This window comes from Micromys minutus (genome assembly GCF_963924665.1).
Source record: "Micromys minutus genome assembly, contig: SCAFFOLD_202, whole genome shotgun sequence".
NCBI classification, from domain to species: domain Eukaryota; kingdom Metazoa; phylum Chordata; class Mammalia; order Rodentia; family Muridae; genus Micromys; species Micromys minutus.
Genome location: NW_027667733.1, coordinates 1 through 72,089, shown reverse-complemented (window position 1 = coordinate 72,089; position 72,089 = coordinate 1). Strand labels below are relative to the sequence as shown.

Sequence of the window (72,089 nt, the reverse complement as noted above, 5' to 3'; positions counted from 1 at the left end):
TCAGCGATAAGATGGCTGACGTCCACATGCCAGCTTCCATCTTGGTGAGGTCAATGGGAAACCGAGTGACAGAACCTGGAAGGTGAAGCAAACAGTCATGCATGGGTTCAAGAGAGAAGAGGACGTTGGGCGCAAGAGTGCATTCTATTAATTTCCGGGCTCTAGGAGGGAGGGAGGGAGGGAGGGAGGGAGGAGAGAGCATCTAAACTCCAGTGCAGTGAGTTCTACACTCAGAGAGACAAACTCTAGTTTGTCAAGCAAACAAACTCTCTCTGTTCCCCTACCCCACCCCACATGCTGACAACCTGATTTTATTATTTAGCGTGTATGTCCTGCACAATCTGTATTAAACACTTTTGAACATTGATCTACAAAGTGTCTGGATCATAGCTTCATAGTTGACACATCCTATCCATATACAGAGACACAGATAGAGACCAATAGACAGACACATGTTCACTCTCTCTCTCTCTCTCTCTCTCTCTCTCTCTCTCTCTCTCTCTCTCTCTCTCACACACACACACACACACACACACACACACACACACACACACACACACCCCACCTAGGATAAAATAAAAAAGAGAGGAGGGGCGAATTCCACAGGCGACATGGTAATGCATGCCTTTGATCTCAGTTTTGGGGAGGCTGAGGTAGAGGCAGGATTTACTTGAGAGGCCTGCCTGGTCTGTCTAGTATGTTTTGGCACCATGTAGAAAAAGGTTGTCTCTCGTAAATGAGCATATACGGGGAAATCTATCTGTTTATCTACATATGGTTGGCTCAGAGGGCGAAGCTGCTGTCTACTTAGGTCTAGGTAAAATCTCAAGGAAGGCCTAGATGAGATGTCCAGGCCTAGGTCAGATTGGTTAAGGCCGAGGTAACTCTCACCTGGCTAGCTTACCATTTTGTGCTGTTACTGATATTATAAGGACGCTTTCTCATATGTCCGTGTATGTGGACAAATGACTTTCTGGTTGGCAGGTCGAGACATAAATGTTAGACAGGGCGAGTCCCCTGCCACAGACCAGTTTCCCAACTAATGGGAGCAGGATAAGTGGGCGGCCAAGATGTGTTCCTAGAGAAATTCACCTATCCCTGAATCCAGATGGGTGTAGTAACTTGGTTCAGATGTTTGTGGATTTTAGACATATGCAATTCAGGACTGTCCCCCTACCTCACATGCTGGGCCAGGTGCCTGACAACCTGATTTTGTTATTTAGCGTGTGTGTGTGTGTGTGTGTGTGTGTGTGTGTGTGAGTGTGTGTGTGTGTGTGTGTGTGTGTGTGTGTGTGTCTGTCTGTCTGTCTGTCTGTCTGTCTGTCTTTCAGTCTGTCTGTCCGTCCACCTGTCCGGCTGTCTGTCTGTCTGTCTGTCTGTCTCCATGCCGAACTAGGGCCCACCTTAGATTTGTGTGTCAGAGATCTTTACTTATTTATTTCTGGTGTCCAGGTTTGTGTAGGCCCTAGGTAGGCCACACTTTCTAAAAACAAAAACAAACAAACTAAAGAGACAAAAACAAAACAAAACAAATAAACAGAACAAAATCAACCAACCAATAAACCAGGCAAACACGTTTGCTTGCCTGTCTGCCTGCCTGCCTGCCTGCCAGTGTATCTTTCTGTGTGTATCTGTATGTCTCCCTATCCGGGCTACACAGGGAAATGACATCTGAATAAACCTAATCTACCTCCTAAGTCTGCCGGGTTTTTTTTTTTTTTTTTTGTCTCTGTCTCTGTCTCTGTCTCTCTCTCTCTCTCTCTCTCTCTCTCTCTCTCTCTCTCTCTTCGTCCCCCTCTCCCTCCCTCCCTCCCTCCCTCCTTCTCTTTCTTCTTCTTCTTCTTCTTCTTCTTCTTCTTCTTCTTCTTCTTCTTCTTCTTCTTCTTCTTTTTCTTTTTCTTCTTCTCCTGGAACCCTGCCTGTGCATGGCACATTCACAGAGAAAGGTGGCACTTTTTCAGAAATTAGGTGGTATTCAGCTTCTTGTTGGACTGATACTAAGAGATTGTCTCTGAATAACAAGTTCTAGAGTTCTATTTTGGCTTCATTATTCTCATCACTAGGGATTGTTTTGGCATGGATTGGGATTTTGAATTTTTTGTGCTCTTCATCCACTTTCAATACATTCATCGGGCGAGGACAGGGTCAGACACTAATATCTGTACTTATATTACCTGTGATATACAAACAGTGTAGTAAATAATCCTGGTCTCTGACTACCCTCCGTGTTTTGAAAATTAATTAACAAATTTGCCCTTAGATGGTGCTTGGAATAAAAAAAAAAAATCAAAAGTTCTGTGAACAAAAGTCCTACCATCTTTTAATTGCTTTCACTCTCTCTCTCTCTCTCTCTCTCTCTCTCTCTCTCTCTCTCTCTCTCTCTCCCCCCCTTCCCTCCCTCCTTCCTTCCTTTCTTCCCTCCCTCCCAAGACCATCCAGAACTCCCCCCCCATCTGTCTGCATCTTTGGGGAGTGGCAGAGGCAGACATAACAGACCAACTGACCTCCTGGTTGTCTTAGACACACTCTTTAGACCAGGTTGGCCTCAAACCTGTAAGAGCCTGCCTCTACATTTTAAATGCTAGGATAAAAGTTCCACAGCACTATGACCAGCTAAGATTCTTGTCCTTTTTTATGATTCCGCCAGGCAGTAGTGGTGGTGGCAGCAGAGGGAGGTGGTTCACTGTAAATTTGTAGCCAGCTTAGTCTACGGACCAAGTTACGGGAAAGGAGGTTCAGGGTGGCTGATTGTGTTTATCTTTCCTTTTTTTTTTTTTTAATTAAAGAATTGTTTATTTATTCAGTGTATGTGAGTACACACATACATTCAGACACACCAGAAGAGGGCATGACAGATGGTTGTTAGCCACCATGTGGCTGCTGGGAATTGAACTCAGGACCTTTGGAAGAGCAGTCAGTGTGCTTAACTGATGAACCATCTCTCCAGCCCTGTTTATCTTCTATTATGTGTTTTAATTAAAAATAACAGGAAAAAAAAAAAACCTATCTATTTGTCTGGCATTTAAAAGTAGTGGACGAAAGCTGGAGGAAACCATGTGGCTGTGGACGCTATGCTGCTTCTGGCTGCTTTTGGGTGCAGAAGCATATGCAGACTGGGTCCCCTAGAGGCTGAGGTGTGGAGAAACAAATGCGACCTGGAATGGCAGATCACATGGCCGGCCTCCTCCATCTTGGTGAGGTCAGTCAGTCAGCGATAAGATGGCTGACGTCCACATGCCAGCTTCCATCTTGGTGAGGTCAATGGGAAACCGAGTGACAGAACCTGGAAGGTGAAGCAAACAGTCATGCATGGGTTCAAGAGAGAAGAGGACGTTAGGCGCAAGAGTGCATTCTATTAATTTCCGGTCTCTAGGAGGGAGGGAGGGAGGAGAGAGCATCTAAACTCCAGTGCAGTGAGTTCTACACTCAGAGAGACAAACTCTAGTTTGTCAAGCAAACAAACTCTCTCTGTTCCCCTACCCCACCCCACATGCTGACAACCTGATTTTATTATTTAGCGTGTATGTCCTGCACAATCTGTATTAAACACTTTTTAACATTGATCTACAAAGTGTCTGGATCATAGCTTCATAGTTGACACATCCTATCTATATACAGAGACACAGATAGAGACCAATAGACAGACACATGTTCACTCTCTCTCTCCCTCTCTCTCTCACACACACATACATACACACACACACACACACACACACACACACACACACACACAGACACACACCCCACCTAGGATAAAATAAAAAAGAGAGGAGGGGGGAATTCCACAGGCGACATGGTAATGCATGCCTTTGATCTCAGTTTTGGGGAGGCTGAGGTAGAGGCAGGATTTACTTGAGAGGCCTGCCTGGTCTGTCTAGTATGTTTTGGCACCATGTAGAAAAAGGTTGTCTCTCGTAAATGAGCATATACGGGGAAATCTATCTGTTTATCTACATATGGTTGGCTCAGAGGGCGAAGCTGCTGTCTACTTAGGTCTAGGTAAAATCTCAAGGAAGGCCTAGATGAGATGTCCAGGCCTAGGTCAGATTGGTTAAGGCCGAGGTAACTCTCACCTGGCTAGCTTACCATTTTGTGCTGTTACTGATATTATAAGGACGCTTTCTCATATGTCCGTGTATGTGGACAAATGACTTTCTGGTTGGCAGGTCGAGACATAAATGTTAGACAGGGCGAGTCCCCTGCCACAGACCAGTTTCCCAACTAATGGGAGCAGGATAAGTGGGCGGCCAAGATGTGTTCCTAGAGAAATTCACCTATCCCTGAATCCAGATGGGTGTAGTAACTTGGTTCAGATGTTTGTGGATTTTAGACATATGCAATTCAGGACTGTCCCCCTACCTCACATGCTGGGCCAGGTGCCTGACAACCTGATTTTGTTATTTAGCGTGTGTGTGTGTGTGTGTGTGTGTGTGTGAGTGTGTGTGTGTGTGTGTGTGTGTGTGTGTGTGTGTGTGTGTCTGTCTGTCTGTCTGTCTGTCTGTCTGTCTTTCAGTCTGTCTGTCCGTCCACCTGTCCGGCTGTCTGTCTGTCTGTCTGTCTCCATGCCGAACTAGGGCCCACCTTAGATTTGTGTGTCAGAGATCTTTACTTATTTATTTCTGGTGTCCGGGTTTGTGTAGGCCCTAGGTAGGCCACACTTTCTAAAAACAAAAACAAACAAACTAAAGAGACAAAAACAAAACAAAACAAATAAACAGAACAAAATCAACCAACCAATAAACCAGGCAAACAAGTTTGCCCGCCTGTCTGCCTGCCTGCCTGCCTGCCAGTGTATCTTTCTGTGTGTATCTATATGTCTCCCTATCCGGGCTACAGAGGGAAATGACATCTGAATAAACCTAATCTACCTCCTAAGTCTGCCGGGTTTTTTTTTTTTTTTTTTTGTCTCTGTCTGTCTCTCTCTCTCTCTCTCTCTCTCTCTCTCTCTCTCTCTCTCTCTCTCTCTCTCTCCCCTTCCCTCCCTCCTTCCTTCCTTTCTTCCCTCCCTCCCATGACCATCCAGAACCCCCCCTCATCTGTCTGCATTTTTGGGGAGTGGCAGCGTCAGACATAACAGACCAACAGACCTCCTGATTGTCTTAGACACACTCTTTAGACCAGGTTGGCCTCAAACCTGTAAAAGCCTGCCTCTACATTTTAAATGCTAGGATAAAAGTTCCACAGCACTATGACCAGCTAAGATTCTTGTCCTTTTTTTATGCTTCCGACAGGCAGTAGTAGTGGTGGCAGCAGAGGGAGGTGGTTCACTGTAAATTTGTAGCCAGCTTAGTCTACGGACCAAGTTACGGGAAAGGAGTTTCAGGGTGGCTGATTGTGTTTATCTTTCTTTTCTTTTTTTTTTTTTTTTTTTTTTTTTTTTAGTTAAAGAATGGTTTATTATTTCAGTGTATGTGAGTACACACATACATTCAGACACACCAGAAGAGGGCATGACAGATGGTTGTTAGCCACCATGTGGCTGCTGGAAATTGAACTCAGGACCTTTGGAAGAGCAGTCAGTGTGCTTAACTGATGAACCATCTCTCCAGCCCTGTTTATCTTCTATTATGTGTTTTAATTAAAAATAACAGAAAAAAAAAACCTATCTATTTGTCTGGCAATTAAAAGTAGTGGCCGAAAGCTGGAGGAAACCATGTGGCTGTGGACGCTATGCTGCTTCTGGCTGCTTTTGGGTGCAGAAGCATATGCAGACTGGGTCCCCTAGAGGCTGGGGTGTGGAGAAACAAAAGCGACCTGGAATGGCAGGTCACATGTCCAGCCTCCTCCATCTTGGTGAGGTCAGTCAGTCAGCGATAAGATGGCTGACTTCCACATGTCAGCTTCCATCTTGGTGAGGTCAATGAGAAACCGAGTGACAGAACCTGGAAGGTGAAGCAAACAGTCATGCATGGGTTCAAGAGAGAAGAGGACGTTGGGCGCAAGAGTGTATTCTATTAATTTTAGGTCTCTAGGAGGGAGGGAGGGAGGGGGGGGGAGGAGAGAGCATCTAAACTCCAGGACAGTGAGTTCTACACTTAGAGAAACCAACTCTAGTTTGTCAAGCAGACAAACTCTAGTCATCCACACCCCACCCCACCCACCCCTGACAAAATGATCCACTGTACTGTTTCAGATTTATGTCTTAGGAGCCTCCCCACCCCTGCCCCCAGTCATGTGAAGGACAAACAGCACACAGTTATGCTGTAGAAATGTTTAATCCCAAACCGGGCTTCTTACCCCACCTTGATTATTTTGTTTTAGGATAAAAGATACACAACCTTTATGATTTACAGAGAGCCTTAAGCAGCATTAATAGAGCCTGGGGCAGATATCGACCCTCTGTGTTAGGATTCACATTTAAAAAAAAAAAAATCAGAAACCTGGATTCTCAGAAAGCCACATGGTGTGTCCTCCTAGGTTCTGGTGCCCTCTTCTGGCAGGCAGGTATACAGGCTTTAGATAGAGCACACATATATATTGAAAAAAAAAAAAAAAGAAAGAAATGAAGGAAGGAAGGCAGGAAGGAGGGAAGAGAAAGGAAAAAAGATTCTAGCTTTTTTCTGGCTGTGTGGTTGGCAGAGGCAGAGAGAATGGACCTCAGTGAGTTCACAGATAGCCAAGTCTACAGAGCAAGTTCCAGGGCTCCCAGGGCTATACAAAGACAAATCCTATTTTGAGGTACAACAAAACAAAGCAGAAAAAGTCCTGGCTTTTATTTTAGAGATGTCTCTTCCCTCTAGTACTATTGCCTATAGAAATTGATCATGTAGGCATGTTGATCTTATGACAGGGTTTATCTTTGTGTGTGTGTGTGTGTGTGTGTGTGTGTGTGTATCTCTATGGCTTAGCTAGGGCCCACGTCAGAGTTGTGTTTCAGTGGTCTTATTTATTTCTTGTGCTTGGGCTTGTGTAGGTACTAAGCTACCACACAGTCCTGAAAACACACACACACACACACAACACACACACACACACTAATCACCCAACAAACCAACCAAGCAAATAAATAGGCCTGCCTGCCTGCCTGCCTGCCTGCCAGCCAGTTGCATTTTGTTAAACAGTTTTTGACTGACTTTATTTCACCTCTGATTGTGTATCTTTCTTAGGATAAGAAAGTAAAACAATAAATGTACTCAGGGATCATTTTACGATGAGCTGTTTTCGGAGTTTTGTTTATGTTACAAAACTGAGAAGGTGGTGAAATGTCTCTCCATGTATTTTTGGCTGTCTGGAAAGTTGCTATATAGACTGGGTCACTTGGCGTGATATAGATATCTGAAACCAGGTCTACCTAGAAAGTTTCTTGAAGTTCCAGAACAATGAATGATATTTATGTTGATTTTTTGAAAAATACGATTAAAAACTTAAAAAAACCGAGGCCAAAAGAAAACCGAAGAAAATCCAAAAACCCTTCCCGGGTAAAATAAAAAGACATGAAACTGGGTGTGGACATGCCTTTATTCCTATCACTCAGGGAGGAGACAGAGGTTGGTGGAATGCTGAGAACTGGAGGAGAGTCTGATCTTGACAGTGAGTTCCAGGGCTATGTAGAGAGATATCTGCGTGAAATCAGTGAGTGATGACAACTAACTCTCTGTTCTCTCAGGTCCATCTTGCTCTGGCTCCTGCAACTGACTGAACAAAAAGAAAAAAAAAGAAAAAAAAAAAAAACCCACAGGTACTTACCTAGCTCTTTGGAAATGCTAATGGGGTTGTTAACACACCCTAACAGAAAGAGGAAGCCTTCATTCAGTTGTTCTCAACCCAGCCTCGCCCTGCCCTGCCATTTTAGGGATTTCAAAGGCCAGGCTGCATCTGAGCCATAGTTACAGAATTTGGTATTTCTACTTAATGTTTAGTGTTTAGGTAAATAAGGCTTGTGAATCGCTAGAAGAATGGCTAAGAGCACTAACTGCTCTTCCAGAGGTCCTGAGTTCACTTCCCCAGCAACCAACATGGTGGCTCACAACTGTCTGTAATGGGATCTGATGCCTTCTCCTGGCGTTGTGCCTGAAGACAGCTGCAGTGTATGTACTCCTCTAAGTAAAAGCAAATACACCTTTTAGAAAAATAAAACAAACCTCTCGAAGAAATCGAGGATCTTGAAAATACCAGGCATATTTATCCATCTCTCTACTCCTTTTATTTTATTTTATATATTTTTAAAAATATTATACACTATATATATATATATACACAATGTAAATAAAGAAATAGATGCAATTAATTTGGAATAAACCGAACAAAGTAAGAAAAAAAGGAAGGCAGTAATGCGGTGGCCTGGCTTATTTATAAGATGAGCAAACACTGGTCTGCCATTGCTTCCTCAGTTGAAATCACACACACACAAACACACACACACACACACACACACACACACACACACATACACACACACCACCTAGGATGAAATAAAGGAGGGGGGGATGCGACAGGCGACATGGTAATGCATGCCTTTGATCTCAGCTTTGGGGAGGCTGAGGTAGAGGCAGGATTTACTTGAGAGGCCTGCCTGGTCTGTCTAGTATGTTTTGGCACCATGTAGAAAAAGGTTGTCTTTTGTAAAAGAGCATATACGGGGAAGTCTATCTGTTTATCTACATATGCGTGGCTCAGAGGGTGAAGCTGCTGCCTATGAAGGTCTAGGTAAAATCTCAAGGAAGGCCTAGATGAGATGTGAAGGCCTAGGTCAGATTGGTTAAGGCCGAGGTAACTCCCACCTGGCTAGCTTACCATTTTGTGCTGTTACTGATATTATAAGGATGCTTTCTCATATGTCCGTGTATGTGGACAAATGACTTTCTGGTTGGCAGGTCGAGACATAAATGTTAGACAAGGCGAGTCCCCTGCCACAGTCCAATTTCCCAACTAATGGGAGCAGGATAAGTGGGCGGCCAAGATGTGTTCCTAGAGAAATTCACCTATCCCTGAATCCAGATGGGTGTACTAACTTGGTACAGATGTTAGTGGATTTTAGACATATGCAATTCAGGACTGTCCCCCTACCTCACATGCTGCGCCAGGTGCCTGACCACCTGATTTTGTTCTCTAGCGTGTGTGTGTGTGCGTGTGTGCGCGTGTGTGTGTGTGTGTGTGTGTGTGTGTGTGTGTGTTTGTCTGTCTGTCTGTCTGTCAGTGTGTCTGTCCATCCACTTTTCCGGGCTGTCTGTCTGTCTGTCTGTCTGTCTCCATGCCGAACTAGGGCCCACCTTAGATTTGTGTGTCAGAGATCTTTCCTTATTTATTTCTGGTGTCCGGGTTTGTGTAGGCCCTAGGTAGGCCACACTTTCTAAAAACAAAAACAAACAAACTAAAAAGACAAAAACAAAACAAAACAGATAAACAGAACAAAATCAACCAACCAATAACAGCCTGGTCTGTTTTGGCACCATGTAAAAAAATGTTGTCTCCCGTAAATGAGCAAATAGGGGGAAATCTATCTGTTTATCTACATATGCGTGGCTCAGAGGGTGAAGCTGCTGCCTATGAAGGTCTAGGTAAAATCTCAAGGAAGGCCTAGATGAAATGTGAAGGCCTAGGTCAGATTGGTTAAGGCCGAGGTAACTCTCACCTGGCTAGCTTACCATTTTGTGCTGTTACTAATGTTCTAAGGACCCTACTACTAATGTTCTCATACACTGTTGCTGCTGTTACTGTCCGAGTTGGTTACATATCTATCCTGTTAGGTGCTGTGTCCTCAGAGACCAAACAGAATAGAAGCCTGTCAAACTGCTTTCTTTGTTCTATATTTACCGGAGTTAATTTGCGCGTGACACGACAACCAATGGCATTTCCTGCACCCACCGGTGTATAAACTTTGATGGTACTTGCTTTTATAAGCCACCCTGGCCGGCCGGGGAATGAACCACCCTCCCCCCACAAAAGACAGACCCCTGCACTGATATGGTGCAGAGATTATTTGGAACCAGACTTCTGTTTTGAGTGTGGTGTGTGTGACTAAAAGTGTAAGCTCCCTGAAAACTGAGGTCCTACTTGGCAGAAAGAGACGTCTGTGTATGTGGGCCACTGATATCCTTCGTTGGCAAGTTGAGACATAAATGTTAGACAAACGAATGGGGTCCCCTGCCACAGTCCAATACCCCAACTAGTGGGAGTAGGATAAGTGAACGACAAAGACGTGTTCCTAAGAGATTCGCCTATCCCTGAATAAAGATGTGTGTAGTAACGGTACAGATTTTTGTAGATTTCAGACATAAAGACCATGTAGGATCTTCACCCGATGTCACAGTTCATCTCCAGAACCCAGAACCTGAATTGTGGGCCTTGATCTTATTATTTAGTGTTTGTGTTTGTTTGCGTGTCTCCATGCCTAGCTAGGGGCCACCACAGATTTGTGTTTCAGAGATGTTTCTTTCTTTCTTCCTTTCTTTCTTTCTTTCTTTCTTTCTTTCTTTCTTTCTTTCTTTCTTTCTTTCTTTCTTTCTTTCTATTAGATCTCATTACAGATGGTTGTGAGCCACCATGTGGTTGCTGGGAATTGAACTCAGTACCCTTGGAGGAGCAGTCATTGCTCTTAACCACTGAGCCATCTCTCCAGCCCCAGAGATATTTCCTTATTTATTTCTAGTGTCTGGGCATGTGTAGGCCCTAGGCCAAACTTCCTGGAAAAAAAACAAACCAAACCAAACCAAACCCAAACAAAAACAAGGAATAGAAACAAGCGGATATGAAGCTGTAAAACCTTCCAGGGACGTGCACACAACCACCCCACACACAGACACGCACTCTCACAACTTGAGTTTGAACCAAACGTACAATAAAGCCTTTCAGAGAGAGAAGTTGAAAACTAACGAAAATCCAAAACCCTTCCCCAGGTGAAAGAAACAATGAAACTGGGTGTGGTCACACATGCCTTTAATTCTATCACTCAGGAAGGAGACAGAGGCAAGTGGAATGCTGTAATCGATTCTTTGATCAGTCCTCCCCCACCTCCACCCCACCACTGTCTATTTTTATCTGCCCCGATCCTGAAAGCTTTCAGACCCTAGGGTTTTACCCGCCTGGCTCCTTGAACTCTGTACTGCCTAAACTCAGCAACTGCGGAAGGCAGGAGCTGAAGATATGCTTCCACGCTCCCTTCCGAAGTCGGCCCGTTTCAGCTTTTATATGAAGCTCCGTGCTTATGATGTGTCCTGTTGTTTATTCGATTCTTACTTCACTTTTTAATTTGACTTTATTTTTATCTGCTATCCAGAAAGCCCTATGGATTAGTCAGGGACCCAGACACAGGGACTCACTGAGGCTCTCGGGATTTCTTCCTGAGTGCTGCTGTGAATGAGGGAGTCTATGAACATTGTTTTAATATTATTAAAGTTGCTATCCTCCTCCTCCTCCTCCTCCTCCGACTCCTCCTTCTCCTGTTCCACCTCTTTAACCTTTATCTTTTATTATGAAGCGTGGCAGAGAGGATGAGAAAAGAGAGCGAGGGAGGCTTGATTCCCTTTTGCAATCTTCCCAATGTGACTGGGCATATGTTCTGTTTTTAACCACCTACCAAGGAAACCCAATCCTGCTGAGTTATTGATTCCTCGATCCGTTTTTCCCTCCACCCTCTCTTTATTTTTTCCTTGTCCACATCCTGAGAGCTGATCTAGCATGCTCTCAGACCCCCAGGTGTGTCCCTGCTTGCCTTGCTGAACTGATGACAGCTGGACTGTTCTACATAGACAGATGAAGGGCAGCAGATATATATATATAAACATAAATATGGTCAACTTAGTATAAACACTGGCAGATGGAAAGACAGACAGACAGACGATGCAGACGCATGCACAGATGCAGGAACAAGAAAAAAATAATTATTTTCTGATCAAGGTAAAAACAAATCAGTATGAAAATATATTCCCGGGGAAAAGCAAGAGAAAAACCAAACAGACCAAAGAAAGAAAGAAAGAAAAAAGAAAGAAAGAAAGAAAGAAAGAAAGAAAGAAAGAAAGAAACCAGGAATTTAAACCACCCTTAGATGGTGCGTGGAAAAAAAAAATCAAAAGTTCTGTGGACAACAGTCCTACCGTCTTTCAATTGCTTTAAGTTTTTCTCAGTTTACAAAGTCTATAGGTCTCTCTATCTCTTTCTGTCTGTCTGTCTCTCTGTCTATCTCTCTCTCTCTCTCTCTCTCCTTTCGTCCCTCCTTTCTTTTTTCCTTACCTCTCTCCCTCCCATGCTCATCCAGAACCCCCTCCCATCTGTCTGCAGCTTTGAGGGGTGGCAGAGGCAGACATAGCAGACCTCCTGGTTGTCTTGGATACACTCTGTAGACCAGGTTGGCCTCAAACCTGTAAGAGCCTGCCAGAATAAAAGTTATACACCACTATGACTAGCTACGATTCTTGTCTTTTTTTTTTATGATTCCGCCAGGCAGTAGTGGTGGTGGCAGAGGGAGGTGGTTCACTGTTAATTTGTAGCGAGCTTAGTCTACGGACCAAGTTACGGGAAAGGAGTTTCAAGATGGCTGATTATGTTTATCTTTTATTATGTGTTTTAATTAAAAATAACAGCAAAAAATAAAAATGATCTATTTTTCTGGCATTTAAAAGTAGTGGACGAAAGCGGGAAGAAATCATGTGGCTGTGGACGTTATGCGACTTCTGGCAGCTGTTTGTTGCCTCCTCTATATTCTGCACATGCAAAGAGGGTCCCCTAGAGGCTGGGGAGTGGAGAAACAAAAGCGACCTGGAATGGCAGGTCACGTGGCCAGCCTCCGCCATCTTGGTGAGGTCAGTCAGCCAGCAGTAAGATGGCTGACATCCACATGTCAGCTTCCATCTTGGTGAGGTCGATTTGAAACCGAGTGACAGAAACAGGAAGGTGAAACAAACGGTCATGCATGGGTTCAAGAGAGAAGAGGAAGTTGGGCATAAGAGTGAATTCCATTAATTTCTGGTCTCTAAGAGGCAGAGAGAGAGAGAGAGAGAGAGAGAGAGAGAGAGAGAGACAGACAGACAGACAGACAGACAGACAGACAGAGAGTCTGAACTCCAGGACAGTGAGTTCTACATTCAGAGAAAAAAACTCTAGTTTGTCAAACAGACAAACTCTAGTCATCTACACCCCCAACCCACACGGTCAAAATGATCCACCGTACTGTTTCAGATTTATTTCTTAGGAGCCTCCCCACCCCTGCCCCCAGTCACATGAAGGACAAACAGCACACAGTTATGCTGTAGAAATGTTTAATCCCAAACCGGGCCTCTTACCCCACCTTGATTATTTTGTTTTAGGATAAAAGATGCACAGCCTTTATGATTTACAGTGCTAAGCAGCACTAGAAGAGCCGGGGGCAGATACCGACCCTCTGTGTTAGAATTCATGTTAAAAGAAAAAAAAAAAAAATCAGAACCCTGGATTCTCAGAAAGCCACATGGTGTGTCCTCCTAGGTTCTGGTACCCTCTTCTGGCAGGCAGGTATACAGGCATTAGATAGAGCACACATAGATTTTGAAAAGGAAGAAAGGAAGGAAGGAAGGAAGGAAGGGAGAGAAAAAAAGATTCTAGCTTTTGTCTGGCTGTGTGGGTGGCAGAGGCAGGGAGAACGAACCTCAGTGAGTTCACAGTTAGCCAAGTCCACAGAGCAAGTTCAAAGGCTCGCGGGGCTATACAAAGGTACAAGAAAACAAAGCAGAAAAAGTCCTGGCTTTTGTTTTAGAGATGTCTCTTCCCTCTAGTATTATTGCCTATAGAAATTGATCATGAAGGCATGTTGATCTTATGACAGGGTTTATCTTTGTGTATGTGTGTGTGTGTGTGTGTGTGTGTGTGTATCTCTATGGCTTAGCTAGGGCCCACCCCAGAGTTGTGTTTCAGAGGTCTTCTTTATTTCTTGTGCTTGGGCTTGTGTACGTACTAAGCTACCACACAGTCCTGAAAACACACACACACACACACACACACACACACACACACACAAATCAGCCAACAAACCAACCAAGCAAATAAATAGGCCTGCCTGCCTGCCTGCCTGCCTGCCAGCCAGTTGGATTTTGTTAAACAGTTTTTGACTGATTTAATTTCCCCTCTGATTGTGTATCTTTCTTAGGATAAGAAAGTAAAACAATAAATGTACTCACGGGGATCATTTGGAACCAGACTTCTGTTTTGAGTGCGGTGTGTGTGACTAAAAGTGTAAGCTCCCTGAAAACTGAGGTCCTACTTGGCAGAAAGAAACGTCTGTATATGTGGGCCACTGATATCCTTCGTCGGAGAGTTGAGACAAAAATGTTAGACAAACGAAGGAGGTCCCCTGACACAGTCCAATACCCCAACTAGTGGAAGCAGAATAAGTGGACGACAAAGACGTGTTCCTAAGAGATTCAGCTATCCCTGAATCCAGATGGGTGTAGTAACTTGGTACAGATTTTTGTGGACTTTAGATATAAAGACCGTGTAGGATCTTCACCCGATGTCACAATTCATCTCCGGAACCTGAATTGTGGGCCGTGATCTTATTCTTTAGCGTTTGTGTTTGTGTGTGTGTCTCCATGCCTAGCTTAGGGGTCACCCCAGATTTGTGTTTCAGCGATATTTATTTATTTATTTATTTATTTATTTATTTATTTATTTATTTATTATGTATGAGCACACTGTAGCTGTCTTCAGACACAGCAGAAGAGGCCATCAGATCTCATTACACATGGTTGTGAGCCACCATGTGGTTGCTGGGAATTGAACTCAGGACCCCTGGAAGAGCATTCATTGCTCTTAATCACTGAGCCATCTCTCCAGCCCCAGAGATCTTTCCTTATTTATTTCTAGTGTCTGGGCTTGTGTCGGCCCTAGGCCACGCTTCCTGGAAAAAAAAAAAAAAAAAAAAAAAAAAAAAAAAAAAAAAACCAAACCCAAACAAAAACAAGGAATAGAAACAGATATGCAGGGGTAAAACCTTCCAGGGACATGACCACAACCCCCCCCCACACACACACAGACACGCAATCTCACGACTTGAGTTTGAACCAAGCGTACACTAAAGTCTCTCAGAGAGAGAAGTTAAAAATGGAGGCCAAAGGAAAACTAAAAAAAATCCCAAACCCAAAAGCCGATCCATAGCATGCTTTCAGACACTAGGGTTTTACCCGCCTGGCTCCTTGAACTCTGTACTGCCTAAACTCAGCAACTGCGGAAGGCAGGAGCTGAAGATATGCTTCCACGCTCCCTTCCGAAGTCGGCCCGTTTCAGCTTTTATACGAAGCTCCGACCTTTCGATGTGTCCCGTTTGTTTATTCGATTCTTACTTCACTTTTTAATCTGACTTTATTTTTATCTGCTATCCAGAAAGCCCTATGGATTAGTCAGGGACCCAGACACAGGGACTCACTGAGGCTCTCGGGATTTCTTCCTGAGTGCTGCTGTGAATGAGGGAGTCTATGAACATTGTTTTAATATTATTAAAGTTGCTATCCTCTTCCTCCTCCTCCTCCTGCTCCTCCCCCTCCTCCTCTTTCTCTTGTTCCATCTCTTTAACCTTTATCTTTTATTATGAAGCGTGGCAGGGAGGACGAGAAACGAGAGCGAGGGAAGCTTGATTCTCTTTTGCAATCTTCCCAATGTGACTGGGCATATGTTCTGTTTTTATCCACCTACCAAGGAAACCCAATCCTGCTGAGTTATTGATTCCTCGATCCGTTTTCCCCTCCACCCTTTCAGATACAGATACAGACGCATGCACAGATGCAGGAACAAGAAAAAAAATTATTTTCTGATCAAAGTGAAAACAAATCAGTATGAAAATGTATTCCAGGGGAGAAGCAAGACAAAAACCAAACAGAAAGAAAGAGAGAAAGAAAGATTGAAAGAAAAAGAAAGAAAGAAACCAGGAATTTAAATAATTTCATCACTCTTTGAATTTACTCTAGCTCTGTATTTAGTCTTGGAAAAGGAGTTGGGTGGGGGAGGGTGGCAGGCAGTCGGCCCGCCGGCTGGCCAGCCGACCCGCCGGCCCGCGGTTGCTGACAGCGAGAAAAAGAAACCCAAGCGGCCCTCCCCGGAATTGTGCCCCCCCTTCGTCTGTTTATGCCTGTTCCTTGCCCCGTTAACAAACAGACTCGTTTAGCCAGGTACTTTGACTTAGAGATTGATTTCGTGTTTTCACCGCTCCGTCTTACTTTCGCTTTTGCCCGCCCGAGTCCAGCCCGCGTTCACGATGTTCCGGAGGGACAACCGGGACCGTATGTGCCATTCGTTGGAAGTGGTGGGTACTCTGCTCAGCTGTGTGTGGGTGCATGTCCACCTGAGCTAAGGAGGACCCTCCAGAGAGACCGAGCGAGTGACTGTGAGTGTGGATGCAGGCGCGTGAGCGATTTGTATTGGTTTGCTTGCGTGATTGAGACCGTTGTCGGGCGACACCTAGTGGTGACAAGTTTCTGCAATGTTTCTGGTCCCTGGTTGATGGCCAATAGGGAGGAAGTGCCTGGCGTAAGCTGGCCTGGGTGAGAGGAGTCCCAGCAAGCATGCGAGTGTGTCCTGGACATGGTGTCGTGTTTGAGGACAGGTTGTATCTAAGAGGTTACACCTGGAGATCTTCAGGGAGCTGTAGTTGCACTACTCCCTATTGAAACAATCAGTAGGGTTGGTGGTGGCTTGATCAGTTAGACCAGAAGGCCTGTGATCTAGAGTGTCCCAAGCTCTGGGCTCTGTCCTCTTAACTGCACTCTCTTTAGCAAATATTAACATGAGACAGATTGCATCTACCACATTCTACAGATCCCTACACCACAGAACAGACCAAGAATCTGGTTCCTGGCCCCACATTATAATCTTCCCAAATATTCTTGCTTTCCACTTTCCCAGAGTGGTTCTTATTTTACATTCAGTCTGTGCTGTTAAGTGTCAAGGTGGCCTCAAGATTGCCTACAATTTGGCCAGAGTATATGATAGTAGTATGGAAAAAATGAAAGCCCTACAACTTGTTAAGGAAGATTCATGAGGCATTTCAACAATAAACCTCCATGAACTCTGTATAATCAGAAGCAAAGGCAGAAGTCACTTGATATTTATTCATCAGGGAGCACCAGATATTCAGAGAACACTCTAGATGTTTGAGAGGTTAGGTCTGGGGCCCCTAGTGATATTGCCAGACAACTATTTAATAAGGGAGAGACTAGAGATGAGAAGCAGATCAGAGATGAGAAGCAAAAGATTCCAAATCTGGCAAAGATTCTGTTGGCAGCCAGAACCAAACCAGAAGACCATAACAGATGCTTAAATAGGTAACCCCAGAAGACAAAGATAAGGGGCCCTGAATCAAAAGCACTATTTTCTAAGTCCAAGGGTTATACTAAAAGTAATGGAATACTCATCAACTTTTTGTAGATAATTAAGAAATTTCAATGTTCTGTCATGCTGAAATCCGATGGTAAAATCCTTTCATCAGTTTATAAATGACTTCCTGGTGGAAACTTAAATAAAACAAAAACTCAAGACCTCTTGAGGTCCTAAAATATTTGGATTATTAACCCTCTGCTAAAAAGACCTTACTCTGTCAACAACAGGTGACCTCCCTAGATCCAGGGATACATACTCAGAATTGAGGCCCTGATATTTGCCAATTATCAATGTGTCACCAATTGGCAGAATCTGGCCCCTACACTGTTCACATATCAGTGCAGCAATGGATGACTTCCTGGTTAAAGATGATGACAGAAATACTAGTTACCAGCCTCTCTTCTAGAATGTCCCCTGCTGCCTAACCTTGAGCTCTATTGATGGCCTCTGCAAAACTGCTCAGATGGATGAAGGTAACATAATTCAGAAATGGCAACAGCCCCACTCAGTATGGACAGTGGTATGCCTGGTCAGCATTTGTCTCAAAAAACAAGATTATATGGGCAGAACCACTACTGGCAAGAATGTTAGCCCATCAATCTGAACTGGCAGCTATGGCCAGGGTGTTAGAGCTGAGAAAAGACAAAAGACACAGAAAGCTGGTCTGACTTTACTACTGCTTATTTCCATGAAGCTATTTATAGACAGAAGGGTCTTCTGACAGCAGAAGGAAAGACTATTAAAAATAAAGAAAAAAATCCTTTCCCTACTGAGGACTCTATGGTTGCCTTAAAGGCTTGCCATCATTCATGTCCAGGGCATAAGAAGGAAAGAAACTCCATCTCATAGGGCAGCAACAAAGCACATAAAACAGCCTGGCAGGTGGCCCTAGAAACTGGTCCTCTCATGCGCTTGATTGCTCTAGATCCAGGGAACCTCACACTATTTGCCAGCCTAAATTTACTACTGAATTATGTCCTAGTGTAACAATCTTCCCATGTCTCAGTGTCATACAGCTGACCACAAACTAATCATATAAGAGAAAATGTGTCTACACATATTGAAAAAAATTCATTATTCTTCACACATGAGAGCCAAGAGAAGAAAAGTCTTAGTCTGCCAGTCCAACATCAGAATAAAAAATGTCAATTTTAGAAAAGCAAAAATTCTTAAAAATTTTAAGGCCTGCCAATTGACCAATGCAATGGCCAATGTGAAGAACCCCAGTACTCAATACCAGGACACCAACCAGGAGTCAATTAAAAAAAAACTTTACAGAGATAAAAACAAGAAAACTGGGATACAGATATTTGTTAATATTTATAAATACATTTTCAAGAATGACTGAGACTTTTCCAACTAAATATGAGATTATAGAAACAGTAACAAAGAAACTACTAAAGAAAATTCTTCAGTGTTTTGATTTTTCAAGTTTATAAACTGATGAAGAGATTTTATCTTCAGATTTTAGCAAGACAGAATGTTGACCTTTGTCAGATATTGAATCTGTGGCTTCTGTTCTCTTGTTGGCTTCTTCTCTGTTGTCTCTCATTTATTAAATAATCTCTCTGCCACTATCACTATGTCCCTCAGACTCCTTTTTCCTAACCTCTAAACCCTCTGGAGCTTTCTTTAAATATCTGGTAATGCCTGATTAATAAATCTAGATTGACTTCTCCATTTGCTTTTGGGTGTATTCATGATTCAGGATTCATAGGGTGTGTTGTCAAAATGCCTACATGAATTTCTCTAAAAAAGCTGTAGGGAATTTCTTTAATTCCTGACTAATAGTATGCAATCTGACCAAATTGTAGGACATGGTGTGGCCACCTTGAGACCTTCCAGCAGAGCCTAAATGTAGACCAAGGGCCTCCTCTTACTTTCATTGGTGATATAATCTCAGACAGTGCATGTCAGGAGAAAGCAAGCATATTTGGGAAGGCTCCTGAATGAGGCAAGGAACCCGATTCTTGGCTTCTTCTGTGGTGAGGTGATCCATAGAATGTGATAAATGTAGTCTGTCTCATTTTACTATCTATTAAAATCAAAGTCACATTCTCAAAGTCATCTGTCAAAATCATCTCATTAATGTTTTCTTGTCAAGGTTTTCTTATCAAAGTCACTTTGTCAAACTCATTTTGTCAAATCATCATGTAATGAGAAATATAAAACAACATATAACAACACAAATAAAACCTTCCCTATCTATCGAGCAGAAACATGAAACAACCAGAAACAGGTACTCATGTCAAAGACCACTCTATGACACCCAAACGCAAGTCCAACCCTTTCTCTCTATCAGGCAGAAATGAGAAATAACCAGAAAATGGCACACACCTACAAGAAAAGCACCAGATTTGTGGGCATCTCTTGGCTCCCCTGAGCCCATGCCCAACCCAGACAAAGACTTCTGCCCCCCCCACAGATACCAGAAAAGTCTGTTTTAAATGCAACTGGACAAGGAAACAAATTAGAGACCTTGTATGGAGAGGGATGTGGTGCCACTGACCATCTGCAAATAGAGACAGACAGCAACAGAAACTAAATCCAGAAAAAAGTACAGTCTATAGTAACAAGGAATATCTAGACTGTGGTGTTCACAAAAGAGAAATGTGGCACCACTCAGACCTGAAAAAGGATACAGCCCGCAGTAACAATAACCAACCAGAAGGTGGCAGGCACATACACACATACACATCAGGACAGCACTAATGTTTACTCAGACCTTAAAAAATTACCATGGTAACATAAGTCACTTACCGTTTCACAAGTTTTTGCTAGGCTGTGTAGATCTCACACAAAGTTTCTAACATTCTGAAAAATTAGCTGCCACATAAATAACAAGATTTTGCACTAATGCACAAGTACTCACTGAGCACAAGTACTCATACCACAAAGTAAACATCTGACACTCAGAGAGATTTCTCATGCAACTCAAAGCTAGAAGAATTACAATGGCAAAACAAGCGACCAGAATCCACACATATAATTTGTTCTGTTTGATATGCAGGTGAAGGAAAGCACAAGACAAGATAAGGTGTATGACTGGGTATTGAAAAAAGTAAGAAAGGAACAGAGTTTTGGAAAAGCAGGAGAGATAGGAGAGGAAGAAGAAGCCAGAGGGAGGAGGAAGAGGATGGCCCATCTCCTTGTGGCTTTGGATAGTCACAGGTAGCAATAAATATCTTAATAGGGACAGATTATTATGGAACAATTTGTCCATCTTGCCCTCTCAACTCTATGTGCATGCTCATCTGGTGACACATCAAAACACAGATGAACTAATACAGTTATCATGGAAAAAACAGCAGGAGAGTTGATCCAGGGTGGTAGTGTAAGCTTCAGGGGACTGATGAAGAATGGTCCCCAAACTGAGTCTTGCCTAGACTACATGATAATTCTGTCTCACTCAACCAAATACCAATAACAGGAGCTTGGGGTTAAATAGGCAGCCCAGCCCCTTGTCCTGGAGTTCATGAAGGAAAATAGCTGCAGTAAAGATTCCAAGCTCCTTGGGTCAAAGTGGGGGGCTTCAAAAGTGCTATGGATGTCTTTTGGGAAAAGTAAGGCGATATCAATAGTGGAAAGGACAATTTCAGAATAACATGGGATCAAGAGAAAAAAAACTTTGAGCTGGATGGGGCTCATGAGCAGGAAATTAGGGAGCCTAAGAGCTAGCATTGACCTTGACAAGTTAATAGACACCTCAATTATTAATGCAAAATCTACGAGTACATCTGGCCAAAAATAAAGAGAATGATTCCCTTTTTAGCAAGCATGAAACATTTTTAGCATCAAAGGACATGGAGGCCTTTGTCTAAGTGCCCAGTGGTAGGGAAAGGACCTTCTTCAAGTCCAGGCTTGAATGGGTTCAATGGGAAGCAATAGACCCCTGGACCTGTTATATAGCTGAAAGCTATTTTTCTAAAGTTTTTTTTTTCTATGTTTGTCCTGTGTCCCTCTGAGGAGCTTGTCCAGGGTTTTCTTGAGCAATTTTATGCAAAGTGTGGAGCACAGTAGATGTTGCTGTTTGGGCACCATTGTTTCACCACTGTGGTAGGAGCCTTGACCTGCTGATTTTGAACTTCTGTACCATGCTCTTCAGAGTATGAGGATTGAGCCTGGGAGGTTTTCTTCTCCTTGTTATTGTTTTTTATTTGTTTGTTTCTTTGTTTGTTTTTATGATTTCTGTCTTTGGTTGAGGTTTTCCTCAGGACATATCTGAGGGTGAGATCACACAGCTAAGCCTTGTTTTGTGTTTGGCCATGAAACTTAAAACTACCTAGCTGGTCTTGTGCTCAGATATTTTATTTTGGTATCTTGCTAATCTCTACAACCTATGCGGCTGTAGCAATTGCTTCAGAGTTGTGCCCTTAGTATTTACCCATTCAAATCTACCTAGCCCATGCAATTCCTTTCTGATTTTACTCCTTAGCCTCAACAGAAGGAACTGAGAAAAAACACCATGAGCCTCAGATAAACACCTGTTTGCTGTCCAAAGCCAGGAGCAGCATTTTCCTAACTTGGCAGTTGCACTCAAAACTTGGCAGTTTCACTCAACCAATGGAGGCATGGGACTAAAGATTTGGATTTCAAGGGAACTGCTAATCTTGGATTCTCCATTTTGTTTTTACAGATATTGGGCAGCTACAGAACACTGGCCACATCTAGGGTTACATCCTCAACTTTTGTAAATTTTGCAACTCTCTGCCAGATGTGCCTAAAGCGTAACCTCAGGGGTCACTTTAGTATTACTTCTTCCAAGGAAACAGCATCAATCACACCTGCTACAAAGGACAGTGCATAACACAGATCAGTTAACTTCCAGTCTAGGACACAGCTTTGAATGGCTTACTACTACACATGTGGAAACAACCTGTCCTTAAGACTGTGGCTAACTTTAAATTGGGTATTTCTTGTGTGAATATCTAATATTTTGTTGTATTTAGAGGGTTTGTATATCATCTCTCTGTCAGATGTAGGGTTAGTAGGAATAGTCTTCCAATAGTCAGACTGCCATTTTGGCTGCTGATACACTCTTTTGCCCCACAGAAGTCTTTCAGTTCCATTAAACTCCATTACTAATTGTTGGTCATATTGTCTTAGCTGTGGGTTTCTGTTCAGGAAGTAATCTCATGTGCCAATGTGTTCAAGGCTAATCTCCCACTTTCTCTTGTATTAGACGTTGTGTATCCAGTTTTATGTGGATGCCACTGACCATTTGGACTTGAGAGTATTGAAGGATGATAAAAATAGAGAAACTTGTCTTTTTATACATTCAGATATCTATGTAGACAGGCACCATTTGTTGAAGATGGTATTTCCCCAAAGTCTCTTTTGCCTTCTCTGTTAAAGATCAAGTGGGAATAGTTGATAGTCGTGTGGGTTTATTTCTGGGTCTTCAGCAGTAGTCCATTGATCAACCTACCTGATTTGCTGCTGACATCATGCAGTTTTTATTATTCTATGGTTATGTAATACAACTTGAGATCAGAGCTGGTGACACTTCTAAAAATTCTTGTAGAGGATTGTTTCAGCTATATTGGTGTTTATATTTTTCTACATGAAGTGGAGATATTTTTCCTTCATTTTTTTCAACTTGTTTCTCTTCAATCCCATTATTGTCTTATAGCTTGGGCTAGAATATATAATTCTATATTGAATTGATAAGGAGATAGTGAACTTCCTTTACTTGTCCCTGTTTTTAGTGGAATTACTTTACCTTTTTTTCAATTTAATTTTATGTTTTAGCCTCCTGTGTATTTCATTTATTGTGTTTGTGAATATGCTTTTTATCCCTGGTTTCTACAGCATTTTTATCACTAAGAGTGCTAGATTTTGTCAATGGCTTTTTCTATGTCTTATGAGATTGCTTTTTCTTTCTGTTTATATGGTGGATTATATTGCTGTGTTTATTTTACTGTTGTACTTTAGTCTGGAGGGAGGGGGGTACTGCTATGCTCTTCTGGGAAAGGTAGCTCCTCACCCTGCAGGTCCCAGGGAAGGCTGCTTCTGGTGCGCTCTGCCTGGCCCACTGGAGTTCAGGCTGGGAGGTGTGGGAAGAAACTTTAGCCACGTGCTGCCAGGCCTGTGAACTCTGGAGGGCCATGACTCAGCCTGGTGCTCAGATTATAGCCCTGCTGGCCAGGGTCATAAACCCCTGCCTGACTGTTAGAAAAGTGCAGAGCCTGCGATATGTCTCTGGGATAAAGCGTTCACGGAGGACAAAGGAGTCAGGACGACAAAGGAGCCAGGACCAAGGAGAAGGTTTCAACATGTGTCTTTATTTACACACCCCTCTCTCCTTTGTTCTGTTCTTTTTAATCAGCCGGGGATCCAACCACCAGATTCCTATACGTTTGCCTCTACAATTGGCTATTGTTGTTTTTCTAATGCCACGTGTGTGTGTGTGTGTGTGTGTGTGTGTGTGTGTGTGTGTGTGTGTGCGCAAGCGCGGGTGTGCGTGCAGGGGAGAGACTTAGGAAGTGGCTGATTTGGCTAGAGTCTAATGTCACTCTTTCCTGTGGAGGTGGGGTTTTTCTTGCCTAGAGCCTTGTACATCTGCCCCATTGTGGTGCATCCAGGCAAAGTGGATTTGCAATCTGGAGTTCAGAAAGCACCTGCCGGTTGACAGTCACCAGACCTCGAGGCTTCGACCAAGCTCGACCTCTCACATTTCCAGTTTTAGCCCTTTAAACAAACCCACATTTTTACTATGTTGAACCTTTACTGCATCTATAGGATGAAGCCTACTGCATTATGATAGATTATGGTATTGATGTGTCCCTGAATTTGGACTTTCAGTATTTTATGTAGTATTTTGTATCAATATTGATATGAAAAATTGGTCTGAAATTTTTATTTGTTTATTGAGTCATTGTTGTCTGGGTATCAATATGAGTGTCGCCTCATAGAATATATAGATAGATAGACAGGCAAACAGGCAGAAAAAATACAGCTTTCTTTTTTTTTTCTTACTGCTTTATTTTTTAAAAAAGAGGGATACATTTACAAATTTTAAAGGCATTTGGCATAACATTATATGAATAATTTTGTCAGTACTTAACATACAGATTTCCAATACAAATTGATAGTACTTTTTATTCTTTCATGGGGGAGGACACAAATTGGAACCCACAGTGAAGTAGGATATTGCTCACCAATTGAGCTCAATGCACACACCTGAAACAACACATACTCTTTTTGTTGTGTGGTATAGGGTAATAACATTGAAGCCACACAAAAGTTAGGCAAATACCATGCTATTGCACATCACCATTTTAATTAATTAGATGTTTTTATTGAAGTCTTTGTGAAATTGATTTTTTCCAAGACATTTTCAAAATGGTTATATGCATAGGTATTATGCATATTGTTCATTTAAAACCTGAGATCCACAGAGGCCTGAAGAAATGGGCCTAGAAACTGAAACCTGAATTTCAGCTGAGAGCCATTGATGATATTAGTTCTGAAACAAACTTCGGTCTTCTTTTAAAGCAACATGTGCTCTTAAAACATGAGGCATCTCAGTTTATCTGTGAGTTGCTGGGCTTTAGTTTGTTTAAATTGTTTGTTTGTTTTCTAATGAGCATGAAAGAAGTTTATTGTGAGCAAACTTCCAGCAGGTTCACAGGTTCCAAGCAAAAAGGCCTGCAAGACTGAGAGGCAGAAATGAAGACAGTGTGTGGGCAGGGGGAGAACGAAATAGGGACCATGAGTGACATAGAGGTTATTTCAGTGATTCTTCTGTACCACAGGCCAACTTAGATGTCAATATGTGAACCACCTTAGCTAATAACTTTCAATCATGACATACAGGCACAAATGTGTATATTTTGACTCTCTCTAGAGGACATTTATTACAGATTCCTTAATTTCATTACTTTATTCCACTCAGACAACAGTAATGACATCGAAAGAAAGTATCAATGATGTATTTATTCACTAAATATTACAATGAACAAAAAGATTACACTAAGATGAAAAATCCCTATTTAAACTATTCATTCAGAAGCCACTCAAAACTTTCAAGTTGTGTTTCTGTCTCCACAAGGCGCCTTGTCCCACAGTTTATCTGACAGTTCCCTATGTCAAGCTCAGGTTCCATAATCCCAGTCACTGTACATCCTTTTGTTTCCAGCCATTTGAGCAGTGTCTGAAGTCACAATCTCTGAGAATCCCAGATATCTAGACATCTGGATTAATGTAGGGTTCATAAAAAGACATTAAATCAACCTTTCTGTCTCTCAGATTCCTTTCTTTCTCTCCCCATACACTGTCTCAGGGAAGGTCCAAGCTAACAACATACCTTGTTATTTTGAATATGTTCTGAGATTTGCTAATATTATGGAGTTACACAGCCATACGTTATATTGATTCACAACCTTAATCCTAGAAGAAGGAGGAAGGATGCAGAGGCAAAAGGATTGCTAGAACACAGAGTTCTAAAACAACCCTGGCCTCAGTGAAAGACCCAGTCCTGTACCAAACTCAAAGCTATGTAATAATTAACCAAAGGAAGAAAAAATCCACAAGATCAGTGATATGTTGTTAATTAACAAGTAAAATGTTTGATGGGTGCTGTGAAGTAGAGGTAATTTCACAGAAAGCTCTGATTCAATCAGTGAAGGGGATGGATGTTACATAAAGATTTAAAAGGCTAGAGTATAACCATCTAATCCAATTCTAGTTTGAGGTTGGAGGTTGTGGTTGCAATAGGGAGGGGTGAGCAGAGTGGTATATAAAACCTTAACTGGAGCCAGATATCATATTCAGACCTGAAGCCTTGATAGCTGCCTAATTTGGTTTGTACTCGGAGACCTATTTCCAGGAATCATAACTGGTAAGTAATTGGTTTTCCTTGGGTCATGTAGTTTGATGTAGAGAACTTTAGACTCTACAATAGGACTGAAATTGTAATTTTTCTCTCTTTAGAAGAACACATTGAATACCTTGGATATAATTCCAAATGAAAATTTAACTTCATATAAAAATCAGTGTTATACTGTTATTTTTATTATTATGGTTGATTTTTGAGAAGGAGGTCTCACTCTGTTTCTAAACTCTCCTAGAAATGGCTATGTGGCTCTGGGTAGGCTGGAAATCAAGATCCTCCTGACTCAGTCCCTCTACAGTGTTAAGATTACTAGAATGTTGTGTCATATTTCCATTCACCCAAATGCTTGCTTGCATTCATATTTCTGAGATTCTGGCCTACACTGTAAACCTGTTGACCATGTATCTTTGATCTTCTTTAATTCTCAATAGTTAGAATTATACTTGTGAGTTACTCAAATGTCTTACCTTAGGCTTTGCTTTGCATATTTTTCAGTAGCTTTGTTTTTTTTTTTTTTTTTTTTTTTTTTTTTTTTTTTTTTTTTTGGATATGGTCTGCTTTTGGGACCAGGAAACTGAAAATTGTACCAACCCACTGTTGTCATCTTAGCTAGTAGGAATTTAATATTGATCAACAATACAAGGTTTTTTCTTTGCTTTATTGTTTGCTTGTTTGGTTGGTTTTTATTTGTTTTTTGTTTGTTTGTTTGTTGTTTCCTTTTTTATTGATGTCTTATCCATTTAAATTGCAAATATTTTCCTCATTCTAGAACTTCCCTGGGCAAGCTACCCACTCATCTTTCCTCCCCTTTGCTTTTAAAGTGGTACTCTTTCAGTCACCCACCCACTCCTTTTTTACCTCTCTAGCATCCTCCTTTGCTGTGTCAACAAGCCTCCACAAGACCAAACACTACCTCTTCCACTGATGCCAGATAAGGCAATGCTCAGCTACACATATTTCAGGAGCCATAGATCCACTTATGTATACTGCTTGGTTGGAAGTTTAATCGCTTGGAGCATCTGGCAAAGAATCTTTTGAAGTGATGTGAGGGAAAACTATAGGATGAGTGGTAAACAAGTGTAGGATAGGATCCTTAGGAAAATGATTATCAAAGTTACCTTGAAAACTACACCTCAAAATTGCCCAATCATCTATTGAGGCTAATAAAACTTCCAACTGTTTTACATTATAGGGAACTATTAAATCCTTAGGTGGGATGCCAAAATACTGTATGCATAGTTGAATGCCTAGCAAAGCCAATTGTACCACTGAAGTGGGATAATTCTTTTGACCATTTCTTCCTTGTGACATCTGCATAATTGCAGCTGCTAGGCCTGCATTAGTTAGTGGCCCTCCCAGGTTCCTGCACAACTTCATTCAGGCTTCTAACCCTCTGCTCTTGTACGGGGTAATCACTTGCCTACACTGTTCAAATATAAGCTGTTTCAGTAGAGGCATGGCAATATCTGGATTTCCAAAAATGTGCCCCCCCCCTTCCATCATCCTTGCCACAAAGTGTGCAAATGGCTCTGTGGGTCCTTAGAGAATTTTAGTCAAATTTCCACTTACTTCCCCTCTATTTGTGAGGAATTTTCAAGCTCTAGTGCTTAGGATATTGATCTGATCGTATACCTGAGGTGGATAATTAGTCTGAGCTGCTGCAAATCTTCCTTGTCCCATCAGCATGTCCTGATCCCAGGCGGGCTGACCATTGCGAGCATTAAGAACGGCCTGCTCCAAGGCAAATTCAATATAGTATGCCTTACAATCTAAATATTGACCAGAGGTCAGGCAAGCACGAGCCAAATTTTTCCAGTTACTAGAGGTCATGCAATACCGGTGTAAGTGTTCTAATTGCGCCACAACATACACAGCACTAACTCTATAGGTGCACACTCCCTTGGCTAGCCTCTAAACGAATTTTCAGTCTAGTAGCTCATGGTAATGATTACTCTGTGCATCCTGAAATACAGGAATGCACTGGGCTCGTAGCTCTCTCCAAGTTTCAGGATGCAAACTATGCCCTTCCGCTCTGCCTGTGGCATAAGGAGGCAGAGTTGGTGGCCCCGGAGCTGAGGGTTCAACTCATACTTTCATTTTTTCCAAATTGTCGGCTATAATCTCTGGATTGTCTTCCAACATTTCTCCCTCACTAGACACTTCTCCTGCCTCTGAATTCTGGGAACGTTCTTTCCTAACCTGATTCAGAGCCTCATTTCCCTTCTCCAGCTCCGCACTACACCGTTCCTCATCTCCTATACAGTTTTTTAACCAATTTCCATACTGCAGCACTCCTTTAGCCCAGTACCCCTTGCTCTTCAGCAAACCACAAATCCTTTCCTAATTTTTTCCAACTAGACATTGTAAGATGTCCAGATACCGAAAACCAGGGAGCTACCTGGTCCACTGTTTTTAAAACATTCTCTACAGTCTCCTTTTTTAGCCTGATTTCTTTTGCTTTCAGCAAATCCTTCAGAGTTTGGCAAACTGTCTGAACTGATGTTGTGTTTCCCATAGTGCCGGGTGCAACTTGTCCCTGTACTGGGAACTTTGTCATCTCAAACCAAGAGCTTTCCTCATCCCCTTTACCGGGGAGCTTTATAGTCTCAAACCAAGAACCTTGATTGTCCCACTTACCTGGGAGCTCACCGACTAGTCACCCTGACCGTGATGAGTTATGAACGCCAAAGGGGAGTATCGCTGTACGGGTCACCACTTGTCACTACCATCTCTGACCAGCAGAAAAGGAGCACCAACACAGCCTTTTCTCAAAGCAGTTTATTCAGGAACCTTACAGCATACGTGTGAAAATCTTTTTCTGTCCCTTGTTTGTCTCTCTTTCTGTTTCTGTTTCTGTTTCTCTTTCCCTTCCAGTTTCTCTTTCTCTTTCTCCCCAGCCCCAAGCGTAGTCCTATTATCCTGATCTCACATCATGGGTGGATCTGCACAGCTCACACAGTGGGATTGGCTAATCTCAGGGGCAGGAGGAAGTCAGGTGCTAGTCATGAGACTAGGCCGGAGTACTAAGCATCATCAACACACCCGCTCTCCACACAGTTGGATATGGATTAGAGTTGAATGTGTAATAAAGAAGATGTAGTCTGACAGTAGAACAAGCCTATACCTGGCATTACCACAACCACTAATAGTGTGATTAAGAAGAAATAAAGTTTATCTTAGTGTAAGAAAAGTAATCAAGTATACAGAAGCCTGGTAAAGCTTCTGCAGCATGCATGAATCCACACTGAATATTAGGTGCTTAAAAAACATACACCTTAGGATGGGGGAGAGCTGAGTTTAGATATATGTAGTAAAAACCGATTCAGGTTCTGATGAAATTCATGTTTTACCCACAGGAGGACAAAACTTCAGATTCTCAACCATAGAAATGTGCACCATGCTTTCTGGAGCATATGGACTGGTGCAGAAAACCATAGCAGTTCAGCAGAGACCTTGGATGAAAAGCAAGTAGGGAAGATCCTTCCCAGATATGCACTGAGGCAGTGTCTGAAGGTCATAGTTGACCTGTGCATCACGTCCTGCCTCGAAGATGCACATGCATGCTTCTTGAAGAGTTCCCAGCAGAGAAAGGGCTCCCTCCATTTCTGCTGTACAAAAATGAAGGTCTGGGCTCTGCCAGTCCAAGTTATGAGAGAGATCTTGAATGTTTTTTTGTCCAGAGCACATTACAGAATTAAAACTGAATACAAAGTGTACACAGCTACAAGTAGCACATTTTTTCCCTACTTCAGACAGATTAGAAAACTTTGCAAAGTCTTCCTGGCTTCCTCCATAAGATCAGCTTTGCTATTACCAATAGAACAGGAGTCAGAAAAGCCAAGTGTGTCAACAAGTTTGTTTCTCAGTTCTCCCAATACAACTGTCTCCAGCATCTCTACATGTTCTGTGTCCATTTTCTCAGAGATCAGATGAATCAAGTCCTAGGGTAAGCCAGAATGGAGAGGTGGGTCAGCTACCATAGCAAATCTGTCTGTTTTATCTTAAGGATTTGTGGAGTATTACATTATTTATTAGAATCAAACATTTAGAAATTCATAAGATTCTGGAATTTATGTCTTGTTTCCATATATACTGAGTTATACATGGTAAATTTTACAAGTAAAATCAGTATCTCAAATGAGCACTCTTAAGTTTGAGCAGTGATTTTGGGTAAAGAATGTGTCAGATCTATAAGAATAGGTTCCTGGAATCATGCACACCCAACCAAATAAAAAGGGAAATGGAAGGGGGTGTGCATTGAGGAGTTGGGTGACTAACTGCTCAGATTTGTGAGAACAGCCTTCTTTATTATCCCAATTCCTATGGATAAAATGCTTTGAGCTCAAGTTGCACTGAGTGCATGGGACAAAGATTACAGCTTGGGCTGTAAATGAGATCAATCTTGACAGTAGAGAAAAATATACAATGCAGATTCAGTAAGCCAACAGCAAATATCACAGTCCTATCAGGACTTTCTTGAAATGGAAGTTGTTTTGTGTGTGTTCTGGACTTATGAGCTGAACTCTTTTTCAGCTTGAGAGTGAGGCCAGTTAGATGAACTGTGGGGTCAGTATGACTGAGCAGTTTTCAACAGGAAGCATCACTGATGATGTCCTTGATCAATTAGTCATACTGACATTGTGGCACCTGATTTGTCCTACCAATGTGAACATCCAAGCCAAACCTTTACAATAACATTAACCAGAACTAACCTCTTGTTCTATCTCTAGGTGTCTAATGATTCCCTTAGAGACCCTTTCCAACACTTACTGTGTAATTTTACAGAGATCTTTTGGTCATGCCTCCATGCGATTACTAACAGGCACCTCTATACCCAGTCTTTATGCCATATGTCCTATGATCTCCCAAACTTTATGGAGTATGCATAATGCATATAAAGATGTACAAGAATACATAGTTCCCTCTACTAAATAAAGCATTTACTTTACCAAAAGATTGTATTTTAAGTTATCAGTTTAAAAAAATAGAAAAATATTACCCTCAGCCTAGTCATTAAACCCTCTGTCTATATAGCAAATTATCAATAAAATAATTTAACTTATAATGTTTTCTGTATTTATTGAATTATCACTGAATTTATTAAATACATAAAACATGGGTTCTTTGTTTAAATATCATTGTTATTGTCTGAATTGAATAACATATCTCAGTTTAAGGACTGCAACAAGTACTGTCTGGAGAGAAATCAGAACAAAGACAGTGATGCCAGAAATGTCATTTGCAATCTTGGGAAGGTTGTTAAAGTTATTGGGTAATGTGGGAAACTTATGGACATCTAGGTTGACCTAAGGTACAGTGGAAGACAAAAACAAACAAACAAAAAAAACCTCTCCCAGACTCCTTCTTTCTGTCTTTCCTCACAACCTGTTTCCTCTCTGTATGTCAAGTTCCCTGATCTTGTACCCTGAGACCAGTGGACTCACCTGAGAATCGCCTACAATAAACATGCTTTCATTTTTTATAGATTAGTTATTTAATATATGTGAGTACAATGTTTCTGGCTTTAGACACACCAGAAGAGGGCATCAGATTCTATTACAGATGGTTTTGAGCCAACATGGGTTGCTGGGTATTGAAATCAGGAGCTCTTGAAGAGCAGTCAGTGCTGTTAACCACTGAGCCATCTCTCCAGCCCAATGCTTTCATATTCTTAAATCAAACAACCCATTGATTGGGAGATTTTGCTCACAGGTTAAGAGAACATACTGCTTTTGCAGAGGACCAACGTTTGATTTCAGAGCTGCGAGCCCTTTTTCCTGGACTGTGTGTATCCTGGCTTTCATATGAACAAATTCACACAATACACATGCCAATATCCAACTAGCTGAAGAAGACATTAAATAAAACTGAATCAATTTCAAAAAGTAATAAAATATGGCCCAATTAATTAAAATGGGGATGGTGCTTTTTCTCCTCTACAACTCCTGCATCATAGCTATTATGAATAACATGCTAACTATTCGGACCAGAACGTTTATGACAAACTATCTGTTTCAGAGGAAACAGATGATCATTGATGTCCTTCATTCTGAAAAGGCAACAGTACCGAAGTCAGAAATTTGGAAAAAGCTGGCCAAAATGTACAAAACCACACCACTTCAGTGGTGGCAAGACTTTGGCATGATCTATGATTCTTTAGATTATGCAAAGAAGAATGAACCTCAGACTTGCAAGACATGGGAAGAAATAGGCTTCCTATAAACAGGGAAAAGAATGCTAGAACAGAATGAAGAAGCTCACGGGACCTTTGCAAAGGACAATGCTAGTGCTGGTAAAAAACAAAACAAAACAAAACCCACAAAAAAAAAAAAAAAAACCCAAAAAACAAAACAAAAAAACTCCCAAAAGATTAGATCTGCAGTGACTTAATGTTTTGGTGTGATATGCAGGATTCTGAGAGGACAAATCATCTAAAAAGATTCTTAAAAATAAATTAATAAAATGTGGATATTGATCAGTAGCACTTGTGTGGCTCTGTGAAGAGAGCATGTGGCGTTTCAGATGTATCTATTGAGCTCAGTTGGTGAGCAATAGCCTAGTTTGCTCCAAGTTGCAGAGTTTGAGCTCCTGCACCACGGGTAAGTGAGAGGAAATTAGGAGTTTGTCAATGTACAACATTTATTTCTGTATGTCTTTAATGTATATTCTTGTTATATTTTTATGTATGCTTGCCTGAGTGAATAAAAGTTTCAGAACCCTGTATAGATGGTTGTGAGCTGCCAAGTGCTTGCCTAAAACTGAACTCAGGTTGTCTGAGAAAGAAGCCAGGACTCTTAATCAAAGCAATTCAAATGTCCTGACATTCCAAGTAAGGTGTGAATAAACTTCATAAAGTGCTTACCTATCTGTGAACAACATTAAACAGGGTATGATAATATGCAACAGTTATCTCAGCACACTACAGTTGAGACTTAAGAGCAGAAATTTAATATCATTCTATTTACTTGGGATATTGAATATGAAAATTTAAGAAACTTTCTCTCGACATGGACGTAGAATCCCTCTGCAATTTCCTTCTGTTCTCTCTGGACTTCATCTAATCCCTGCTCAGGAATGGAATAAAAGCTGTGAAAAATAAGTAAAAATATTAAAATAATAAAAAACCTGAATGGTTTTATAATATAAAATTTTGGTGTATATTGATATGAGAGGAGCAGGAGAAAATGAGCAGAGAAAGGGAGATAAAAAACTAAAATAAATATACCTTTACCTATTTATGTCTGTAGGAAAATATCTGACGGAAACTACATTGGATGTATAATTTACACATGCTAATTATGTTATAAGTACATACTAACTGTAGCCACCAAGCTTCACAACAATCCTCACAATTTTATCTTACAGAAAAAATTTATATCTAATGATTTTTTGTAATTATAAGTAGTCCATGAAGATATGTTGCTAACATGTTTCAAAAAGTACTTGTTTCTATTCAGTGTGCAGTGGACAAAGTTTAGATGTTAAACATATTTGTCTCCCTATCTATCATTTCTTTTTATTTTCATTAATTCATTTATTTATTCACTTTACCACTTGATCAACTTTGAAATTAATGCTAGGTACCCACTTGTTTACCCGAGTTCAAACTTAGGTCAGGTTCTCTAAAATGGGTTCTGAATTTCAAAGACTTGGCATCTCATTGGCAACAATGGATATGCATAGACAAACCTGAATTTGAATTCAGGGAGTCTTGTTGAAAAGTCAGAGGAAGGATTGAGGGAGCTAGATGGAGTCAAATATACCCACAGAAGACCTAGAAAGCTAAGTAGCTTTTACAGAGATTTAAACATCTGGAGCCATTGGGAATTCACAGAGATTGAAACATCAACTAAAGAGCATGAATGGTTTATTCCTAGGCCTCCTACATATAGGGAGCACATGTGAAGTTTGATCTTAATGTGGGTCTCATAAAAACCAGACCGGGGTTTGTCTTTTATTGAACTTTGCTGTCTTCCTTAAGAACCTTTTTCCCAAGCTGGGCTGCCTTGTCTGACAGAGGATGAATTTAGTCCTGATACAATCTGGTGGGGGTGGGATTGGGAGCCTTTCCTTCTCAGGGGAGCAGGAAAGGAGGGGAAAAAATCAGAGGATAGAACTCGGATGGAAGTAAGGTAGGATGTGTTCAGATGGTAGAGTGGATAAAAAAAATTTAATGAAAACTTAAGGAATCAGTAGGGAACTGCATATGTTTAGCATCATTTAAACTTTGTGCACAGCAAGCTCTATAGACACATGTACTCCCTGAAACATGTTAGAAACATAACATTTCATGGGTCACTTATATTTACACTAAAAAACTGTGAACTATGAATTTATTTTTGCTAGAATCTAAAGGTTTGAGGAGTGTTGTAAAGCTTGGTGGCTACAGTTAGTTTGTATTTATAATTGATAATTAGCATATATCAATTATTAAAATGATGTTGTCTCAGTCAGACATTCCCTGAGAGACATAAGTAGATAGTGAATGCTTAATTTAGTTTCTTATCTCCCTCCCTCTCGACATTTTTTTTTTTGCTCCTCTTGTATCAATATATTCTTAAAATGAATACTATAAAAATCATTTAGGGTTTCTACTATTTTTACTATTATATATTTATTTAACACGGCTTTCATTCCATTACTGAGCAGAGAGTAGATGAATTCCAGAGAGATCAGAAAAATAGTGGTGAGGGATTCTAGCTCCATATCAAGAGAAAGTTTCTTGAATGTTCATCTTAGGTGTTCAGATAAATAGAATCATATTAAAAACTGCTGTGAAGTCTTATCTTGCAGGGTGATGAGATAAACATTATGTATTATTATACCAGGATTAATGAGGTTCTCAGGTCCAGTGAACAGATAGACAAGCAATCTTTGTAGTGAAGAACATCCAAATGTTTCTTGGAGTGGCTCAGGACATTGGTATGGCACTGGCAGATCTACAGAGTAACTATCTACAAACCAAGTGAATGAGTAAACAAACCATCAAAATGCATATGTATACAAAATGTGTGAAATGTAATGAGTTAAAGATGAGACTACACTGGTGAGTTTATATGACTAAGGGACACCTGAATCCTTGTGATTCTGTATCCACAAGTGCTTTTTACATTGTCAAATATAGGCCTGGAGAGATGATTGCTTGGTAATTAAGAGTCCTTTCAGACAACCTCAGTTCAATTCTTGAAAATCACTTGGCAGCTCACAACCATCTATACAGAGTTCTGAGGCTTTCTTTTTAGGTCATGCCAAGCAAACATATAACTAGAACATGAATATATATTATATGTATACAGAAATAAATGTTTTATATTGACCAACTCCTAATTTCCTCTCACTCATTCATAGTGAAGGAGCTCAAACTCTGGAGCCATAGTAAACTAGGCTATTGCTCACCACCTGTGCTCAATGAACACACCTGAAACTCCACAGGCTTTCTTCACAGAGCCACACAACTGCTACTGACCAACATCTTCATTTTAATTAATTGGGCCATTTTTTATTTCTTTGTTAAATTGAGTCCTTTTTTTATTTAACGTCTTCTTCAGCTAGGTGCATATCTGCATGTGTATTATGTGGATTTGTGCATGTGAAAGCTGGGATTCAGACAGGTCAGAAATGAGGGTCCTATCACATGAAGCCATTTGAGAGCCACCTGATTGTTAGCTCTGAAATCAAACTTTGGTATTCTGCAAAAGCAACATGTTCTCTTAACCTGTGAGCAATGTCTCCCAATCTATGGGTTGTTTGGTTTAAGAATATGAAAGCATGATTCTTGTGGAGGAATCTTAGGTGAGCTCACTGGTCCCATGGAACAAGGCCAGTGAACTTGACCTGCAGAAAGAGAGACAGCTTGTGGGGGGAAACATAAATAAAAAGCCTGTTTTTTTTTTCTTGTCTTCCTCTGTATCTGAGCCCATTCCTGATGTCCTTATGTGTCCCACCTTAATTGATAACTTTATCTACCTTCCAAAGAATGTAAAATGTAACATTTCTGGCATCAATGTGTTTATTCTGACTTCTCACCAGAGGGCAATGGCTTGACAGTCCTTAAATTAGTCCTTAAATTAGATACTTTCTTCAACTCAGTCAATAACAGCAATATGTAAACAAAGAATCAATATTGTATGTATTCAATAAATACAGTGTAACAATGAATTATTTTATTGAATGTTACAATACAGAAACTGGGGTACAGTGACTAGGCTCAAGAAAATTTTTTCTTTTAGTCTTTTTTACAACTGACGGCCTAGAAGAGAATTATTTGGTAATGCAAATGCTTTATATCTTAGAGAAACCTTATTATTATTTGACAACTTTACATACAGAATTGTTACTTTATAGAGTTTGAGAGTTCATAGAATTAAGACATGTGGCATAAAACCTAGATAAATAGAGTTTCCCAGTAGCAAGTCACTGAGGCATGACAAAAATCAAGAATTCAAAGCCAAACTGGAAATTACATTAACTTTGCTTTATGTTGTTTTCTTCATTTTGGGCATAACTGTTGAGTCCAAGACCAGGCTGTCACCACTGTTTTGGTGTGTCTGCCTGCAAAGGTCACCTTGAATAGTTTCTGGAAGAGATTTCTGGGAAGCTCTTCTACACCAGAAATGGCCAAAGCCTCATCTGTCAGCAAAGCATGCATTGCCAGCTTGTTGGATGTGGATGGGGTCTGAACATTCCTCTTGAAAGGTCTCTAGTCAGACAGTTCCTGTAAAAGCATTCAGGCAAAAAATACATTTTCAAGTTAAGGTTCAGAAACCTTCCTCATATGACACTCAAGGTTAGAATCATTTCTCTGGAAATGGTGGAGATATCAAAAAACACCTGTCCTTACTGGTCTTCTCTATTCCAAACTTGCTCACTGACAGCATGAGGACCCTCTAACAAGTACACCCAAGGGCTCCAAATTCTCCACTGTTCCATCCAAACCTAAGCATTTTTTCTATTCAGTCCTATCCTCCTTGGAAGGAGATTCCAACAGCCTTTAACTCAAAAACCTTCAGGCGTGTCTCTTGGGATTAAAAGTGTGTACCATCAGTCCTGGATTTAAGGTGTTTTTTCACTTTGTTAACTCTCAGGCTGGCTTTGAACTCAGAGATCTGCTTGGCTTTATCTCCTGGGATTAAAGTGTTTATGACCATGCCTGGATCTAAATTTAGCTGGGTAGGACCTTGCAAGAGAATGGCAAGAATTTAGAGTTCTGGAACACTTGCTTCACAGCAAGACCCAGTCCTGTACCACACTCAAAACTATGTAATAAACCAAGGAAGGGAAAAATCCTCAAATTCAGTATTATTTTGTTGATTAACAGGTGAAATACTTCATGGATGGCATGGTGTGGAGGTAATCTCACAGAAGGCTCTGATTCAATGAATGAAGTGGATGAATATTACATATAGAGTTAAAAAGTGTGAAATAAAACCATCTAATACATTTCCAGTTTGTGGTTGCAGGGTGTGGCTACAATAGGGCGGGGTGATCAGAGAGGTATATAAAACCTCATTGGAACCAGAGATTATATTCAGACCTGAAGCCTGGATAGCTGCCTGGTTTTGTTTGGACTCAGAGACCTAGCTGCAGTGCTCATAACTGGTATGTAATTGTTTTCCTTTGGGTCATATAGTTTGATATAGAGAACTTTAGACTCCAGAATAGGACCAAAATTATAATTTCTGTATTTTTAAAGGAACACATTGAAGACTTTGGATATAATTCCAAATATAATTTTAGCTTATCAAAAATCAATGTTAGCCTATTGATATTATTATTATGCTTGACTATTTCAAAGGTCTTTCTATGTTGTATACCTCTCCTAGAAGTAGACATGTGGCTCAAGGTAGGCTGGAAATCAAGATTCTTCTGACCCAGTAGCCTTCCCAGTGCTAAGATTAATAATAGCATATTCCCTCATATTTCTACTCATAGAAATACTTGCTTGTGTTTGTTTCTATGAGATCCTGACTGATATTGTAGACCTATAGACCATGAATGTTTGATCTTCCTGAACCACAATAAATAGAATTATACTTGTGAGTTACTCAAATGTCTTACCTTAGGCTATGCATTGCATCATTTTAAAATAGCTTGGTTTTGGGGTATGGTCTGCTTTTGGGGCCCAGGGAAGCCTGAAAATTATAAGAACCCACTTTCATCATTCTGCATAATGGAAATTCAACATTAATTCAAAACACCATGTTTTTTTTGTATGTTTTGTTATCTGTTTGCTGTTTTGTGTTATTTTTGTTTGTTGGTTGGTTTTTCACTTTTCCCCATTTTATTATTTTTTTATTTACATTTCGAATGTTTTCCCCATCTCAGTGTCCTCTCTATGCTCTTCCCTCCCATTTTTTAAATCTTTATTTTAAAAAACAGAGATAAATGTACAGATTTTTAAAAACATTTTTGCATAAAACTATATGAATATATTTTTGTCAGTACTTGGTTTTTTTAAAGGTTTGATAGTATGCATTGAAATCTTACTAGTTACAATGAGCATAAAGTACCTGTAAAACAAAACGTAACATGGAAATAGTTAAAGTTTTCTTGGTGTGTAAAGATTAAACATAATGATTTTTAAATACCAAAAATTACCAAAAGGCTACATTCTTAGCTCTTGAATTATTAATGCTTTAAGGTCTAGTTGTACCACACTCTGAGAGGGTGCTATACACTTTTTTTTCTAAGAAGGACTGAGGCTTTCACTTTTTGGCCTTTCTATTTCTGTTTTATTTTTTTTGAGCTTCATATGGTCTGTGAGTTGTTTCTTGGTATTCAGAGTTTTCTGGGGCTAGTATCCAATTATAAGTGACTGCATATTATGTCTGTTCTTTTGTGACTGGGATACCTCACTCAGGATGATATTCTCTAGATCCATTTATTTGCATAGGAATTCTGTATAGTACTCCATTGTATAATTGTACCACAGTTTCTGTATCCATTCATCTACTGAAGGACATCTGGGTTCTTTACAGCTTCTGGCTGCTATAAACATGGTGGAGCATGTGTCCTTATTATATGTTGGAGAATCTTTGAGGTATATGCCCAGAAGTGGAATAACTGGGTTTTCAAGTAGTTTTATTTCCAATTTTCTGATTAACCTCCAGACTGATTTTCAGAGTGGTTGTACCAGCTTACAACCCTACCTACAGTGGAGGAGTGTAACTCTTGCTCCACATTTTAACCAGAATCTGCTGTCATCTGTGTTTTTGATCTAAGCCATTCATTCTAACTGGTCTGAGGTGAAATCTCAGGGTGTTTTGATTTGTATTTCCCTATGACTACAGATGTTGAGCATTTCCTTAGGTGCTTCTCAGCCATTCTATATTCCTCAGTTGAGAATTCTTTGTTTAGCTCTGTACCCCAATTTTAATAGGATTATTTGATTCTCTGGAGTCTAACTTCTTGAGTTCTTTGTATATATAGAATATTTGACCTCTACCAGATGTGGGATTGGTAAAGATCCTTTTCCAGTCTGTTGGCTGCTGTTTTGTTTTCTTGTCAGTCTCCTTAGCCTTACAGAAACTCTGCAGTCTCATAAAGTCCCATTTATCAATTCTTGACCTTACAGCATAAGCCATTGGTGTTCTGTTCAGGAAGTTTTCCCCAGTGCCTATGTGTTCTAAGGTTTTCCCCACTTTCTCTTCTAATAGTTTCAAGTGTACCTGGTTTTCTGTGGAGATCTTTCATCCACTTGCACTTAAGTTTTGTACAAAGAGACAAGAAAGGGTCTATTTTCATTCTTCTGCTTACTGACTACCAGTTGAAGCAACACCATTTGTTGAAGAGGATGTTTTTTTTTTTTCCATTGAATGTTTCAGCTCTTTTGTCAAAGATCAAGTGACCATATGTGTGAGTTCATTTCTGGATCTTCTATTCTGTTCCATTGATCTACCTGCCTATCTCTGTACCAATACCATACAATTTTTTTAACACTATTTCTTGATGGTGATTCATGCAGAACTTTTCTTGTTGCTGAGAATAGATTTTGCAATTCTAGGTCTTTTTTTTTTTTGTTATCTCACATGAATTTGCAAATTGTTCTTTCAAACTCTATGAAAAACTGAGTTGGAATTTTAGTGGGGATTGCATTGACTCTGTAGATTGCTTTTGGTAAGATGGCCATTTTTACAATGTTGATCCTTCCACTCCATAAGCATGGGAGATCTTTCCATCTTCTGAGATCTTTTTCAATTTCATTCTTCAGAGATTTGAAGTTCTTGTTGTACAGGTCCTCTACTTGTTTAGTTAGAGTCACACCAAGGTATTTCATATTGTTTGTGACTATTGTGAAGAGTATCTTTCCCCTAATTTCTTAGCATGTTTGTCCTTGAGTAGAAGAAGGCTACTGATTTGTTTGAGTTAATTTTGTATCCAGCTACTTTGATGAACTTGTTTATCAGTTGTAAAAGTTCTCTGGTGGAAATTTTGGTGTCACTTACGTATACTATCATTTCATTGGCAAATAGTGATATTTTGACGTCTTCCATTCCCGTTTGTATCCCTTTGATTTTTTCTTCTTTTGCTGTCTAATTGCTTTGGCCAGGACTTCCAGTACTATATTGAATAGGTAGGGGGAGAGTGGGCAGCCTTGTCTAGTCCCTGATTTTAGTGGGATTGCTTCAAGTTTCTCACTATTTTGTTAGCTGTTAACTATTGGTTTGCTGTGTATTGCTTTTATTATGTTTAGGTATGGGCCTTGGATTCCTGCTTTTTTCCAGACTTTTATCATGAAGGGGTGTTGACTTTTGTCAAATGCTTTCTCAGCATATAGTAAGATGTTCATGTGGCTTTATTCTTTAAGTTATTTTTAATATGGTAGATTTCGTTAGTGGATTTCTGAATATTGAACCATTTCTGAATCCCAGGGATGAAGCCTACTTGATCATGATGAATGACCTTATTGATGTGTTCTTGGGTTCAGTTTGCAAAAATTTTATTCAGTATTTTTGACTCAATGTTCATAAAGGAATCTGGTCTGAAGTTCTCTTTCCTTGTAGGGTCTTTGTGGTTTAGAAATGAGAGTTATTGTGGCTTTGAAGAATGAGTTGGGTAGTGTTCCATCTGACTTTATTTTGTGGAATACCCTGGAGAGTATTGGTATTAGGTCATTAATAAATGATAGAATTCTGCACTGAACCCATCTGATCCTGGGTTTTTATTTGTTTGGGAGGCTTTTAATGACTGCTTCTTCTTCTTCTTCTTCTTCTTCTTCTTCTTCTTCTTCTTCTTCTTCTTCTTCTTCTTCTTCTTCTTCTTCTTCTTCTTCTTTTTTTTGGTGTTTTGGAGTTGTTTAGATGGTTTCTCTGATCCTGATTTAACTTTGGTATCTGGTATCTGTCCAGAAATTCATCCATTTCCTCCAGATTTTTCAGTATTGTTGAGTATAGGCTTTTGTAGTAGGATCTGATGATTTCTTGAATTTCCTCAGTTTTTGTTGTTATGTCTCCCCTTTCATTTCTGATTTTGCTAATTTGGATACTCTCTCTGTGCCCTCTAATAAGTCTGACTAAAGATTTATTGTTCTTGTTGATTTTTTTCAAAGAACTAGTTCCTGGTTTTGTTGATTCTTTGTATGGTTCTTTTTGTTTCTACCTGGTTGATTTCTGCCTTGAGTTATATTATTTCCTGCTGTCTCCTCCTGTTGAGTGTATTTGCTTCTTTTTGTTCTAGAGCTTTCAGCTGTCCTGTCGAGCTGCTAGTATATGCTCTCTCCAGTTTCTTTTTGGAAGCATTCAGAGCTATGAGTTTTCCTCTTAGTACTAATTTCATAGCATCCCATAGATGTGGGTATGTTGTGCTTTCATTTTCACTAAATTCCAAAAAAAAAAAAATTCTTAATTTTTTTCTTTATTTATTCTTTGACCATGTTATGGTTGATTAGAGCATTGTTCAGCTTCTATGTGTACATGGGCATTTTGTTGTCTTTGTTGTTATTAAACACCAGCCTTAGTTCATGATCTGATAGGATGCAAGAGAGTATTTCAACCTTCCTATATCTGCTGAGGCTTATTTTGGACTGAATCTATGGTCAATCTTTGAATAGGTGCCATGAGGTGCTGAGGTATATTCTTTTGTTTTAGGATGAAATGTTCTGTAGATACCTGTTAATTCCAATTGGTTCATAACCTCGCTAGTTTCACTGTGTCACTGTTTAGTTTCTGCTTCCATAATCTGTCCATTGATGAGAGTGGGGTTGAAGTCTCCCACTATTATTGTGTGTGGTGCAATATATGTTTTGGGCTTTAGTGGGTTTTTTTTTTTTTATGAATGTGGGTGGTCTTGTATTTGGAGCATAGATGCTTAGGATTTAGAATTTATCTTGATAGATTTTTTTTGTAATGAGTAAAATGAGTCCTTCCTTATCTTTTTTGATAAACTTTGGTTGAAAATCTACTTTATCTGGTATTAGAATGGCTACTCCAGCTTGTTTCTTAGGGTCATTATCTTGGAGATTGTGTCTGTCTTTGTCACCGAGATAAGTTTCTTGTATGCAGCAACATGCTGGATCCTGTATTTGTATCCAGTTTGATAGTCTATGTCCCCCCTGGGACAACAAGCCTGCATAGAAACAATCTCCTTTTCACCAACTGATGCTAGATATTGCAATTCTCTGCTACATATTTATTGGGATCAATGCACCCACCTATGTAGAGTCTTTGGTTGGTGGTTTAGTCCATCAGAAATTTAAATGTTTCAGTTAAGTGATATTGTTATTTTCTTGGGGTTCAATCTTCTTCAGTTGTTTGAATTCTTCCCTATTTCTTCCATTTTATTCTTGAAGCTCAGTCCAATGGGTGCCTGTAAGTGTCTGCAAGTTTTTGGGACAGACCTCTAAGCACATCTTGATATCTCCAAAGTAGTGTTGGTTTTTGATGTCTCATGATGGGTTGGATCCCAAGGTAGGGGATCCCTGGATGGTCATTCCCTCCGGTCCTGCTCCATTTTCCTCCCTGTCTTTACTTTACACAGAAACAATTCTAACTGAAAAATTTAGAAATGGGTGAGTGGCCCCTTCCCTGATCTGGGAGCAGTGCTTCTCTATCTGAAGTGGTCTCTTCAGGTTCTATCTTCACTCTGTTGCATATTTCAACTCATGTCATTCCCATTGTGTCCTGAGAGTATCTCACATTTTTCTTTCTATCATTCCTTTCTTCGTTCATTTATTTATTCATTCATTCTTTCTTTCTTTTTTCTTTCTCATTCTCTCTTATAAGAAAGAGACACATAAGATATTTTGACCAGAAAATTATTGACTGACTTTAGTAATAAAGAGGCTTTGGTGATAACAGTATGGGATTCTGTCTTTATGCCACCAGTTTAGGATGAAGAGGTAAATTGATGTCTCTACCATTGCCATAGCAGTAACTCAGAAACTTAGTAGTTGATGTGATGGTGAGGAAGTTGTAAAAACTTTGTTTTAAAACTATATTCTTTTCTGATTCCTTCCCCAGGAAATTTCTGACTGGAGACCTTAGAGAATGAGTATTCAGACCCCACCCACACTCCAGAAGCTGGCATGTCAGACTCTGCTGAGAGAGGAGGCTTCGGCCATGTCCACTCTGGAGGAGCTGCCCCATGTGCTCTTCCCAGCACTGTTAAAGGAGGCCTGTATTGGGAGACATATCAATCTTGTGAAGGCAATAGTGGAAGCTTGGCCTTTTCCCTGTCTCCCTGTGGGGGGATTGATGGAGACTCTTAACCTGGAAACATTCCAAGCTGTGCTAGATGGAGTGGATTTGAGAAGAAGGTTTCACCCCGGGTAAGCAATATCTATGCAGTGTAGAAGGGAATGTGTGGAGTACACAGAAAAGATTATCAGGGAGATTGACTTTGTTATAAGTGGAACAGAAGCTTCTGATGGAATCATGCAGGAATAAAGGGTTCTTGAAAGCTACTGTATACTTGTACTGAGGACTGGATATGGATTAGAGGTGAATATGGGACAGAGTCAGTGTAGGCTCAAAAGAGTCTATCCCTGCTATTCCCACTATCATTAATAATGTGACTAAGGAGATATAAAGTTTACATTAGTGAAAGAAAAGTAATAAAATGTACAGTCGCCCATGAAAGTGTCTGTAGCATACCTGAGTCCACCTTGAATATCAGGTACTTTAAAAACACACTGTAAGAGGGTGGAGAAATCACTTTACACATGTGTAGTAAAAAATGATTCAGAGTCTGATGAAATTTATGTTTTACCCACAGGAGAGAAAAACTTCAGGTTCTTGACCTGAGAAATGTGCACCATGCCTTCTGGAACATGTGGGATGGTACACGGGAGACCTCATCTTCAATAGAGACCTTGAAAGTGGATCAAGTAGGGAAGATCCTTCCCAGATATGCTCTGAGGCCACGTCTAAAGGTCATAGATGACCTGTGCATCATGTCCTGCTTTGATGAAACTCAAGCATGCTTCATGAAGTGGGCCCAGCAGAGAAAGGGCTCCCTACGTTTCTGCTGTACAAAAATGAGAATCAGTGATCTGGCAATTGAAGATATGAGACAGATCTTGAATATTTTTGATCCAGAGCATATTACAGAATTAGAAGTAGATACTGAGTGGACTCTGTTGGAGCTAGAATCTTTTTCTCACTACTTTGGACTGATGAGAAATCTTCATAAAGTCTTCCTGGCACCTTTCAAGAAGACGACTTTCCCTAATGACAAGAGAGACAGAGAAACTAAGAGTATCGACATCTTTATTTCTAAGTTCTCCAAATTTAACTGTCTCCAGCATCTCTTCATGAGTGATGTTTGTTTTCTAAGAGACCGTATGGATGAGGTTTTATGGTAAGCAAGAATGAAGAGCTGGGTCAACTACCAAAACAAATTTGTCTTTCTTGTGTTAAGGGTTAGTGATGCCAGATGACACCTAGTGACTAGAAACAAACATTTAGAGATTCATAAGACTCTGGAAGTTATGTCTTTTTTTCCATGTATACTACGTTATACAAGGTAAATTTTACAAGTGAATTCATTGGCTCAAATGAGCAGTTAGTGAAAAGTCTTCTAACTTCCCCCAATCTCCATGGCTAAAATATTTTTAACTCAGGTAGTGCTGAGTGCATTAGAGAGGGTTTAGAGTTTGGGTTCTAAGTGAGAAAAAGCACAACTGCCAAAGGAACAATAGAATGCATATTCAGTAAGCTCACAGAAAATATCCAGATCCTATCAGGATATTCTTGGGATGGAAGTTCTTCTTGTGTGATTTCTGGGCTTATGGGATGAAGTAGATTTTAGCTTGAGAGTGAAGCCAGTAGATAAACTGTGGTGTTGGTATGATGGGGCAATTTCCAACATGATGCATCATAGATGTGATCCTTGCTCATTTAGTCAAACTGACATTGGCAGACCTTGTTTCTTCAACTACTGCGTACATCTTAGCCAAATTTTACAACAAATTTATCCAGAACTAACCCTCTATTATATTCCTAGGCACCTGAGGACACCCTTGGAGACCCTCTCCATCACTTGTTTCCTAATTTCACAGAGAGTCTTGGATTCCTTTTCCTGTTGTCAGAGCCTCTTTAAGCTAAAACATCTGGAGATCAGAGAAGTGATCTTATATGGTTTAGATCTTATGCCTCTGATGGGTTTCCTAGAGAAAGTGGCAGACACGCTTGAGACACTGGATTTTCAGGGATGTAGAATGAAGGACCCCCAGCTCAATACCATCCTACCTGCCCTCAAACAATGCTCTCAGCTCAAAAATGTCAACTTCTACAACAATAACTTCTCCATGCCCATCCTGAAGGACCTTTTGCAGCACACAGCCAACTGGAGCAAGATTGATGTGGAACAATATCCTGCCCCTCTGGAGTGCTATTATCAGTTGCCTCATGTCTCAAAAGTAAGATTTTCCAAACATTGTTTAGAGCTCATGGATACACTCTGTGCTATAAGGCAGCCAAAGAGCATCTCTTTTGCTACAAAAATGTGCCGTACTTGTCATTTGCGCTGTGTCTATGGCCAGGATGTCAAACTTTGTGGTTGCTGGCAGTAAACATGGATGCAGAACTTCTGGAAGTGAATAATGACAGGCTTCTGACACTTCTCTCGGTGTGCTCACTGATTGTAATTTCAGACAGTGCCCAGATCATTGGAAACAAAAGGATGTACAGTGACTAGAATCATGGAGGCTGAGTTGACATGGGAAATAATCAGATGGACTGTGGGAACAGGGGGCTGGTGGAGTTAGAAAACTTGATAAACTTGAGTAGATTCTGCCAGGACAGATTATGTAAATGCTTTGTCCTGGTCTTGTAAACTTTGTTCTTGAAACATTTAGTAATAAATATAGCATAGATCTTTTTGTCGATGTCCTTACTGTTATCTGAGATGAATAAAGTGTCTAAATTTAAAGATTTTGTCAAAAAGGCCCTCTGGAGAGACCCAAAATGAACACTCTGATGTCAGGCCTGTCACAATCCAAAATCCTGGATAGGTCAATAAAGTTATCAGCTAAGGTAGTTCAGATATAGACATCTAGTTTGGAGTATGGTACAGAAGTCCTCAAAACAACCTCAATGTTTCTTACACTCATTTTTCCTTAATCCCCAAAACCTTTTTTCCCTATCTGCCCGTCAACAAGCCTGTTGCCTGGAACCTGTGAACTTCCTGGCAGTTTGGTCACAATAAACTTCTTTCCTGCTCTTCAGACAAATAAACAAAACTGTTCATTCATATTTCAAGAGCATAAGTTGCATGGATGGTCCAACATAAGTAAAATATAGTGGTATAATGCACCATATAAACAAACTGAAAGAAAAAGGCTACGTCTTAAACTCATCAGATGGATATCATCACTGGCTTGTTTGGATCTCCCCCTTTTTTTTGGTGGTGGTCTCTTCAGGGCTCCACTTTATTGGTGAGCAGCTTTGGTTGGGTGGAATCTAGGACTCCTGGGCCTGCAGCAGGGCCCGCACCTGGCTGATCTGCCACTCGATACTGTACTGTGCTGTGCCGCCCAAGGCGCTGTACTTTTCCACACTATGGCTGTAGTTCCACACAAGATTCACATCACTTGAGAACAGGGGACTGATGGTCTGCAGCTCCTGCACGGACAGCTGGTTGAGAGCCACCCGTTTAGTCTCTGCCTTGAACATGGCTTTCTCTGAGGTCTCATGAGCCTCGTGGAACGGCATCCCTTTGTGGACCAGGTAGTAGGCAAGATCAGTGGCCAGCATGTCATGGCTGAGTGCCTGTGCCCTGTTCTCACGATGAATCTGCAATGTAGAGATGACTCCAGTGGCCACTTGGAGGACAGCTGTCATGGTGTCAGACACTTCAAACACAGCTTTCTTGTCTTCCTGTAAGTCCTTGTTGTAGGTGCTTGGAAGTTCCTTGAGGGTCATCAGGAGTCTTGCACACCGTCCAAATACTCGGCCCCCTTGCTTCGGATCAGCTCCAGGCTGTCTGGGTTTTTCTTCTGGGGCATCAAGCTACTTCTGGTGCTGTAGGCCTCTGAGAGCTGCACAAAGTTGAATTCCTTGGTACCGTAGAGAATCAGATCCTCTGCCATCCTGCTGAGGTGGGTCATACACAGAGAAGCCCAAAACAGGAACTCAGCCACGAAGTCTCTCTCGCTGGTGGCATCCATGCTGTTGAGCGTGATGGCCCCAAAGTCCAGTTCTGCACGGAGTAGCTCCCGGTCCACACCCAGAGGGTTGCCTGCAATTGTCCCACTCCCCAGCGGCAAGACATTGGTCCGCTTCTGCACCTCCAGCAGTCTCTCTGAATCTCGTGTCAGCGCGACAGCATCGCTCAGGATCCTGTGGCTCCAGAGGATGGGCTGAGCTCTCTGCAAGTGTGTGTACCCAGGGAAGAGGATGTTCCGCCTCTGCCCAGTCTACCATGGTTTCAATGAGCACCCTGAGGAAGACGGAGTTTTGAGCAGGTCTGCCTCATCCACAGCCTGAGGTCAGTGACCACCTGGTCGTTGCGACTTCGGCCTGTGTGTAGGTTCCATACAGTTTCACCAATGAGTTCCTTCAGGCGCTGCTCATTGACTGTGTGGATGTCTTTGTCGTTAGGGTGTAATTTGAAGGTGCCTTGGGCCCACTCTTCAGCCACCTGGCATTCTACAGCTTATGCCCCAGGATATCTGGATCTCCCATTCTTTAAGCTGTCATTTTGGCCTGCTTATGTACTCATCTACTTCACAAAAGCTTTGTGGTTCCATCAAGTGCCATTATTAATTTTTGAAATTATTCCATGAGCTACAGCTTTGTTCAGGAAATTATTCCTGTGTCAATGTGTTCAAGGCTAATCCCCCACTTTCTCTTTTACTAGATATTATGCATCCATTTCTATGGTGAGGTTTTTGACTTGTGAGTGGACTTGTAAAATAAGAGCACGATAAATACAGAACAACTTGCTTTCTTCTACATGTCAACATTACATTAGAGAGGCATTATTTGTTGATAATGCTTTCTTTTTTCCAATGTTTATTTTAACATCCTTGTTAAAAATCTAGTGTCCAAAGGTGATAGTTGTGTGAGCTTATTTCTGGGTCAGTTGTATTCAACTGATCATCATATGTGGTTTCCTTCAAATACCATGCAGTTTTTATTATACAACGACTATGTAGTACAACTTGAGATCAGAGACGTGTAGAAAAAAGTGTCATCTTTCTACAGATGAATTGCTCAGAAAAACAGGAGAAGCTCATTGAATGAGTACAAACATGTTATCCTTCCTAAGAGAAGGTTTCTGAGGACTACTGTAGGTAAAATGTAAAACAAGTGTGGTAGAAGATGTTTTGTACTTACTGCAAATCTTTGCCCTAAACATTATTTTGAAAATAACTGAATATCAAATAATCTCAAATTCTGCTTCTGGAAAATCACTTCTGTTCATTATTCTACTTTTTTCTAGAGTGAGGCCTTATAATACAGTAACAATGATAGAGAAACAAATAACAAAACAAGCAAAAAACCCCCACAATTTACAGTTTCTAAGCCAATAACAATAATCTAAAAACAAAACCAAACCAAAAATAACCACCCACCCATTCACTCTCCATTTTAATAAACTGTAAAGAAAGTACAGGATAAATCTTTTTTGTCACTATATTATGTCCATAAAACAGGGTATGATTGATTATTTGAGGACAGTTAAAGAGAAAAAAATAAATGTACATTATGATCAAAGTGTTAATATACAACTATTTTATCCATAAGTGATTTAGAAGGCTTAAAAACTTTTGTTTTGTGTTGAGGACCTTCATATAACATTAATCACCGAGCATTTAAAAGCTCAGAAGAATGTGACCCATAGTCATGTGGCAGGCAGGATGGATGCAGTAGTCTATATTTGTTATCTCAGCACTTAGGAAGTGGAGGCACAATCAATAAGAGAAATAAAAATTTTGGACCAATAGGTCGTAGGGAATCAGCACTTTGGAACACCTGCTCCTCCTTCAGAGAAGAAAAGTTTTGTTTCTTGCCCCAGGCCAGACAGCTCCCAACTGTTTAACTCTACTCTAAGGACCTGACACTTCCAGCGTCCTATGCTTCTAGCACTTGCACTAGTATGATGCCCACTCTTAAAACTAAATGATGGAAAGAAAATTACACAACATTTTTCAAGAGTAATAAGTTACCTAGGAATTTTAAATTGAAAATGTAAAGCAGAGTGAATCCTGAGGCTTCAGGTCAATTTCTCTTGTTCTGTGCTCCTTTCCTTTGGCGATGTGTGATGCTTACAAGGTGCCTCCAGCACTGAGCTTCTTGGATTTGAATAGTTTGTAATCCCTAAACCCTTTTCATAGGAGGGTGTGTCTCCATTGATCACTTCAATGTAACAATTCTGTACACATAAACCACTGAAAAATTCTTTACACGAGGCCCTAAACAGACACACAAGGATATAACAAATAACTAAAGGCAAAGGCTACATTCCAATTTTCTGCAAAGAGAAGCAAATATGGTCTACTTGTTATACACAGCATCTCTTGCATATTTTACAGGATCTTTTAGCAAAGACAATTCTTTGAGGCTGCCTCACATGCATCAGTGTATCCATGAACTCAGAACAATTTTATATAAATCTCTGTTATGGACATATTCCATGTTATAGCACACCACAGGGAGAGGGAACAGCTCCATAATCTTCTCCCTCAGGATCTCTGTTTTACATAACTTCATTCAAGATACACATAGAGAATTTCTGCCCATGCTCTGGAGAAATACTGTCATAACTTTCTGTAAAGTGTCTCTATCACTTCTATCTATATTTGTAAAACATGCCTATATTAATTCTCTTCGAGTCAGAGCCTCAGTGAACTAAGACAGCAGGACATCAATTGTGTCCAATTCCCTTTACAAATGAGGCATCTTCAAGCATTCAGAGAATGTAGCAGACACTCTTAAGAAACTGGACTTTCTGGGGTGTGAGAGAACAGACTCAGATCAGTGGCCTCCCACCTGCCCTCAGCCAATCCTTATAAATAACCAAGGTCAAATTTATGACAAGAAAATAAAATAAGAACAACAATGAATGTTAGAGCTGAATAAGTGGAACAACAAAGACTTTAAAACTCATGGAATGTCACTTCTAGCAAGTCTACTATGGGTGTGTCTTGGAAAGGCAGAGCCCTGAGGGGTATGTGTCCTCAGGACTTTATGCTGCTGTGGAGTTTTGCTCTGCTTCTTGGAATCATGCCCCTCCTAATCATCAGTTCTATTAAATCTATAAGGAAGCTTCCAACCACTTCACTGGGCAGTATCATTGTCCCTTGAAATAATAGTGAATAATCTTTTAAAGCATGGCTTTGGGGAAGATTAATGATTTACCTACCCCCTCAGAAAGGACTTAGAAATGCAGATTGTTAGTAATGTCAACCACTTTTAGAAAGAGTTGGAAATGATCATTGTTAACAAAGTTGGATGTAGATGTTTTTGCCAGTAGCTGTATATAAAAATATTACAGAACTTTACCCCAATTCCCTGTCGGCTGGCTTCACCAAGCAAACTCATTGTCATGAAGTTCTACCCTGACCTCTCTGTAACCTATTTCTTGTGCCACAGCTCTTCCTTAATCCTTGGAGGTCTGGGACAGCCAGGTGATATTTTCAAGCCCCAAGCCCCTGCCTGCAGAGTCCCCTTAGCATACCCAGTAGCCATCCATCTTGACCTGTTCTTATGTGGTATATCTTCTACTCCACACTTCAGCCTGCATATCAGGACTGAAGCCACCAGGGACTACCTGTTCTACCTGGTTCTCTGAAAACTTGCTCCCAACGAGACCAAACAGCTCTACCTACAAATCCCAGAGGCCAGCTGCCCTCAGGGACTTCCAGATCTGCTAACACTAGGGACAACTAGATGGGTACAGGCCAGAATAAGAACACAGTCAACAATAGCCAAAGCAATATGGCACCATCAGAATCCTGCTAGGCTTCAGCAAGAACTGGATAAATTAATACACCTGAAGGGCAAAAAATGACCTCTGATCTTATGAACATAAAAAAAAACTTTACTAAAAAAAGAAATCCCTTAAAAAAATACAGAAAAATACAGCCAAATAGGTTGAGTCCCTTAAAATTCAAACTGAGAGAGGTCCTTAAAGAGGAAACAAACAAACATAAAGAAATACAGAAAAATATGATTAAAAAGATCAAGAAAATGAAAAAACTGTAAATTGAAATCGACAGAATACATAAAATAAGAAGGCAATCCTGGAAATTGATATCTTCTGGAAGAGATCAGTGACATACACAAACATCACCAACATAATACAAGAGTGAAAGGGAATCTCAGATATAGAAGATGTAAGAAAATGTTTGGTCAACAAGAATGATAAATTTACAAAGTTTCTCACAACAACAACAGCAAATCTAGGAAATTTGGGACTCCATAAAAAATCTAATCTTAAAAACAATATGGATAGGAGAAAATTCCCAAATCTGAGGCCTAGAAAATATCTTCAACAAATTTATAGAAGAAAATTATTTCTCCTAATGAAAAACATACCTATAAACATTCAATAAGTTTACAGAACTTTAAATAGAATTGCATTATGAAACCATTCTCCTGCTACATAATAATAAAACACTAAATGTACAAAACAAAGAAAGAACAGTAAAAGATGCAAGGTATGAAAGCTAAGTAACATAAAAATGCAGACCAATTAGAATTACAGGAGACTTCTTAGAAGAGTTTATAAAAGCTAGAGTGGCCTTGAGAGATGTCTTAAAGTCTCTAAGCAATCACAGATACTAGCCCAGACTAATCATTATGGACAGAGAAGACAAGATATTCCATGACAAAACCAAATTGAAACAATATCTTTCTACTAGTCCAGCTCTAAAGAGGATACTAAAAGAAAAATTCCTAAACAAGAAGGAAAATGACACCTAAAAAATAATTCTACACTAGCAAATCCAAGACACACACACACACACACACACACACACACACACACACACACACACAACCACCACCACCATCAAAATAACAGGAAATAACATGCACTGGCTATTAATGCCTCTTAACATCAATGAACACAATTTTCTACTTAAACAACCAATATATTAACAGAGTGAATAGATAAATAAATTTTATTTTTCTGTTGCGTATAAAAATTACAATCCAGCATCAAAGATAGCCATTACCTCAGTATAAATACTTGGAAGAAGATTTTTTTGCAGAAATAATCCAAGAAAAAAGCTGGAATAGCCACTGTAATATCTCATAAAAATTTTAGCCAACATTAATCATAAGAGATGAGGAGGAACAAACACTTCATACTCCTGAAGGAAAATTCTCCCAAAATGACGTCTCAATATTCAACATTTATGACCGCAATGCAGGTGGATTCATGCCTTCTTAAAAAATAAATGGAGAATTCTCATACGAGTAATTTAAAGTAACCTGAAAGTTTTATTAAAAAAATCAAACACAACTACTAAGATTAGAGAGCAGGAAATAATCAGACTCAGAGCTGAACTCAATCAAGTAGAGAAAAAGAGAAGAAGTGATTCTTTCAGAAATTCAACAAGATAGACAAACACTTAGCCAAACTAAAAGGCATAGGGATAGTTCCCTAATTAACAAAATAAGATATTCAAAGGGAGACATAACAACAGTCACAGAAGAAATTGAAAAAATCACTAGGTCTTACTTCAAAAGCCTCTATTTCAAAAAATTTTAAAAATTGAAATAAAATGGAAGATCTGCTAGTCAGATAACACTTACAAAATTAAATCAAGATCAGGTAAATAATCTAGTACTATGACTTTGTGATGGTTTGTATATGCTTTGCCCAAGGGGTGGCACTATTAGAAGGTATTGACCTGTTGGAGTAGGTGTGGCCTTGTTGGAGTAGGTGTGCCATTGTGCGTGTAGGCTTTAAGACTTTCATCTTAGCTGCCTTCTAACCAGTCATTCACTAGCAGCCTTGTTGTGTTTATTTTACTATGTTGAACCTTTCCTGCATCCATGGGATAAAGTCTACTATATTATGATAAATCATGGTTTCGATGTGTCCTTGGATTTGGACTCCCAGTACTTTATGTAGTATTTTGTATCAATATTGATATGGAAAATTGCTCTGAAATTCTTATTTGTTTCTTGAGTCATTTTTGTCTGGGTATCAATATGAGTGTCACCTCACAGAATATTAGATAGACAGGCAAACAGGCAGACAAACATACAGCTTTCTAATACAAATTGATAGTACCCTTTATGGTGCAGGCCTCAAACTGGAACCCAGAGTGAACTAGGATATTGCTCACCAATTGAGATCAATGCACACACCTGAAACACCACATACTCTTTTTGTTGTGTAGGGAAATAACATTGGAGCCACACAAAAGTTAGGCAAATACCATGCTATTGCACATCACCATTTTAATTAATTAGATTTTTTTATTGAACTCTTTGTGAAATTGATTTTTTCCAAGACATTTTCAAAATGGTTATATGCATAGGTATTATGCATATTGTTCATTTAAAACCTGAGATCCACAGAGGCCTGAAGAAATGGGCCTAGAAACTGAAACCTGAATTTCAGCTGAGAGCCATTGATGATATTAGTTCTGAAACAAACTTCGGTCTTCTTTTAAAGCAACATGTGCTCTTAAAACATGAGGCATCTCAGTTTATCTGTGGGTCGCTGGGCTTTAGTTTGTTTAAATTGTTTGTTTGTTTTCTAATGAGCATGAAAGAAGTTTATTGTGAGCAAACTTCCAGCAGGTTCACAGGTTCCAAGCAAAAGGCCTGCAAGACTGAGAGGCAGAAATGAAGACAGTGTGTGGGCAGGGGGAGAACGAAATAGGGACCATGAGTGACATAGAGGTTGTTTCAATGATTCTTCTGTACCACAGGCCAACTTAGATGTCAATATGTGAACCACCTTAGCTAATAACTTTCAATCATGACATACAGGCACAAATGTGTATATTTTGACTCTCTCTAGAGGACATTTATTACAGATTCCTTAATTTCATTACTTTATTCCACTCAGGCAACAGTAATGACATCGAAAGAAAGTATCAATGATGTATTTATTCACTAAATATTACAATGAACAAAAAGATTACACTAAGATGAAAAATCCCTATTTAAACTATTCATTCAGAAGCCACTCAAAACTTTCAAGTTGTGTTTCTGTCTCCACAAGGCGCCTTGTCCCACAGTTTATCTGACAGCTCCCCATGTCAAGCTCAGGTTCCATAATCCCAGTCACTGTACATCCTTTTGTTTCCAACCATCTGAGCAGTGTCTGAGGTCACAATCTCTGAGAATCCCAGATATCTAGACATCTGGATTAATGTAGGGTTCATAGAAAGACATTAAATCAACCTTTCTGTCTCTCAGATTTCTTTCTTTCTCTCCCCATACACTGTCTCAGAGAAGGTCCAAGCTAACAACATACCTTGTTATTTTGAATATGTTCTGAGATTTGCTAATATTATGGAGTTACACAGCCATACGTTATATTGATTCACAACCTTAATCCTAGAAGAAGGAGGAAGGATGCAGAGGCAAAAGGATTGCTAGAACACAGAGTTCTAAAACAACCCTGGCCTCAGTGAAAGACCCAGTCCTGTACCAAACTCAAAGCTATGTAATAATTAACCAAAGGAAGAAAAAATCCACAAGATCAGTGATATGTTGTTAATTAACAAGCAAAATGTTTGATGGGTGCTGTGAGGTGGAGGTAATTTCACAGAAAGCTCTGATTCAATCAGTGAAGGGGATGGATGTTACATAAAGATTTAAAAGGCTAGAGTATAACCATCTAATCCAATTCTAGTTTGAGGTTGGAGGTTGTGGTTGCAATAGGGAGGGGTGAGCAGAGTGGTATATAAAACCTTAACTGGAGCCAGATATCATATTCAGACCTGAAGCCTTGATAGCTGCCTAATTTGGTTGGACTCGGAGACCTATTTCCAGGAATCATAACTGGTAAGTAATTGGTTTTCCTTGGGTCATGTAGTTTGATGTAGAGAACTTTAGACTCTACAATAGGACTGAAATTGTAATTTTTCTCTCTTTAGAAGAACACATTGAATACCTTGGATATAATTCCAAATGAAAATTTAGCTTCATATCAAAAATCATTGTTATACTGCTATTTTTATTATTATGGTTGATTTTTGAAAAGGAGGTCTTACTCTGTTGTCCAAACTCTCCTAGAAATGGCTATGTGGCTCTGGGTAGGCTGGAAATCAAGATCCTCCTGACTCAGTCCCTCTACAGTGTTAAGATTACTAGAATGTTGTGTCATATTTCCATTCACCCAAATGCTTGCTTGCATTCATATTTCTGAGATTCTGGCTTACACTGTAAACCTGTTGACCATGTATCTTTGATCTTCTTTAATTCTCAATAGTTAGAATTATACTTGTGAGTTACTCAAATGTCTTACCTTAGGCTTTGCTTTGCATATTTTTCAGTAGCTTTGTTTTTTTGGATATGGTCTGCTTTTGGTACCAGGAAACTGAAAATTGTATCAACCCACTGTTGTCATCTTAGCTAGTAGGAATTTAATATTGATCAACAATACAAGGTTTTTTCTTTGCTTTATTGTTTGCTTGTTTGGTTGGTTTTTATTTGTTTTTTGTTTGTTTGTTTGTTTTTTCCTTTTTTATTGATGTCTTATCCATTTAAATTGCAAATATTTTCCTCATTCTAGAACTTCCCTGGGCAAGCTACCCACTCATCTTTTCTCCCCTTTGCTTTTAAAGGGGTACTCTCCCAGTCACCCACCTTCTCCTTCCTTACCCCTCTAGCATCCTCTTTCACTGGGTCAACAAGCCTCCACAAGACCAAGCACCGCCCTTTCCACTGATGCCAGATAAGGCAATGCTCAGCTACACATATATCAAGAGCTATAGACCCACTTATGTATACTATTTGGTTAGTGGTTTAATTGCTTGGAGCTCTGAGGGATCTAGTTTGTTGATATTGTTTTTCTTCCTATGGGGTTGCAATCTCCTTCAGCTCTTTCTGTCCTTCACTATCTCTTCTATTGGGGTCTCCAGCCTTAGTACAATAATTACCTGTGAGTGTCTGTAATTGTCTAAGACAGATTTTGGCAGAGCCTTTCAGAGGATAGCCATACAAGACTCCTATATGTAAGACCATCTTGGCATCAACAATAGTGTTGAGGTTTGATGTCTGCTGATTGGATGGAACCCAAGGTAGGTGGTCTCTGGATAGCTTCTACTTCACTATTACAATTTTTGTGTCTATTTTTCTTCAGACAGGAATAATTTTAGGTTAAAATTTAGAGATGGGTGAGTGGCTCCTTCTTTAAACTGGGAAGCATGCATGCAGTGGCCGTGGTCTCTTCAAGCTCTATCACCTCTTTATTTCATATATTAGCTAGTGTCATCCTTATTGGGTCCTGGGAAATGGCTCCCATTTTTGTGTCTTTTTTTATTCTTTATTTTTCTTTTAACAGAAGGGTCACACATAAAATATTTTGACCAGAAAATTATATAATCATTTGTGTGAAAGAAAGGTTTCCATGATACCATTGAGGGAATGTGTTTTTCAATCATCAGTTTAGGATGAAGAAGTAAATTTATGTTTCTACCATTGCCAGAGCAGTAAGTCAGAAGCTTAGTGGATGATATGATGGTGAGGAAGTTTTATAAACTTTGACTTGAAAGCATAATTTTTACTGACTTGTTCCCCAGGAGCCTTCTGACTGGAGACTTTAGAGGATGAGTGTCGCGTGCTCCACGTCCCGCCGACAAGAACAACGTGTGACAACAGGATTATTCTGCGAACAACCTTTATTGTACAGTTCTCTTGATCAGGGAACCACGTGGAAGAAAAATGCACTGCTTATAAATGCCCAGGAGACTCGGGTTGCTACCTGATTGGTACACCCTCCAGTATCTCATTAGCATGCCCCAAGAGTGGGTTGTGACATGTGTGGTACATGTGCACAATGTCTATCAGGCTGGACATCGGCTCTGTTAGCTGAATCATTGGTGGGAAGCTGGCGCCATCTATTGGTGAGGTACAAACGGCTTCCAACAGATGAGTGTTCAGAACCCACCTGCCCTGCAGAAGCTGACAATTCAGACTCTGTTGAGAGATGAGGTTTTGCTCACGTCCTCTCTGCAGAAACTGCCCACTGGGCTCTTCCCAGCGCTGTTGAAGAAGGCCCGCACTGGCAGATACAAAAACTTGTGAAGGCAATGGTGGCCTCCTGATCATTTTCCTGTCTGCCTATGGGAGCACTGATGAAGACAACTAACCTGTAAACTTTGCAGACTGTGTTAGATTAAGTAGAGATGTGACTAACAAGAGATTTTCACTCCAGGTATGCAACAACTAAGGACTATAGAAGGGAGCATGTAGAGTACACAGCAGAGAATTTCAGGGAGGTTGGCTTGGTTTTAATTGGATCAGATGCTTTTGATAGCATCATCATGCATGAATTCTTGAAATCTGCCATTTACTTGTACTGGGGACAGTTGAATATAGATTAGAGTTGAATGTGTAATAAAAAATATGTAGTCTCACAGTAGAACAAGCCTATTCCTGGCATTGCCACAACCACTAATAATGTGATTAAAAAGAAATAAAGTTTATCTTAGTTTAAGAAAAGTAATCAAGTGTACAGAAGCCTGGTAAAGCTTCTGCAGCATGCATGAATCCACACTGAATATTAGGTGCTTAAAAAATATACACCTTAGGATGGGGAAGAGCTGAGTTTAGATATATTTAGTAAAAACCGATTCAGTTTCTGATGAAATTCATGTTTTATCCACATGAGGACAAAACTTCAGATTTTCAAACTTACAAATGTGCACCATACTTTCTGGAGCATATGGACTGGTTCAGCAGAGACCTTGGATGAAAAGCAAGTAGGGAAGATCCTTCCAGATATGCACTGAGGCAGTGTCTAAAGGTCATAGTTGACCTGTGCATCATGTCCTGCCTCGAAAATGCACATGCATGCTTCTTGAAGAGTTCCCAGCAGAGAAAGGGCTCCCTCCATTTCTGCTGTACAAAAATGAAGGTCTGGGCTCTGCCAGTCCAAGTTATAAGAGAGATCTTGAATGTTTTTTGTCCAGAGCACATTACAGAATTAGAACTGAATACAAAGTGGACACGGCTACAAGTAGCACATTTTGCTCCCTACTTCAGACAGATGAGAAAACTTTGCAAAGTCTTCCTGGCTTCCTCCATAAGATCAGCTTTGCTATTACCAATAGAACAGGAGTCAGAGAAACCAAGTGTGTCAACAAGTTTGTTTCTCAGTTCTCCCAATACAACTGTCTCCAGCATCTCTACATGTTCTGTGTCCATTTTCTCAGAGATCAGATGAATCAAGTCCTAGGGTAAGCCAGAATGGAGAGGTGGGTCAGCTACCATAGCAAATCTGTCTGTTTTATCTTAAGGATTTGTGGAGTATTACACCATTTATTAAGACCAAACATTTAGAAATTCAAAAGATTCTGGAATTTATGTCTTGTTTCCATATATGCTGAGTTATACATGGTATTTTTTACAAGGAAAATCAGTGTCTCAAATGAACACCCTTAAGTTTGAGCAGTGATTTTGGGTAAAGAATGTGTCAGATCTATAAGAATAGATTGCAATTCTTCCTGGAATAATGCATACCCAACCGAATAAAAAAGGAAATGGAAGGGGGTGTGCATTGAGGAGTTGGGTGACTAACTGCTCATATCTGTGAGAACAGCCTTCTTTATTCTCCCAGTTCCTATGGATGAAATGCTTTGAGCTCAAGTTGCACTGAATGCATGGGATGGAAGTTACAGCTTGGGCTGTAAATGAGATCATCTTGACAGCAGAGAAAAATATACAATGCAGATTCAGTAAGCCAACAGCAAATATCACAGTCCTGTCAGGACTTTCTTGAAATGGAAGTTGTTTTGTGTGTGTTCTGGACTTATGAGCTGAACTCTTTTTCAGCTTGAGAGTGAGGCCAGTTAGATGAACTGTGGGGTCAGTATGACTGAGCAGTTTTCAACAGGAAGCATCACTGATGATGTCCTTGATCAATTAGTCATACTGACATTGTGGCACCTGATTTGTCCTACCAATGTGAACATCCAAGCCAAACCTCTACAATAACATCAATCAGAACTAACCTCTTGTTCTATCTCTAGGTGCCTAATGATGCCTTTGGAGACCCTTTCCATCACTTACTGCGTAATTTCACAGAGATCTTTTGGTCATGCCTCCATGCGATTACTAACAGGCACCTCTATACCCAGTCTTTATGCCATATGTCCTATGGACTCCCAAACTGTATGAAATATGCATAATGCATATAAAGATGTACAGTAATATTTAGGTGCCTCTACTACATAGAGCATTTACTTTACAAAAATTGTATTTTAAATCTTCAGGTTTTTTTTTAAAGAAAAAGAAAAAAAAAGAGAAAAAATTACCCTCAGTCTAGTCATTAAACCCTCTGTCTATATAGCAAATTATCAATAAAATAATTTATCTTTTAATAGTTTCCGTATTTATTGAATTATCACTGAATTTATTAAATACATAAAACATGGGTTCTTTGTATAAATATCATTGTTATTGTCTGAATTGAATAACATATCTCAGTTTAAGGACTGCAACAAATGCTGTCTAGAGAAATCAGAATGAAGATAGTGATGCAAGAAATGTCATTTACAATCTTGGGAAGGCTGTTAAAATTATTGTGTAATGTGGGACACTTATGGACATCTAGGCTGACCTAAAGTACAGTGGAAGACAAAAACAAACAAACAAAACAAACCTCTCCTAGACTCCTTCTTTCTGTCTTTCCACACAACCTGTCTTTCTCTCTGTATGTCCAGTTCCCTGACATTGTCCCCTGGGACCAGTGGACTCACCTGAGAGTCTCCTACAATAAACATGCTTTCATTTTTTATAGATTAGTTATTTAATATATGTGAGTACAATGTTTCTGGCTTAAGACACACCAGAAGAGTGCATCAGATCTCATTGCAGATGGTTGTGAGCCACCATGGGTTGCTGGGAATTGAACTCAGGAGCTCTGGAAGAGCAGTCAGTGCTCTTAACCAGTGAGCCATCTCTCCAGCCCAATGCTTTCATATTCTTAAATCAAACAACCCATAGACTGGGAGACATTGCTCACAGGTTAAGAGAACATACTACTTTTGCAGAGCACCAAAGTTTGATTTCAGAGCCACAGGCCTTTTTTTTTTTTTTTTTGGACTGCATGTATCCTGGCTTACACATGAACAAATCCACACAACACACATGAAGATATCCAGCTAGCTGAAGAAAATTTTAAATAAAACTGACTCAATTTCACAAAGGAATAAAATATGACCCAATTAATTAAAATGGGGATGTTGCTTTTTCTCCTCTACAACTCCTGCACCATAGCCATTATGAATAACATGGTAACCATCCGGACCAGAAAGTTCATGATGAACCATCTGCTTCAGAGGAAACAGATGGTCATTGATGTCCTTCATTCTGAAAAGGCAACAATACGGAAGACAGAAATTCAGGAAAAGCTGGCTAAAATGTACAAAACCACACCACTTCAGTGGTGGCAAGACTTTGGCATGATCTATAATTCTTTAGATCATGCAAAGAAGAATGAGCATAAACACAGACTTGCAAGACATGGGAAAAATAGGCTTCCTATAAACAGGGAAAAGAATGCAAGAACAGAATGAAGCAGGTCAGGGGGACCTTTGCAAAGGCCAATGTTAATGCTGGAAAAAAAAAAACCCAAAGGATTAGAGCTGCGGTGACTTGATGTTTTGGTGTGATATGCAGGATTCTGAGAGGACAAATCATCTAAAAATATTCTTAAAAATAAATTAATAAAATGGGGATATTGATCAGCAGCACTTTGTGTGGCTCTGTGAAGAAAGCATGTGGAATTTCAGATGTATCTATTGAGCTCAGTTGGTGAGCAGCAGCCTAGTTTGCTCTGAGTTGCAGAGTTCGAGCTCCTGCACCATGGGCAAGTGAGAGAAAATTAGGAGTTTGTCAATGTACAACATTTATTTCTGTATGCATTTAATGTATATTTCTGTTAAATTTTCATGTATGCTTGCATGAGTGAATAAAAATGTCAGAACCCTGTATAGATAGATGGCTGTGAGCTGCCAGGTGCTTGCTTAAAACTGAACTCAGGTTGTCTAAGAGAGCAGCCAGGACTCTTGATCACCAAGCCATCATCCCTCCAGGTTCATATTTGACAATGCAATAAGCACTTGTGGATACAGAATCACAAGGAATTGGATGTCTTTTTTGCATAAAAACTTACCAGTGTGGCATGACTTTAATTCATTACATTTCAAATGTTTTGTGTATATGTATGTGTTGATGGTTTGCTTGCTTCTTTCTTTCTTTCTTTCTTTCTTTCTTTCTTTCTTCCTTTCTTTCTTTCTTTTAGATAGTCACTATCTAGATCTACCAAAGCAATTCAAATATCCTGACATTCCAAGTAAGGCCTGAATATACTTCATAAAGTGCTTACCTATCTGTGAACACCATTAAACAGGATATGATAATATGCAACAGTTATTTCAGCACACTACAGTTGAGACTTAAGAGCAGAAATTTAATATCATTCTATTTACTTGGGATATTGAATATAAAAATTTAAGAAACTTCCTCTCGACATGGACCTAAAATCCTTCTGTACTTTCCTTCTGTTCTCTCTGGACTTCATCTAATCCCTGCTCAGGAATGGAATAAAAGCTGTGAAAAATAAGTAAAAATATTAAAATAATAAAAAACCTGAATGGATTTATAATATAAAATTTTGGTGTATATTAATATGTGAGGAGTAGGAGAAAATGAGCAGAGAAAGGGAGATAAAAAACTAAAATAAATATACCTTTACCTATTTATGTCTGTAGGAAAATATCTGATGAAAACTACATTGGATGTATAATTTACACATGCTAATTATGTTATAAGTACATACTAACTGTAGCCACCAAGCTTCGCAACAATCCTCACATCTTTGTCTTACAGAAAAATATTATATCTAATGATTTTTTTATAATTATAATTGGTCCATGAAAAGAAATGTTGCTAACATGTTTCAAAAAGCACTTGTTTCTATTCAGTGTGCAGTGGACAAAGTTTAGATTGTAAACATATCTGTCTCCCTATCTATCATTTCTTTTTATTTTCATTAATTCATTTATTTATTCACTTTACCACCTGATCACATTCTGCCTTTCCTTTCCTTGCAGTCCTCCCCTTAGATACTTCTCCCTCATTTTCTGCTCCCATTCTCCCCAGAGAAGGAGAAGCATCCATTTCCCCACTGCCACAAGTTACCAAACCACCCTGTCACACCACGTTGCATCAGGACTAAATGGGATCTTCTTCCACTGAGGCCAGACAAGACAGCCCAGATAGGGCAAAAGAGTCCAAAGGAATAAAATAAAGTTAATAAGAGACAACTTATTTTTAGAAGACCCACAGTAAGACCAAGTTTCACTTCTGCTGCATATATATAGGAGGCCTACCTAGGTCTAGACCATGCACGTTCTGTGGTTGGTGGTTCAGTCTTTGTGAACTCCAAGGGTTCCAGGTGACTTGGTTCTGTAGGTCTCCTCCTGGTATACTTGATTCCATCTGGCTCCTTCTATTCTTTCTCTGACTATTCCACAACACTTCCTGAACTCTGCCTAGTGTTTTGGTATGGGTATCCATCTGTTGCCATCATGTGTTGGATGAGGTCTCTCACATAACAGTTATGCTAGGTTCGTGTCCTTAAGCATAACTCAGTATCATCAACAGTGTCAGAGTTTGTTGCTTCTCTTCTATGGGGTAGGTCTTAAGTCTTTCAGTCACTGGTTGGCTATTCCTCCGATCTCTGCTCCATCTTTATCCCAGCATATCTTGTAGACAGGGAACATTTTGGATGGAAGTCTGAATGGTTGGGCTGGCATGGCCTTTCCTCCACTGCAGATCCTGCCTGGGTACAAGATGTGGCCACTTCAGTCTTTTTATCCCCATCTTCTTGAGTCTCAGCCAAGGACACTCTATGTTATCCCAGGAGCCAGTGCCATCCCAGGTCTCTGGACTGTCCCTGAGATGCCCCACATGGATTATTCTTTCCTCTCCCAGGCCTCTCACCTTACCAACACTCCCACCATACCTGATCCCCAAAACTGTTCCTGTCCCCATACCCTCTTCCATACAGTTCCCTAAAATGATGTACATTTTATTTTCCCCTCGTGGTCAGATTCAAACATATTACTTCTGGCCCTATTGTTACTTAGCTTCTTTGTATATTTGGATTGTAGAATGAATATCCTGTACTCTATGAGTAATAACCACTTATAAGTATGTACATACCATATTTTCTAGTTCCACCCATTTGCCAGAAAATTATACAATATTTTTTATTTTTAATAGATGCTTAGTATTTCATGGCATAAATGTACAAGATTTTCCTTGTCCATTCTAAAGTAGTGGAACAGTTTCTGGTTTATGAATAAAGGTGCTATGAATGTAGTTGAGCATGTGTCCTTGTGCTATGGGAGAGCATCTTTTGAGTGTATACCCATTAGTAGTATAATTGTATCTTGATGTAGAAATTTTGTGAGAAACACCCAGATAGATTTCCAATTTTGTTTGAAAAGTTTGCACACTCACCAGAAATGCAGGATGCTCTCCGTTGCTCCTTATCCTCACTAGCATATGCTGTTACTTAAGATTTTGATCTTAGCCATAAGTATAGGAGGTAATATTAGTGTCTTTTCAATTTGCATATGAGTAGGAATTTTGAATATTTTTATGTGTTTCTTGGACATTAGAGTTTTCTCTTTTGAAAATTCTCTTTGTCCTCTGCACACAGTGTTTAAGTGGAGTATTTGGTTGGTTGGTGTCTAGTTTCTTGAGGTATTTATGTTGTTTGGATATCAGCTCTTTGTTAAATGTACAGTTGGTGAAGATAGTTTTCTATTCTTTAAGATGCTGCTTTTACCTACTGGTGCTGTTTTTAGCCTTACTGAAGATTTTCAGTTTCTTGAGGTCCCATTTATTAATTGTTAATCTTAGCACCAGAGCTATAGATGTTCTGTTCAGGAAGTACTTACTTTTACAATGAGTTCAAGATCCCTAAACCATTAATAATATTCTATAAGCAGGAGCTTAGCTTAAGCTGTTTTGAGAGCTTTTACACAGCTGGAAACAGATGTGGAGACTCACAGCTAAATATTAGACAGAGTTCAGGAAATCTTGTGGAAGATGGGAGGAAGGATTGAAGGAGCCAAAGAAGTCAAGCACACCACAAGAAAACCCACAGAATCAACCTAGCCACACAAGGACTCACTGAGATTGAACCACCAACCAGAGAGTATGCATAAGAAGTGACCCATGTCCCTTACATATATTGAACTATTTACACTATTGCAGTTTTGTTCTGTTCTAAACTTATAATGACCGTGTCTCGGTTCTTTCTTCTTGAAGTAAGAACATACTTTATTTAATTTTGATTTTTACAGGAGTCCACATTTGAGAGACTGTCCCGCGCAACCGTCTCGCCTGCAAGAACGACGCGGCACACGAAATAGAATCCTTCTGCGGTAAACTTTAATAACCTCGAGAACCAGCACTTGTTACACGTGATGAAGAAGACGAAGAAGACCAAGAAGACCAAGAAGACAAACAGGACGAACAAGACGAACGAGATCCACTAGACGAACGAGACCAACGAGAGGGAGAAACTATCTAGCCCGTCCCCTTATAAAGGGATCAGTCCTTGCCTTGGACGCGGAGCCCCCTGATTGGTTGAAACTCATCAGGCCCTATGACGCCACGGGAGAGGCAGAGCTCAAGGAGTGGAAAGTTACCCAGCACGTGCGCACATGGCTTGTTTACTGCTAACTCCAGCCGGATGTCGGCGCCATCTTGTAATGGAGAATGTGCAGGCGGCGCCCCACAATAGACTGTGTAAAAAGCTTTCTCCAAGCACCCTTATTTCAGATTATAAGTAAAGGAGTACCATACATAGCCTTTTTATCTCATGACCCTAAGAATTAGGTAGCTTGTGTTACCTCTTCATCCTATACTCAAGAGTCACCATAAGCTTCACCATAAAAAAGAAGTTCCTGTTTCTGTGAACTTGGTCCCAAGACCATTGAGCAAGTGTGAGGAAGAGAGCCTGGCATTTCTCATCAATGGTTTCCTTACTGACCAAGCTATGCTGCTAGAAAAGGCAGAAAACAAAAGGACAAAAGCAAGTGGAATAAAATCACTCTGAGGCCCTGGTGAGCAGAACAACACTGAAGACACATGAGGACATTGTAGCAATTTCCTATTGCCAGAAAGATTAGTACAAGTCCAGCTTTGTTAGCTTCATTTCTAATAAATTTACATCTAGTTATATTTTAAAATACAAACTAATCATGCTTGCAAGACATGGGGGGATGTCATGGAGAGAACCCAAGCATCACAAGCACCATTTTTTTTTTCTGTGTGTCAGTTCTGCCCTCTACTGGCCAAGAGGTTGATCGCAGTCACAGGATTGCTTCAGAACCACTGGCCTTAAGGATCTTAAGACCTATACTCCCAACCAATAAAGATCATTCTTCAAAATAGCATTTATTTTCTGAGACAAAAAGATCACAATCCATTAACTGCTATGTTCTATGGACTTGAGAAGATATTATGGACCAACTTAATTATCTTTTTTATTGCTGCAATGGAAACTCATGGCCAAAGCAAATATTTTGCTTCCCCTTAGAGAAAGGGTGACCTCAATGGCTCTGCTGACACTTCACTTGCTTCATCCTCAGCAGGGGAAAACTTCAGGTGCTGGACCTGAGGAATGTGTACCATGCCTTCTGGAGCATATGAGCTGGTGGAGAGGACATAAGCTGTCCTTCAGAGATCTTGGATGAGAAGCAAGTGGTGAAGGTCCGTTTCGGATACACGCTTAGAAGGCAGCCAAAGGTGGTAGCTGAGCTCTGCCTTGGACACTGCCTTGATAAAGCACAAGCATGCTTCTTGATGTGGGCTCAGGAGAGAAAGGGCTCATTACATTTTTGGTGTGTGAAGATGAAGATCTGAGCTATGCCCCTGGACATTTTCAGAGAGTTCTTGGATATCTTTCATCTAGAGAACATCGAGGAATTGGAACTGAACTCTGAGTGAAATGTCTTTAAGCTGGCCTATTTTTCTCCCTGTGAGATGAGAAATCTTCGCAAACTCCTTCTGGTACTCCTCTACAAGAAAGTCTTCAAGATTGACAAAAGGACAGGAGACAGAGAAGACAAGTGTGTCAAGAGTAGCAGCCAGTTTCTTGCTGACCACATGAATTGGGTTTTCAGGTAGTCAAGAATGGAGGGATTGGGACACCTAGCAGAGCAAGTGTTTCTTTTCTGTTTTAAGGTTTAGTGGTTCAGAATGTGTTCCATTCAGTCAATGGGACTTGTTAGAATATAGAAGTTGTAAGTAGTGATTCAAAGTCTCAGATTTACTCTCTTGAAGAAGAGGACTGAAGGAACATGAGGAATAGGTCAGATCTGGTTAGGAAGGGTTGTAATACTTCTTAGCATCATGGCCAAGAGTGGATTTGAAAGGGAACAGGAACATCAACATGTAGTTAGTAGTAGTGGGACTCACCAGCAAAGTGAGAACCTGAGCTCTGTGCTGAACTCTTTAAGATTAGCTTTCTATCCCCAACTACTGTACCATAAGTGAAGAGTTTTGAGCACAGTAGGGCTGAGTGCTTGGGACATGAGAAGAGTGTGGTCCCGTAAAGAACAGCAAGTGTGAGTGTGCAAAGACTAGGATGGAATGCATCTTTAAGTGAGCCAACAAATTGTGTCAGGATTCTCTTAGCATGGAATTTCTTCCATGTGTTTCCTGGTCTTATGGTCTAAACTGGTTTTCTGCTTGAGACTAAGGCCAGCAGATCAACTTGGGTTCAAATTGTGTAATCTGATTCCAAGAGGGAGCATTTTTAAATAATATCTTTGCTCATTTAGGTGCCTGGTCCCTTCTAGGACTGTGTAAACTCCACCCTATGATCCTCATCACCATTTTCCAGAACTAACCTCTTGTCTCCTCTATCTCTAGGTGCCTGATGAAGACTCTCTCCATCACTCACTACTAAATTTAACAGGCAGAATTGGATTTGTTCTCCTATTCTCAGAGCCTGTTTCAGCTAAAACATCTGGAGATGAAAGGTGTGGTCTTTGTGGCTTTGTATATTATGCCTCTGAGAGGTCTCCTAGAGAAAGTGGCAGATACCTTTGAGACTCTGGATTTTCAGGGATTTAGGATGAAAGACTCCCAGATCAATGCCCTCCTACCTGCCCTCAAAAAAATGCTCTCAGCTTAACAAGGTCAACTTCTACAACAAAGACTTCTCCATTCCCATCTTGAAGAACCTTTTCTAGCACACAATCAACTCGAGCAAGATTGATGTGGAACAATACCCTGCCACTCTGGAGTGCTATGATGAAGTGGCTCATGTATCTAGAGAAAGATTTTCCCAACTTTGCCTGTAGTTTATGGATGCCCTCAGGGCAAAAGGTAACTCAAGAGCATCTCTTTCACTACAGATATGAGCACTGTCTTTTTGGCCAGGGGGCAAGACTTTGTTGTTGCTGGCAGTAAGCATGGATACAAGAAGTGTTGATGTGAATAAATGACAGACTTGTGATATATCTCTTATCCAGAGTGCTCAGAGACTTCAGACACAACTCAGATGGTTGGAAACAAAGGAATGTACATTTACTGAGATCTTAGAGGCTGAGCTTGACATGGGAAACATTCAGATTGACTGTGGAAACAGAGATTTAGTGGAGCCAGAAAGACAACTTTGCAGTTTTAAGTGAGTTCTGCCAGGACAGTTTAACTAGATGTTTTCTCATGAACTTGTAAATTTTTTGTTCTTCCCTAAGAGATTTAATGAATGAATACAACATGGGTTGTTTGTTTAGATATAATTACTGTTGTCTCACTGGAAAACAAAGTATCTAAATTAAAGGATTTTGCTATAAATGCCCTCTGCAGAGAATCAAGTAGTAGACATTGATGCCAGGCATGCCAGGATACAAAATCTAGGCTAGGTGAATAAAGTTATCATCTAAGGTGGTATAAATATGGACATCTTGTTGGCGTGTGGTACAGAATAAGTAATAAAAACAACTTCTATGTCTCTCATATTTCTTTTTTTTTTTTTTTCTTTCTCCTAATCACAGAGTGTCTCCCTGTTGGCCTGTCAACTTCGCAGTGCTTGTTGCTTGAACCTGTGAACCTGCTGGAGGTTTGCTTACACTAAACTCATTTCATGATCTTCAAACCAACAAAACCTTAAGAACCCATAGATAAAGGTAGATGACTCATGTTTTAAAAGCATAAGTTGCTTTAAAAAGAGGACCTAAGTTTGGTTTCAGAACTATGATCATCAGGCGACTCTCATCTGTAAATTATGCTTCAGATGGTAGGCCCACTATTTTTTAAGGCCTCTGTGGATCTGAGGTTTTACATAAAAAATATGCACAATACCTATCTGTATACATCTAATTGAGAAAGTCTTGAAAAAAAATTCTTCATTTCACAAAGTATTCCACAAATGAACTAAGAAATTAAAATGGAGATGTTTAGTAGTTGTGTGCTTTACTGAGTTTTGTGTGGCTCCAATATTATTCTCCTACACAACACAATATAGAGAATAGGTGGAGTTTCTTGGGTAATCTGAGCTTTTGAGCTAATATTCACTTATCAATGAGTGTGTACCATGGTTGAACTTTTGTGATTGGGTTACCTCACTCAGGATGATAGTTCCAACCATTTGCCCAAGAATTTCATGAAGTCATTGTTTTTAATAGCTGTGTAAATGTATTACTCTATTGTGTAAATTTACCACATTTTCTGTATCCATTCATCTGTTGAAGAACATCTGGGTTCTTTTCAGCTCCTGGCTATTATAAATAAGTCTGCTTTGAATATAATGGAGTATGTGTTCTTGTTATATGTTGGGGCTTCTTTTGGGTATATGCCCAGGAGTGGTATAGCTGGATCCTCAGGTAGTACTATGTCCACCTTTCTCAGGAACCACCAGACTGATTTCCAGAGTGCTTGGAGGAGTGTTCCTCCTTCTTCTCATTGTAGCCAGCATCTGCTGTCACCCGAGTTTTGATCTTAGCTATTCAGACTAGTGTGAGATCTTAGAGCAGAAACCATTTGTATACTGTTCAGGAAACTTTCCCCAGTGTCCACCTATTCAAGTCTCATTCCCATGTTCTTTTCTGTTAGTTTAAGAGTATCTGTTTTTATGTGGAGGTCCTTGATCTATATGAAACTTGAGCTTAGTACAGGGCAATAAGAAAGGATCAGTTTGCATTCTTCTTCATGTTGACCACAAGTTGGACCAGCACCATTTTTTAAAAATGCTATATTTTTTCCACTTGGTGGTTTTAGATCCTTTGTCAAAGATCAAGTGATCAGAGGTATGTGGGTTCATTTCTGGGTCTTTGCTTCTATTCTATTGTTCTACCTGCCTGTCTCTGTACCAATACCAGGCAGTTTTTAATCACAATTAATCTGTAATACAGCTTGAGGTCAAGGATGGTGATTCCCCAGAAGTTTTTTTATTGTTGAGAATCATTTTTGCTATCCTGGATTTTTTTTTATTCCAAATAAATTTGCAGGTACACTTAACCTAATAGAAGAGAAACTGGGGAAGAGTTTATAACACATAAACACAGGGAAAATTTCTTGTACAGAACACCAATGGCTTATCCTCTAAGATCAAGAATCAACAATTGGGATCTCATAAAATTGCAAAGCTTCTGTAAAGCAAAGAACACTGTCAAAAGTACAAAACAGTAACCAACTGATTGGAAAAAGATTTTTATCAATCCTATATCTGATAGAGGGCTAGTATCCAATATATACAAAGAACTCAAGAAGTTAGACTCTAGAGAATCAAATAATTCTATTAATAATGGGGTACAGAGCTAAACAAAGAATTATCAACTGAGGAATATCAAATGTCTGAGAAGCATCTAAAAAATGTTCAACATCCTAAGTCATCAGGGAAATACAAATCAAAAAAAATATGAGATTCCACTTCATACCAGTCAGAACAGCTAAGGTCAAAAACTTGGGTGACAGCAGATGCTGGTTAGGATGTGGAAAAAGAGAAACATTCCTTCATTGTTGGTGGGATTACAAACTGATGCAACCACCCTGAAAATCAGTCTGGTGGTTCTTCGGAAAATTGGGCACATTACTACCTGAGGACCAAGCTATACCACATCTGGGCATACCAAAAAGAATCCCCAACATATAACAAGGACACAAGCTCCACCACATTCATAGAAGCCTTATTTATAATAGCCAAAAGCTAGAAAGAACCCAGATGTCCTTCAACAGAGGAATAGATACAGAAAGTTTGGTACATTTACACAATAGAGTCTTACCCAGCTATTAGAAACAATGACTTTATGAAATTCCTAGGCAAAGAAATGGAACTAGAGACTATCATCCTGAGTGAAGTAACCCAGTCACAAAAGAACAGACATAATATGCAGTCACTGGGGTATATGCCTAGAAGTGGAATAACTGGGTCTTCGGGTAGTATTATGTCCAATTTTCTAATGATTGCCAGACTGATTTCCAGAGTGATTGTAACAGTTTACAGCCCCACCAGCAGTGGAGAAGTGTTCTTCTTTCTCCACATTCTTGCCAGCATCTGCTGTCATCTGAATTTTTGATCTTAGCCATTCTGGTTGGTGTGAGGTGGAATCTCAGGGTTGTTTTGGTTCGCATTTTCCTGATGGCTAATGATGTCAAGCACTTCCTTAGATGCTTCTCAGCCATTCAATATTCCTCAATTGAGAACTTTTTGTTTAGTTTTGTACATCATTTTAATAGGGCTGTTTGATTCTCTGGTATCTACCTTCTTGAGTTCTTTGTATACCTTGGATATTAGGCCTCTATCTGATGTGGGGTTGGTAAAGATCTTTTTCCAATCTGTTGGCTGCTGTTTTGTTTTCTTGACAGTGTCCGTAGCCTTACAGAAACTTTGCAATCTCATTAAGTCCCATTTGTTGATATTTGACCTTAGAGCGCGAGCCATTGGTGTTCTGTTCAAGAAGTTTTCTCCTGTGCCTATGTGTTCTGAGGTTTTCCCTACTTTCTCTTCTAACAATTTCAGTGTACCTGGTTTAATGTGGAGATCTTTGATCCACTTGCACTTGAGCTTTGTACAAGAGGATAAGAAAGGGTCTATTTTTATTCTTCTGCATGCTGAGTGCCAGTTTGACCAACACCATTTATTGAAGAGGCTGTCCTTTTTCCATTGAATGTTTACAGCTTCTTTCTCAAAAATCAAGTGACTATATATGTGAGGGCTCATTTCTGGATCTTCTATTCTATTCCATAGATCCACATGTCTATCTCTGTACCAGTACCATGCAGTTTTTAGCACAACTGCCTTGTAATATAGCTTGACATCAGGGATAATGATTCCCGCAGATGTTTTCTTGTTGTTGAGGATGGAT

The 72,089-nt window shown here is 40.0% G+C and overlaps 1 protein-coding gene and 3 pseudogenes across 5 annotated transcripts; 3 read left to right on the top strand and 1 right to left on the bottom strand.

The window, feature by feature from the left end:
• Positions 1-43,596: 43,596 nt before the first annotated feature.
• Positions 43,597-46,276, top strand: LOC308416136 (PRAME family member 12-like; the record flags this gene model as incomplete). 2 transcript variants are annotated; one of them, XM_080942598.1, is made up of 3 exons in its annotated part: positions 43,597-43,877; positions 44,324-44,908; positions 45,554-46,276. In XM_080942598.1, the coding sequence occupies 3 exons, from the start codon at positions 43,597-43,599 to the stop codon at positions 46,119-46,121; spliced, it is 1,434 nt and encodes a 477-aa protein (XP_080798724.1). In that variant the 3' UTR covers positions 46,122-46,276. The 2 variants fall into 2 exon arrangements, with proteins under 2 accessions (XP_080798724.1, XP_080798725.1); XM_080942599.1 differs by lacking the exon at positions 44,324-44,908.
• A 734-nt stretch (positions 46,277-47,010) lies between these two features.
• Positions 47,011-51,247, bottom strand: LOC308416146 (argininosuccinate lyase-like; annotated as a pseudogene). The gene is made up of 2 exons: positions 51,233-51,247; positions 47,011-48,190 (listed from the first exon to the last, which is right to left on the bottom strand). The product of its transcript is annotated as an argininosuccinate lyase-like (transcript).
• A 7,108-nt stretch (positions 51,248-58,355) lies between these two features.
• On the top strand, positions 58,356-68,048 carry LOC308416145 (PRAME family member 12-like; annotated as a pseudogene). The gene is made up of 3 exons: positions 58,356-58,928; positions 59,721-59,862; positions 67,697-68,048. The product of its transcript is annotated as a PRAME family member 12-like (transcript).
• On the top strand, positions 60,975-61,351 carry LOC308416139 (small ribosomal subunit protein eS24-like; annotated as a pseudogene). Its single transcript has one exon. The product of its transcript is annotated as a small ribosomal subunit protein eS24-like (transcript).
• Positions 68,049-72,089: the final 4,041 nt, after the last annotated feature.